We start from the raw sequence: 56,611 nt of genomic DNA, 5'->3' as shown, positions 1-56,611 counted from the left end.
ATCCATTTGTCTGAGAATTTCATGAATTTTCTGTTTTTAATTGCTGAGTAGTACTCCATTGTGTAAATAAACCACATTTAGCAGTCTTATTTATAAGACTTCCTTCAACAGAGTAATGGATATAGAAAATGTGGAACATTTACATAATGGAGTACTGCCCACCATTTAAAACGATGAATATATGAAATGCTTAGGCAAATGGATGAAACTAGAAAATATCATCCGGAGTGAGGTAACCCAATCACAGAAGAACACACATGGTACAGATTCACTGAGGAGTGGATATTAGCCCAAAAGCTCGGAATAACCAAGATACAATTCACAGACCACATGAAGCTCAAGAGAAGAAAGAACATACTGTGGATGCTTCAGTCCCTCTTAGAAAGGGGAACACCCTTATAGAAGTAGGGAGATGAGGAACGAGATGGGTGCTTCCAGGAGGGGAGGAGCCACCAGGAAAGGGGAAAATATTTGAAATATAAATAAAGAAGAGGCCAGCAGAGGCAGCAAGCAGAGCAGCCCCAAACTGAGCCCTCTCCTGCCTGCCTGACCTCTGCTCCCCTCCACCTGTCCCCATCTCTTTCTCCCTTCCTTCTCCACACCCCCCTCCTCTGCCCACTAGTGGGGGGGGGGGGCTTGGCTTCCTACCCGCCAGTATTGATCCACCCCACACATACCCCACCCCTGGTCTCCTGCCCTTCCCCTTCCTGCCTGCTCCCCTTTTCTCCTCAGTGGACTTGTGCCTCCAGTGACCAAAGACTTGACTACTCAAAGTCCAGCTCCCTGTAACTGCTAGACGTGGACACCAGTGTGATTGAAGGTTTATAAACTGTCACTCTCGCCATCAAGCTACTTAAGCATGGAAAGGAAGTTGGCAGTATCATACAAAAGAAAGGAGAATCTGTTAAGATGCACTGCACGAGAAGACTGGTGCACTTATCAACATCTCAGAAGGAATTGTCCTGGGAATATTATCACTTTGTCTCGACAGACTAATGTCACTTCAAAGCCTTGCAATGATCATTGACAAACTGGAAGAGGACATAAGCAGCTCTATGACCAATAGCACAGCTGCCAGTAGACCCCCGGTTACCTTACATCTGGAGGTTCCTGCTAGTCAGTCTCTCTCTCTCTCTCTCTCTCTCTCTCTCTCTCTCTCTCTCTCTCTGTCTCTCTGGTTTTTTTGAGACAGTGTTTCTCTGTGTGTCTTGTGTGGCTCTCTTATTGGAAAAGGTGGTTGCAAGATCAAGGAAATAAGAAATAAGAGAGAGAACAGGGGCTCAGGTCCAGGTGGCAGGGGATATGCTCCTTAACTCAAGTGAGCAGGCAATAACTATTGTTGGCATTTCACAATCCATCATTGAGTATGTGAAACAGATCTGCATGGCCATGTTGGAGTCCCCCTGAAGGGCGTGACCATCCAGTACAGGCCCAAGCCCTCCAGTTCTTCAGTCATCTTTGCAGGTGGTCAGGCCTATACCATTCAAGGACAGTGTACCATTCCACAGCCAGATTTGACCAAGCTGCACCAGTTGGCAATGCAACAGTCTCATATTCCCATGACCCATGGCAACACCAGATTCAGTGCAGGTTTCGATGCATCTGCTCAAACTACTTCTCATGATCTCACCATTCCAAATGATTTGATTGGCTGCATAATCGGATGTCTGGGGGCCAAAATCAATGAGATCCATCAGATGTCTGGGGCACAGATCAAAATTGCAAACCAGAGGAAGGATCTACTGATAGGCAGGTTTCTATCACTGGATCTGCTGCCAGCATTAGCCCTGCTCAGTATGTAATCAATGTCAGGCTTTCCTCAGAGACAGGGGGCAGGGGGAACAGAGCAGATTCACCCATAATCCCTTTCTGCTGGTCACCACCACCTATGATGCATCTGTGTAGTTTCTGAACAGCCAACCATTCCAGGTTTTAAAATAGTTTGTAAATTTTCAGTTTCTACACACTATATCATCCACTCATGATATTTTAACTGAAGTGTTTTAATTCCTTTATCTGTTCATCAGTTACGCTGAGATATCCATATTTATAAGCTTCTCCCCCTTTTTCTTTTTTTTTGGGGGGGGGGGTTGGCTCATGAATTTCTGTTTGTCATGGAAATGTAAGAGTGGATTATTAATACATTTCAGTTTAGTTCTGTAATGTCAGGAATTTTTCAAAAAAAAAATCCTAAAAGATGGACTGGACCTTTTCCTTTGTGATTAGAAACTGGATACCACAGTGACTTAATTGGGTATTGTTCCTGTCTGATGTTATTTCTATACCTTTTTACCTTCATAGAGACTGATTCAGTTTAAATAGAATTAATGGACTTCAAAAAATGAAAAGAAAATATCCAATAAAAATGTAAAAAGAAAATATTGCTGGTTGTTGAAAGATATTTCACTGACAAAGCTATTTCTTTTCCTTCGTTCTTTTTTTCTTTTTTTAATTGAGTATTTTCTTTATTTACATTTCAAATGTTTTCCCTTTCCAGTTCTCCCCTTCAAACCCCCCCCCCCGATCCCATCCACACTCCCCCTGCCCCTATGAGGGTGCTCCACCACTCACCCACCCAGCCCCATCTTCCTGCCCTAGCATTCCTTTACACTGGGTCATCTGTGGAAACACACAGGCCCAAGGGCCTCTCCTCCCTCTGATTCCAACAAGGCCATCCTCTGACACATATGCAACCAGACCCATGGATCCTTCCATGTGTGCTCTTTGGTTGATGGTCCAGTGTCCCAAAGCTCCGGAGGGTCTTGTGGTTGACACTGTTGCTCCCTCCATGGGGCTGCAAACCCCCTCAGCTCTTTCAGGCCCTCCTCATCTCCTACATCGGGGACCTCAGGTTCAGTCCAATGGTTGGCTGCAAGCATCTGCCTCTGTGTTTTCAGACTCTGGCAGAACCTCTCAGAAGACAGCCATATTAGGCTCCTGTCAGAAAGTACTTCCTGACATCTGGGTTTGGTGACTATATGTGAGATAAAATATTCCACAAAATAGAAACAGAATGAATACAACCCAATTTGTCCTATGTGGCCACAATTAGACTTATACCTAATTTACACCAAAAAACAACAAGAGGACTTCAGACCAATTTCCCTTAGAAATATTGATACAAACACACTCAATAAAATTCTCTCAAAATGGATCCAAGAACACATCAAAATGATCATTCACCACATTCAAGTAGGCTTCATCCCAGGATGGTTAAATATATGGAAATTCAACAACGTAATCTACCACATAAACAAACTGAAAGGAAAATAACTGCATGATGATTTCATTTGATGCTGAAAAAGCATTTGACAAAATTCAACATCCCTTCACGGAAAGATCAGAAATTCAAGGCCCATACCTAAATATAGTGAAAGCAATATACACCAAACCAGTAGGCAACATCAAACTAAATGGAGAGAAACTTGAAACAATTCCACTAAAACCAGAGACTATCTATTTCCTAACTATTAAATATAGTACTTGGAATTCTAGCTAGAGCAACTAGACAAAAAAAAAAAAGAGAGAGAGAGAGAGAGAGAGAGAGAAAGAGAGAGAAATAGGTCAAAGGGATACAAATTGGAAAGGAAGAACTCAAAATATCAGGATTTGCAAATGATATGATAGGATACTTAAGGGACCCCAAAATCTACACCTGAGAACTCCTGCAGCTGATTAACAACTGCCCCGGCTATTTCTACAAGAATGGGAGGCAAGATTAAACAGGCTATCTGAGAAGCTTTGCTTACTGGTGAACTCCCTGCTAGCTTGCTAGCTAGCTTGCTTGCTTGCTTGCTTGGTTGCTTGCTTGCTTGCTTGGTTGCTTGCTTGCTTGCATTCTTGGTTGGCTAAGTCACCTGCTGGAGGTCTGGTTCAGAATCAAGCCTCACCCAAACCCAGACAAGAATGAGTTAATTTACCCAAAATATTAACTTTTTGGGCTTTCCCTGTATAATCCTTTAGCTGACTATAGCTGGGGCCTTAGCTAGAAAACTCTCTGGTTTTGTCTAAGCCAGTCTCTTTTTAATAAAAAGGCTCTAATTTGCTTAAAGCAAAACTTAAGTCGTGCTGCAAAATCTCTAAACCCAAGACCCACACTAGGACAGTCTTCCCAGAGGTAAAAGCCATCACATGAGTTAGCATTCTCCCAGAGGAATCCAGAGGGGCAGAACAGCTTGGCACGTTTGTGACCTTATCTAACCTGTGAATGTGGGAGTTGCCCCTTGATTCCTACAAACTAGCCATTTCCTGGAACTGAAACTGAATCTTACTCTGACTCCTCCTTGTGTGGTTTATATAAATAGGGCTTAGATCCTGGCAGAAAAGTGTAGAGAACAAGGGCTGTGTGTGGTTCAGTACGTGCCTTAGCCAGCCATGCAAGCCAAAGTATCTACCATGAACTGTGCTAAAAGGGTCACCCCTCAGATACAATAAGGCCTTCTGTTGAACCTTAAACAACTTGACCCATCTAAAGGAGGCCTTATCTAAAGGAGAATATATGGAGTGGGGCATTCCTTCTAGGCTCTGCCCAAGTTACCTGGTAATAGCCATGTATTCCTCACTATAAAAGGGTGCTGTTTTGCGCGCGCGCGCGCGCACGCGCACGCGCGCACACACACACACACACACACACACACACACACACACACACACACACACCTCTTATCCTGTCCTGCGGGATTCAGTTATTCATGGGTGGGAGGGGGACTGCAAACCTGGAAGGAGATGGGAGGAAGGGAAAGAAAGAAGGAGACCAAGCAAATTTGTCAATGTCTCCGTTTATTATGCTGAGGTGCCTTGTTTTAAAGCATACATCACGGGGAATAGGGAGGGTCGAGGGGGAATTTTACAAAGAACAAAGAAGCAGGCATCTGCTGACATGGGGACTGAAGTCAGGCGCTAGGCAGCGGGCACTCTGCATCTTATCTCTGGAACATAGATCCTCCTTGACAGCCTTGGGTGTCAGGCCGGGCTCAGGCGTAACTCGTGTCCTTGGATGGAATATGGGAGTCAGGAAGAGATAGGGAAGAGGGGACTATAATTCAGCTTTTACAGGCTCAGGTGCCAGGAAGGGAATAGGGAGGAGGGAGTGACAACAGGCTCCTATCACGAGGCCATTTGGCCTGTCAGGGAGATTGTGAAGGGCTCGCTTTCTCACGGGATGGTCTCTGACAACACCTCACTCTCTTACTCACTCTAACCCTAACTCTTTTACTCTCTTCTCTCTCTGTCCCTTCTCTCCCCAATCCCCTCCCTGCTCTTTTTCATGGGTTCATGGCTGGCCTCTACTCCTCTCCCCTCTCCCCTCTCCCCTCTCCCCTCTCCCCTCTCCCCTCTCCCCTCTCTCCTCTCCCCTCTCCCCTCTCCTCACTCCTCTCTCCCCTCTCCTCTCATCTCCCCTCTCCCCTCTTCCCTCTCCTCTCCTCTCATCTCCCTTCTCCTCCCATCTCCCTTCTCCTCCCCTCTCCCCTCTCCTTTCATCTCCTCTCTCCTATCTTCTCTCCTCTCTGTTCTCTCCTCTGTCCTCTCTCCTTTTGCTTCTCCTCTGAGAAACCTACTCTGATTACAGCCCCCCTCTTTGGTGGTTTAGATAAATAGGGCTCAGATCCTGGCAGAAAAGTGTAGAGAGCAAGGGCTGTGTGTGGACAAGTAAGGACAAAGAAACTCAGGGAGATCCAACTGTCCATCCCACGGTCTCCTTTCTATGTGCAGTTCTTCCTGGGACACCAGCTTTGCTTACTGGCAGTCTCCCTGCTTGCTTCCTTGCTTGCCTGGTTGGCTATGGTACCTGCTGGAGATCTGGTACAGAATCAAGCCTCACCCAAACTCAGACAAGAATGAGTTAATTTACCCAAAATATGAACTTTGTGGGCTTTTCCTGTATAATCCTTTAGCTGACAATAGCTGGGGCCTTAGCTAGAAAATGCTCTGGATTTGTCTAAGCCAATCTCTTTTTAATAAAAAAGGCTCTAATTTACTTAAAGCAAAACTTAAGTCGTGCTGCAAAACCTCTAAACCCAAGACCAACACCAGGATAGTTTTCCCAGGGGTAGAAGCCATCACATGAGTTAGCATTCTCCCAGAGGAATCCAAAGGGGAAGAACAGCTTGGCACCTTTGTGACCTTATTTACACAAGAATTTGAGGAGTTTCCACTTGGTTCCAACAAACTAGCCATTTCCAGGAATCGAAACTGAAACCTACCTGACTACAGCCCCCCTCTTTGATGGTTTAGATAAATAGGGCTCAGATCCAGACAGAAAAGAGTAGAGAGCAAGGGCTGTGTGTGGACAAGTAAGGACAAAGAAACTCAGGGAGATCCAACTGTCCATCCCACGGTCTCCTCCTTTCTATGTGCAGTTCTTCCTGGGACACCAGAACTCCACACCTCATGTCCTCTCTTCATAAACATCCTGAATCTGAATTCCAGTTTTAGATAAAGACGTTCCCTAAGAGGAAAGCCATCACAGAAGTGTTATTGCCACCAGATCAAGGTCACCACTGCTGAGGTAAGTGAAGGGTGTCTAGCTTCAGCTTGTTTGATAATCCAAGATGTGTGATAGCATGAGGAGTGCTGTCCTGACACCAGGAAAGGAGAGCTCAGGTTTGTACTCAGGGAGGATCCTGGGCACAGGAGTATCTTTCAATGGCCATTTTTTGGACCACAGAACATCCCAAAGCAGAGGAGACAACCCCTACCTTCCACCTGTGTTTTGTGGACCATGCTTGTCTTCTGGAGCAGTCAAGCTTGGAGAAAGATGCCAGGTTGGGATACTCAGATGCCCTTGGAGTTTGTGCTGTAGGCTCTTCATTTGTCCCATGGAGATAAAGTCCCAGATCAGAAACAGCCACAGACAAGCTCTGGCAGATCATGTTAGGGCCTCTAGTTTTCAAAAGATTCCTCTGCCCTCTGTCACCTGTTACATAGAAGGGCCTTTTTGTAGTTCTTTCTGTTTCTCTCTTGCAGTGTGCAAAACAATTTGCTTCATGCATTCTGGACTTTCACTATAGTATGAATTCAGCAGTTTCTTTTTCTTTTTTTTTTTTTCATGACCCCAAAATATTTATTTTTAATTGGTTGGCACTGTAAGACTGTAGGAAACTACCAAGCCAGAATTTGGTGTCTAAAAACTATTTACAAACCTTAGCAACCATATTTCATATTTTTACCAAGTTAACAGAAAAACCTTGAATTGATATTTCACTTAGACATCATAAAGTATTCCCTAATTACATTGAATGATATTGACAAAAGTGGATGGAATAGATAGAAAATAAATGACTATATCACACAGTACATTAAAATTTGAAACATATCAAATGTTTTAAAAGGTTCAGTTGATTTGAAAAGAAAATGTAATCATTTCTCTAAGCCAAAGGAAACCAGAAGTAAATATCATTAAAATGGGTATATTTAAAATCTTCTTACAAATCTTACACAAAAAAACCACTTCTAATCTAGTGATAAAACCACCTACACACACCTGTCTCTAGCCACTTGTGAGCATGTGTGCACGACACACAGGTACTCTGTGGCTCTTTTCCTCCAGCCAGGCATTAATGACAGAGATCCTCACAGGGTTCCTCTTGCCCGCTTTAAGCTTTTCTTTTTTTTTTTTTTAATTAGGTATTTTCCTCGTTTACATTTTCAATGCTATCCCAAAGGTCCCCCATACCCAACCCCCGCAGTTTCTTTTTCTACCCTGTGTATCTGGACTTCTACAATCCTCTTTTATATGTCTGGGTGTGATTTTTCTGTCCCTAAATTTGGGGACATTTTTGCTAGGAAAATTCCTCTATGTTGTCTGCGAATCCTGATAATTTCATATGGTCCACTCTGTTGTGAGCCTTCCCATTGAGCACTTAATTTAATGAATCTTTAATCTCTAGCCTCATCCACCATTTTGAGTGGCATTTTTAATCTCTACATCACCAACCAAAGATCATACTAGTACTGCTCCAAGGGCCCCAGGGCCTCCAGCACATAGGTAAGAAAGGACTGCATTTTCTGGCCTCCATGGGAGAGTATGCACCTAACCCTTTAGAAACTTGATGCCCCAGGGAAGGGAGATGCATGGTGGTAGGGCACCCTCTCAGACACAAAGGGGAGGGGGAATGGGATGAAGAAAGCTGGAAGAAGGGACCAGGAGGGGGACCAATATCTGAAATGTAAACAGATATAAAAATTGTTTGTTTGTTTTTTTTTAAAGAAAGCTGTGATGTATAGGTTAGTCAGCAAAGGTTAGATGAACTTGGGCGTCTAATATCCAACAGTGTGAATGCTGATTGCCCTGGGTAAGTGGGTGGGTGAACATCTGGTGACGCTTACAGGCCAGGGAATGGGTAGGGGAGTGGCCTATCAGGCATTGCAGGTTGAGAGATCTGAAGTCTCAAAGGCATTGAGGGGTTGAGGGGTGGGTGGGTAGGTGGGTGGTAGACAGGAAGTTTGATCTTCTTACTGTTCTGTTTCAAATATATGGCCTCTAATTCTTTATTACTGTGACATACCTATAAACAAATACATGAACTCAATCTGCTGAGTACATTTAGTGTAGCTTCTATACAGAGATATACAGATAAACAAGATAGGCAGATAAACGGGAACAGATGGATAGACAGGCAGACAGACAGATATTAGGGCTGAACATAGGAACTAAATAACTTTGGGAATTATTTAGGGAGCTCATCGCTGGGAAGACTAACTCTGCCACTCTGCAGCTTTTTATTGCTTGTGACTCTTCACCTAAGTGTGACAATCCATGCAATTTCCCACATCCACGTAGGTATGTCCACTGGTGGCATTACTGTTCAGGTCTGTTTAATGGCCACATTGCTGAAATTTCACAAGTGTATCATTCCTGTCATATCTAGAAGACTCAGTCTTGCAGCAGACTTTCTGGTCTTTTGACTCTTGTAGTCTTTCTGCACCCTCTTCTGCAGTGTTGCCTGTCTTAGGTGTAAGGCTTATGTTGTATCAACTGAGGCTGAGCACCGCACAGTCAGTTGCTGTCATCATTGTGACTAGTTGTAGCTTTCTGACATGATCTCTGACTGCTGGCAAAAGGAGCATCTTTAATCGCTGGCTAGTGAGAGTCCCAAATACCTGTGGGTATAAAGATAAGTATTGAGGAGCAGTGAGGAATTATATTTAGATGGGAAACTGGCCTAGTGGGCTCTCTTCTGAGACCCTTGACCTACATGGCCACGTAGGGTTCCTTAGGTTTTCACCTACCAGGCATGATTTTCTTCCTGTTCAGACAGCCCTGAAGTCAAACTAGACAGTAGCCTGTTATCACCAACACACAAATGCCACAATGGCACCTTTACAGTTATCTCAATGTGATGGTGGTCATTGTACTTCATAGGTGTCACAGGTAGGTAGGTTATTACTTTCCTTCCTTGGCAACATTCCAGCACCTTCTGGTATTATGAAAACTGGTCCTCAGGAAAACACTTCTGGGTCAGAATCAGCTCAATTTCTCCAAGTTCTGTATCTGAAGTGTGTGGTGACTTCACAAAAGGGACCTTCAACTTCTGAGGCTCAAATAAGGTCAACAGCAATAGCATGTATTGGGGGAGTTTCATGTACACCACTGACAAACAACTCAAAGTTTCTCCTGCCTGACAATGAAGTTTCTGTTACTCTGTGGCTGATGGGGAAGTCATTCTCAGCCATAGGAAGTGTCATTACTTCATTTAAAGTATACACATATGTAGGCATGTGTTCCTACAAGTACTATAAATAATTTAGGTAAATATGAAATAGTGATTCCCAATGTAGTCTTTTTCCATAGTTTTGTTTTAACTCTTTTTCCAAGTTAATCCATGTGTTTTCTTGAGTATCTGAGCCAAGGTGATTTCTAGAAATGTTATTACCTTAAAACTCTGGACTACATTACACACGCTGTTTGTCAGAGTTCTCCCAGAATGTACCCCTCAGTGCTGGCTGTGTATGCTGGATGCATAATCTCTTGGAAGCTCTGATTTTTAGTTTGTCTTGAGTTCCACCCTCATCCACCCAGAGAGCACAGTTCCGGGAGCATACACCTTGATCTTCAGAACAGCAGGAAGCAGGGCTCACTGGGCCCTCTTAGGAGTCTGCCTACCACAGAGGCCATGTCCCACTTCCTCTAAGACAAAAGGGGGAACTTGCAGTTGGTTAGACATCCTTTTCAAATCAGTCTTTCCCCCCGTTGTCCTGTGTCTTTCCCTCATTATATGATAACCCACACAATGAGGCTAGAGTTCCAGAGGCCCTATGGACACCTTAGGAAAGGGTTCACATAAGGTTGAGGACACAGCCAGGAGAAGTATTGCTTCTTTTGCCTTGAATGTACTGCTCTGTCCTTTTAGACTGCAGTGGGTAACTGTACAGAGTCAGTGGAGTCTGACTTACACCAGCAAGTGTGAGGAAATTTCTAGGAGAAAGCAAAATCTGAACAAGAGGACTTGGTCTATCCTGGTCAGCAGTAGAAGCAGCAACTGAGAGAAGCGAGGGAAGGCAATACTGGCTCTCATGGGGGGCTGGGGAGGGTCCACCTTTACTGTACAAGCCAACAGCAAGGCTTGTCCTGCTTTAATTAATGATTAGCATTTCTCCCCTCTCTTCTCCATTCAGCTTCTACCATACAGAGCCATGGCTTGGGCCTCCAGCTTTGATGCATTCTTTAAGAATTTTAAAAGGGAAAGCAAAATCATCTCTGAATATGACATCACCTTGATTATGACTTACATAGAGGAAAATAAGCTACAGAAAGCTGTTTCTGTAATTGAAAAGGTACTGAGAGACATCGAGAGTGCTCCTCTGCACATAGCTGTGACAGGGGAAACAGGCGCAGGGAAGTCCACTTTCATCAATACCCTGAGGGGGGTGGGGCATGAAGAAAAAGGTGCAGCCCCCACTGGGGCAATAGAGACAACCATGAAGAGAACTCCATACCCACACCCAAAGCTTCCCAACGTGACAATATGGGACCTGCCTGGCATTGGGACCACTAACTTCACACCACAAAACTATCTGACAGAAATGAAGTTTGGTGAGTACGACTTCTTCATTATCATCTCAGCTACACGTTTCAAAGAAAATGATGCACAACTGGCCAAAGCCATTGCACAGATGGGGATGAATTTCTACTTTGTCAGAACCAAGATAGACAGCGACTTAGATAATGAACAGAAGTTTAAGCCTAAGAGTTTCAATAAGGAGGAAGTCCTCAAGAATATTAAGGATTACTGCTCTAATCATCTTCAGGAGTCTCTCGACAGTGAGCCTCCAGTCTTCCTAGTCTCTAACGTTGATATATCGAAGTATGACTTCCCAAAGCTGGAAACTAAACTCCTACAGGATCTCCCAGCCCACAAGCGCCACGTCTTCTCACTGTCTTTGCAAAGTCTTACTGAGGCCACCATTAACTACAAGAGAGATTCCCTGAAGCAAAAAGTCTTCCTAGAAGCCATGAAGGCTGGAGCATTAGCCACCATTCCACTTGGTGGCATGATCAGTGATATCTTAGAGAATCTGGATGAAACATTCAATCTCTACAGGTCTTACTTTGGGCTGGATGATGCTTCACTGGAAAACATTGCCCAGGATTTGAACATGTCTGTGGATGACTTCAAGGTACACCTTCGATTTCCCCATTTGTTTGCAGAACACAATGATGAGTCCTTAGAAGACAAGCTATTTAAATATATCAAACACATTTCTTCAGTTACTGGTGGGCCAGTCGCTGCAGTCACTTACTATCGCATGGCTTATTATTTGCAGAATCTCTTTCTTGATACTGCAGCCAATGATGCCATAGCTCTTCTGAATAGTAAAGCACTTTTTGAGAAGAAGGTGGGACCATATATATCTGAGCCCCCCGAGTACTGGGAAGCTTGAAAAAATAAGGCATGAGTTCCAATCAGTGTTCACTCTTAGCTTCACCTTGGGCACGATTTTTAGCCTAGTCCCGATGGGGGAAAAAGTCTCAGTGGCAGGCCAGAGGATTCATGCTTTCCCTTCTCCTGATCCAGAAGATCACCATGGCAAAGGCTTATAGTGCTTAGAGTAGAAAAGAAGTGTCTTCAACATCGTGCAAATATGACAGCAAAGTATATTTGCATTAAAATCATTTCTTAAAAATAAAACAAACACATGATGTGGATTTGGTTTGCATTTTTCTCCTCAAATGAATCCTGAATCTTTTACTCCTATGAAAGTTTTCATGTGCTTTTACATTCTCACTGGCAGCCCTGATTGTCACATTGCCAAGTGGTATTTTGGAAACAGGGACATCGGGTACCCTACAGAGTGTAGACAAACACGTTTTGACCCAGAACTGGGTGTTCCAGGAGATTCTACATGTTGTCAAGTGAACAACTAACATTAATAACCCCATGTGCTAACCAAACCCAGGCTCTTTGCTGACCATGGTAGTATTGGTGCTTTGTCACTAAGGCATGTAAGCACCTCCACATTGCTTCTTCATAGGTGTATAGATGTATGGAAGATTGTTTTAAGCTAGTCACTCCGATGTGCCCTGCCACACTAGACTTCATTTATTCTTTGCATCTATTGATTCCCTGAACTCTGTGGTCCTCCCTCTCTCCAGCCTCCACTGACACCTTTCTCCAGTCAGTTCAACCATCAACTCACGTGAGAGAACAGAGTGAACCTGCCTCTCTGTCCTGTGGCAGAGCTTGTAACACCTACATTGTGGCCTGAAGATGAATGTGAGCCTGTGGAGAGATGTGCCCACCCACACTCCTAAAATATAAACCCCTGACTCAGTATAGAAAACACTCACTGCCCAAAGTTCGGTCAGACTCTAATCTACTTCTGTGTGTTTCAATACTTCACAGAGGAAAGCTATTGCTGACATCTTGCAGAAAGAAGTTGTCAGCAGCTGGCATGGACTCTGAAGGGAAGCTAGACAGCCCATGATGGCAAACATGGCTCTGCCAGGCCTTGCCCTTCTCTTCCATTCCCTCTGCCTTGCTAAAAAACTAACAAACAAACAAAACCCATTACATTCTATTCCTAAAGCTAGCCTCCAAGGCCTATCTTGTTTATTTGATCACTTCCTCTTCCTGAGGTCAACTACCAATGTGTAGTTATCAAAGAATTGATGTCCAGCAATCAAAAGCCCCTTTTGGCTCCCCTAATTAATATGCACAATTAAAATTAAACACTTCATCCTAACACTGAGTTTCCATGTTTGCTTTTATACAATGCCATTTGCCTAAGAGCCACATTTGCCTCCTCTGAATCCAGAGGTAGACCTTTGTCCATCTCAGGGAAAATACCCTTTCCCATTTTCCCTTGTTCCCTTCTCCTCCATCTAGTCCCCTGTGTCTGTCCTTTAGTCCCTGTCATTTGACCCTTTGATGGGACAAATGAATTTCTTTTGTGCTGAGAACTTGGTCTTGGGGTCCTGAGGCAACACTCTTTCATCCTGTCCTTGACAAAGTCTTTCTCTGATGATGGGATCCCCCTGATCCTAGTTACAGGTACATTACAAGAACACATCACTGCCCACTGATAACAATATGCTTCTGCCTACTCAAAATGTGGCATAAAGCTAGTACCCCCCACATCCTGAATATGGTTTATGTATTCTGTTGACAGGTTAGAATGGTTGGAGAGTCTGAACCTGTAGGAAAGGGGCTGATGTCTCGAGGCTCCTTCTCTGATAACCTGGAGTCAAAGTCATCCCTTGCCCCTACCACACACATTCTTACTGTTGTCTTGTCTAAGCCCTGAACATAACTGCTCCTTAGTTCATGGTCACAACACACTTCTAGGAGCTGAAGAACTGGGGTACAGCAGTTGACTTCATCATGCTTGCATCCCTGACTCAGGTTTCTGTGCTAACTTATCTCAAGAAGAGGAGGAGACAGAGGAGAGCAGCCACCTTTGCCTCTGGATAGCTACCAGGGAAGCTTATACTTTAGAGCCCTGATGTCATAGTGACTTGAGACCAGGAAAGAGTGAGTCAGGGTCACACAGAGGAACAGAGTCTGTGAAAAATCAAATCTGCTCACCTCAGAGCTAGGACACCCCCATTTCTATGAGAGGAACTCCAGGGACTGTTCTTTAGTTACAAAGGAAATCCTGGGAGACCATCATCTTGGGGCAAACAACTGTACAAGGAACCATGCAAAGTGCATATATGTTTGTGGATGTGTTCCCATGTGTGCTTGCGTGTGTGTTTGTACAGGGGTCAGTCTGCATGCATGTGTGCTTGTGTGTAACTGATGACCCAATACTTGTAGCTGCATACTAGCCTCTAAAGTTAACAGTGAGTTATGAAGAGAGTGAGTTCAGCAGTTTCTTAGGCCAGTGAAATGCTGTGGTAAATGAGTAGTGATAAAATCACTGTAAGGAGAAGAGTGTTGAATATAGGACAGAAAGGACAACACAGAGACAACCGTCATGTACTTGCATATCCCAAGAAAGTAAAGGAGAAAGTCCTGCCATGTGCATTGTACAATCTCTAACTTTTCCATATCTGTCTTCAGTGAATCCATGATCAACAAGGAAAGCAAAAGGCTTACTGTAAACGTGATAGCTTGGAGGAGTTTTAGCTCTTGGTAACTACGAACAGACAGTAACTGTGTGACGGTCTGTGCTTACTGCCAACCTCATTGTAAACAATAGGTGATTGCAGACTCTTCCCATTGGCCAAGCCACATCTGAAAAAAAAAAAGTATGAAAAGTGCTATGAAGGTCTAAAATCAGCTTGAATTTGTAACATTAGGATGTCTATGTGTGTGTGTGTGTGGAACGTGTTTGAGTGTGAAAAGACATATACTAAGGCTTGGGCGGCTATAACATGGAATACATATTGAATATATTGAGTGGCTCTTACTCATTTCACTACATTGTTAAGGACAGTCACTGTCAACCCTTACCGTGAGAAACTGGAAGCACCAGCCAGGGGTCAGCCCAGGTCCACCTGTGGATATGGAATGCTGCCCAGCTCTGCACAGGACCTACCGAATGGGAAGTGAGCAAACCAAGCCCTGGCCAGTGAGCACTGTCTGCCCCACCTCCCAGCAGGCCTCAACTAGGAAGGTTCCAAGCTCAGAAAATAAGTGCAATTGCCCAGTGAAATAAGAACACTCCAGGGCAGGGCATTTGCATGCATGGGTGAGGCTCCAGTGCCAATGCTCAGAACTGAGAATCAAGGAAAATGTCAACTCTGCTGGGGATTTGTGAGCTAGAGATGATGAAAGTCTCAGGGGATGTTGGAAGTCTGAAGAAGGAAAATCCAAGATAAACACTCACAGGTCTTCAAGATGGAACGGAAATATCTGAACACACACACACTCACATCCATATCTCATTTTCTTCACCAATCTTTGTTCTATAGGGTCCCAGGAATCTTTAAAGTTCCCCACAGGTTGGAATCCAGTGTCCTCGTGTGTCTGTTCTTTAATTACACTACCGAGCACTCAGCCCAGTAGACCCAGTCATAAATTACCCCCTTCCACATCCTGTTTATCTTCCTAAGAGCAGGAAATGGTACAGACCTTTCTTTTTTTTAAATTAGATATTGTCTTTATTTACATTTCAAATGTTATCCCCTTTCCTAGTTTCCTCTCCAAAAATCCCCTATACCCTCCCTCCTCACCCTGCTCCCCAACCCACCCACTCCTGCTTCCTGGCCCTGGCATTCCCCTGTACTGGAGCATAGAACCTTCACAAGACCAAGGGCCTCTCCTCCCATTGATGACCCGCTAGACCATTCTCTGCTACATATGCATCTAGAGACAGAAGTCCCGCCATGTGTTTCCTTGGATTTGTGGAATAGCCCCAGGGATCTCTGGGGGTAATGGGTAGTTTATATTGTTCTTCCTCCTAGGGGCCTGCAAACCCATTCAATTCCTTGGGTACTATCTCTAGATCCTTCATTGGGGACCCTGTGCTCAGTCCAATGGATGACTATGAGCATCCACTTCTATATTTGCCAGGCACAGGCAGAGCCTCTCAGGAGTCATTTATATCAGGATCCTGTCAGCAATGTCTTGTTGGCATCTGCAATAGTGTCTGGTTTTGGTGGTTGACTCCTCCATTGCTGGTGGGATTGCAAGCTGGTACAACCACTCTGAAAATCAGTTTGCTGGTTCCTCAGAAAACTGGACATTGTACTACCAGAAGATCCAGCAATACTACTCCTGGGCATATACCCAGAAGATGCTCCAACATTTAATAAGGACACAGGCTCCACTATGTTCATGGCAGCCTTTTATATAATAGCCAGAAGCTAGAAAGAACTCAGATGTCCCTCAACAGAAGAATGGATACAGAAAATGTGATACATTTACACAATGGAGTACTACTCAGCTATTAAAAACAATGAATTTCTGAAATTCTTAGACAAATAGATGGATAGGGAGGATATCATCCTGAGTGAGGTAACCCAATAACAAAAGAACACACATGATATGAACTCACTGATAAGTTCATATTAGCCCAGAAGCTCAGAATACCCAAGATACAATTCCCAAAACACATGAATCTCAAGAAGAAGGAAGACCAAAGTATGGACACTACAATCCTTCTTAGCAGGGGAAACAAAATAACCATGGAAGGAGTTACAGAGACAAAGTGTGGAGCAGAGACTGAAGAAATGCCACCCACACCTTGATAGATGAACTAGGAAAAGCAGACACTGGGAACTCAGGGGAAAGTAGAACTGCAAAAGAGAGTAGACTGGGTTCTGAGCTGCAGAGAAATATGAAGGCATTCCCTGGATATTTGGAAAATGTGGACCAAGGTGTTTGGTGCAGGGCATGACAGGGTTTTCAGGAATGGAAGATAGTACAAATGTGAAGGTCTGACAGGGAAGTGGCAAGAGCCTAAGGGGGATGGTATAAAGTGACAAATGTATTCTGGGTTGACATAACACAAACATGTTTGTTATTATTATTATTATTATTATTATTATTATTATTAGGTATTTTCTTCATTTACATTACCAATGCTATCCCAAAAGTCCCCCATAACCCCCCCCGGCACTCCCCTACCCACCAACTCCCACTTCTTGGCCCTGGGGTACCCTGTACTGAGGCATATGAATGTTTCTTTACCCCAGATAGGAAGCCCACCACAGACCAAGGTACAGATACCACCAAAGTTCAACTTTATGACCCGGTGGGTTTTATCGGGGTTTCTAACACAGCAGGAAATACTCAAGACAGCTTCATTACCGAGGCTCACCCCTGCATGAGTGACAGCTCAGGAAAGCTGGGGCCCTGGAGCAGCTCAGCAGGTCAGAGCGCATCCTTTACAAGTGCTTCTGCTCTAACCCTCTTCCAGGCAGCTCACTGGGTTTCTGCTTCTTCCAGGAAGCTGGTCTGGATGCTGAGTCTTCTCTGCAGCTCAGCTTCATTAGTCTGAGAGGGACTCTCAGCTTTTATGGCTTACTCTGGTGGGAAGGTTCTAGTTAAACTAGTCAGTTTCAGTGCTTCTAGTTCTTCTTGTCCATACATGATCCCTCAGTGTGTGTGTGTTTCTCTGTCCCTCTCTGCATCTCTGACTTTCTCTGTCTCTCTCTGTCTCTGTCTCTCTTTCTGTCTCTCTGTCTACATCTCTGTCTCTGTCTCTCTCTCTCTCTTAAACACACACACACTTCCATCCTACTCTTCTCTACCCACCCCCTTTCTAGTAAAATCCTGCCAGTAGATGTTAGGGTTATGAACTGCAGAGCTGCCCTGAACCTCTGAGAGCTCCATGGCTCATCTTCCCTGTCCCTTGCTCACATTTGGATGAGAAGTGTTTTCTCCATTTTCACTGTAAGTACCAGTCTCTGATCCCACGCAGAAGTCCACTCTCTATTAAAATGACTCCAAGGTAGCATTAAATTGAAAGCCACTCTCACCAACCCCAGTCCTGGCCATACCAGACACAGACTTCCTAACCACAGAGGCACAGACTGTAGGGACAGGAGGCTAATCCAGAGCTATTCCTTGCACCAGCATATTCCTATGTGCTACTATGGGTCTGTGATCGTTCAGACAAATCACTAGTCTGACTGGAGTTTTGTTTTTATTAATTAGAAGTGTTTTATTAGGAAGAAGACTGACCAAGACCAAACCAAACAGAATTCTCTAAGTAATGTTCCAGCAATTGTTAGCCAAAGAATTATAGAGGGAAAAACCACAGTTATTATTTGGGGATCAAATTAACTCTAATCCTATCTGGGTGTGGGCAAGCTTTGATTCTGTAACAGACCTCGAGCAGGGCCCTCAGCCACTCAAGCAAGCAGTTCACACAACAACGAAGCTCAGCAGTTAGCTTGCCTCATCTTGTGACTCACTGGCCAGCTGACAAAGTAGAAAGTGGAAGCAACGTTTTCATAGCTTATACAGGTGAAAAATAATTTTAGTTTTTACAAAATCATGCACAGTGAACTTAACACATTAATCACAGTGATCACCATCTCCGTGGATTTTTCTACGAGTGGCTAGGGAGATAATCACGTGGTAAGTAACATCTTTCAAAGAGAAAGTTATGGATTGGACACCAGAATCCACGTAAAAGTCAGGCATAGTGGAGTGAGTTTGTAATTCCAGCACTGAGCAAGGAGAGGGGCAGAACCCTGAAGCTCACCTGTCAGCCACCCTTGCCTAATCGGTGAAGTGAGTCAGTGAGTGTGTCTGTCCCCAAATAAGGAGCATGATATCAGAAAAATGACAGCATCTACACATACATTTCCACCTACACACAAACACACACACACAGAGAAAGAGAAAGACAGAGAGAGAGAAACAAGGAGACAGGGAGTGAGACAGAGAGACACAGAGAGAGAGAGAGAGACTGACAGAGAGAGAAAGAGAGAGAGAGAGGACAGAAAGAATGTCAACAGAATAAGCAAAGGACAGGGCTACAGCAAGCGTCTGCAATCACTGAACCATGGGCTCACTGGGTCTGAAAGTCAGTACTGACTCAGTAATAGATGACATCATCTGAAAAGAGGGTCTTGAGGTAGGGAAGCAGAATGGTGAGTGGTGCATGGGAGCGCTAACACGGGGCTAGGCTGCCAAAGTATTGGGTGGAGCACACAGGAAGCCCTGGAGTTGGCTAATTAAGTAGAGCTCCACCTCCCTCTCTGTGGAAGGATGTGAAACCTTTTCAGCCAACTCTGTAAACCAGAAACAGAGGTCTGGAAATAGAAACTAAATCTTACCCTCATTGCAGTCCCTCCCTTTAAGGACAAGGCAGGTAAGATTCAGATCTAGGAACTGCAGAACAAAGAGCAAAGTCTGTGGGAACTAAGATCTGGAAGGAAATATGAAAACATCTGCCTTTGCTTCCCATCTGTTCTTCTCTCCAGAGCACCAAGACACCAACACTGTGCATCGATCTGTTTCCTGAACATCCCAGCTTAGAGGATTCCAAAGAGAGCTACCCCAGTGACCTTGCTCCCAGAGAAGAAGGAGGTGACATCACAGGAGGGCCACTGGCATCACGGCTCAGGAACAGGTACCTGAAGGGTTCTAAGTGCAGCTGGACCAGAAATCGAGTGCTTACTTGTGGTATCAAAGATAGTCTCCTGGTAGCAGTGCAGAGGACCTTCGGTCATGGCTTATGTCACTCAGGGGTTGTTCACAGAAAGGCTCTTCTCTGTGTTCTGCACCAAAGAGCAGCCCCAACCCACCAGCAAGGCAGCAACAAACTTCCCTGTCACATGCACATCCTAAGCCTGTTGATCTTTTGATGCCAGCTTGAGCTTGGAGAAAGAGGGCAGCTTGTGTGACCAGATTCCTCACAGTCAATACGGGAACCTCTTTGGTGTAGGATACTTGTTGTTGTAGCTTTTTTGTTGTTGTTATTTTGGTTTTGGTTTTGGGTGAGACTGGATCACACAGTGTGCCTCTGACTGACCTAGAACCTGTAGACCAGGCTGGCCTCAATCTCAAGGAGATCCAGCTACCTCTGCTTCTCTGCTTCCTAGGGCTGAGATTAAAGGCATGCTCCACCACACCCAGCTATACTGGAGCTATTTTATTTATCCCCATGAGGATAAAATGCTATCCAGAACACCCACTGCTATTTCCTCTTCTAGAAGGGAACTGTGAGAAGCCTCTCTCTTCAAACTTCTCAGTTCCCCTTTTCAATGTAACCAGCACTCATGATACCTTAACTGTTTGGGGAAGGGGGGTTGAGGAGTCTTCATAAACAGCAAATCATGGGGAAGTAGCCCCCACTTCAGTCTGGGATTCCCATTGAATCTTCTTTAGCTTCTGGGAGCAGCTTCATTCACCCACTCAGGATACCTCTGTTCAAACTTTATTTTGTTTTTTAGGAACTTGAGAAAGGAGCATATTTCCTTATAGCTTGTTCATACATACGGTTTTTGGTTGGCCACACCACAGCCAGTCCTGTGCCACAGCTCTCTGGCTGTCCTCTGGGTTTGAAGCTCTCAGTTCCCATTATTCTTAAGTCCACTTGAATATCCCATATATGCTACTATCTAGATCTGCCCAAAGCTATTTTTACTCCTCTTATGGCCCTCCTTCCGGTTTCCTGGCCTCTGCAAACACTTCCTACAACATAAATATACATACCTAAAAATGAGAAGCTGAAATCCACATGTGAGTGAAAACATCAGGTTTGCCTTTCTGACATTGGGTGAACTCACTTAACATTTAGTAGTTCTGCCAGTTTGTCTGAAAATTATACACTTGCATTTATATTTATGCATGAATCCAGTTCCATTGTGTCTCTGTGGCACATTTTCATTATCCACTTATCATCTAAGCTGATTGTATTTCTCAGGTATTACTAGAGCAGTAATGAACATGATGTTCCAATATCTTTGTGCTAGGATATAGAGTCCTTTTGGGCTATGCTCAGGAATGGTGTCACTGACCCCATAATGGCTGTGCTTGTTTACAGCCCCACAGCAGCAAATAAGGACTCCCCTTCTGCTACATCCACACCAGCATCTGTTGCCATTTTCTCTCTTGATGCAAACCTCTCTGACTCAGGTGAGATGAAATCCCAAAGTGGCTACAATACGCATGCTTTAATGGCTGAGGCTACTGAACACATTAAAGAAATATTTACATTTATTGGCCATTTGTATTTCTTCTTCTGGAACTCTGTTCAGTTACATGCCCCATGGTTTGATTGGGCTGTTTGTTTTCTCACTAATCAGGGTTTTTGTTTTGTTCTTTGCATATTTTGAACATTAATCTTCTGTTGAATGAACTACTGACAAGAATCCCCTCGCATCTGGAAAAACTGTCTTTCCTCGTCTGTTTCCTTTACTGGACAGAAGCTTTGAATTTCCATGAGCTCCTGCTTGTAGTCATGGCCTTCTTTCCTGAGTAGCTGGAGCCCTCCTGGCAAAGCCCCTACCTATCCCTACTTCTTCTTTTTTTTTTTTCCACTTTTATTAGGTATTTAGCTCATTTACATTTCCAATGCTATACCAAAAGTCCCCCATACCCACCCACCCCCACTCCCCTACCCACTCACTCCCCCTATTTGGCCCTGGCGTTCCCCTGTACTGGGGCATATAAAGTTTGCGTGTCCCATGGGCCTCTCTTTGCAGTGATGGCCGACTAGGCCATCTTTTGATACATATGCAGCTAGAGTCAAGAGCTCCGGGGTACTGGTTAGTTCATAATGTTGTTCCACCTATAGGGTTGCAGATCCCTTTAGCTCCTTGGCTACTTTCTCTAGCTCCTCCATTGGGAGCCCTGTGATCCATCCATTAGCTGGCTGTGAGCATCCACTTCTGTGTTTGCTAGGCCCCGGCATAGTCTCACAAGAGACAGCTACATCTGGGTCCTTTCGATAAAATCTTGCTAGTATATGCAATGGTGTCAGCGTTTGGATGCTGATTATGGGGTGGATCCCTGGATATGGCAGTCTCTACATGGTCCATCCTTTCATCTCAGCTCCAAACTTTGTCACTGTAACTCCTTCCAAGGGTGTTTTGTTCCCAATTCTAAGGAGGGGCATAGTGTCCACACTTCAGTCTTCATTCTTCTTGAGTTTCATGTGTGTTAGCAAATTGTATCTTATATCTTGGGTATCCTAGGTTTGGGGCTAATATCCACTTATCAGTGAGTACATATTGTGTGAGTTCCTTTGTGAATGTGTTACCTCACTCAGGATGATGCCCTCCAGGTCCATCCATTTGCCTAGGAATTTCATAAATTCATTCTTTTTAATAGCTGAGTAGTACTCCATTGTGTAGATGTACCACATTTTCTGTATCCATTCCTCTGTTGAGAGGCATCTGGGTTCTTTCCAGCTTCTGGCTATTATAAATAAGGCTGCTATGAACATAGTGGAGCATGTGTCCTTCTTACCAGTTGGGGCATCTTCTCTATCCCTACTTCTTAAGTGTGTTTCTTTCCAGAGTTTTGAGCACCATGTTTTAAAGGAAAGTCCTTTATCCAATAAGATCCTTTGAAAGAAAAAAAAAAAAAAAAAAGGAGACATGGAGAAGGGAAGAAACAAACAAACAATGGTCAGGTGCTTGTAGCCCTATGGGTTTATGTCTGTATTATCTGAGCTCTCATGCTTTTATCATGTCTGGTATCCAGACCATACCATGTGCTTTTCTTAATGTGGTTCTGAGGCAGAGCTTGAAACCAAGGACAGTGATGTCATGAGTATTTTCCCTGCCTCAGGCTTGCGTTGTCTGGGATCTTTCATACTTTCAACTAAATTTAATTTTTTTTCTAATTCTGTGAATGGTGACATTAGAATGTTGATAGAAAATGCATTGAAACTGTAGATTAATTTTCTTAAGCCAGCCATATTTTTTGTTTCTCTACTTTTCTAGCTGTGATTTTTTATTAGATAGTTTCTTTATTTACATTTCAAATGTTATCCCTTTTCCTGGTTTCCCCACTGAAAACGCTATATCCCATCCCCTCACCCCCTGCTCACCAACCCATACACTCCAGCTTCCCGGTCCTGGCATTCCCCTATAATGGGGCATCCAGCCTTCTCTGAACCAAGGGCCTCTCCTCCCACTGATGTCCAACAAGGTCATCCTCTGCTATATATGCAGCTGGAGCCATGTGTCTCTCCGTGTGTACTCTTTGGTTGGTGATTTAGTCCTTGGAAGCTTTGGGGGTTCTGGTTGGTTCATATTGTTGTTCGTCCTATGGGGCTACAAACCCCTTTAGCTCCTTCAGTCCTTTCTCTAGCTCCTCTTTGGGAACCTTGAGCTCAGTCTAATGGTTGGCTGAGAGCATCCACCTATGTAGTTGTCAGGCACTGGCAGAGCCTCTCAGGAGACAGCTATATCAGGCTCCTGTCAACAAGCACTGAAAATCCACAATAGTGTCTGAGTTTGGTGACTGTATATAGAATGGATCCCCAGGTGGGGCAGTCTCTGGATGGCCTTTCTTTCTGTCTCTGTTCCACACTTTGTCTCTGTATCTCCTCCCATGAATATTTTCTTCCCCCTTCTCATAAGGACCAAAGTATCCAATCTTTGGTCTTACTTCTTCTTGAGCTTGATATGGTCTGTGAATTGAATCTTGGGTATTCTGAACTTTTGGACTAATATCCACTTATCAGTGAGTGCATACCATGTGTGTTATTTTGTGATTTGGTTACCTCATTCAGGATGGTATTTCCTAGTTCCACCCATTTGTCTAAGAATTTCATGAATCACTGTTTTAATAGCTTTGTACCGCACCATTGTGTAAACATACTACATTTTCTCTATGCATTCCTCTGTTGAAACCCATCTGGGTTCTTTCTAGCTTCTGGCTATTATAAATAGGACTGCTATGAACATAGTGGAAGATGTGTCCTTATTACATGTTGGAGCATCTTCTGAGTATATGCCCAGGAGTGGTACAGCTGGGTTCTCAGGTAGTACTGTGTCCAGTTTTTTGAGGAACTGCCAGAATGATTTCCAGACTGGTTGTACCAGCTTGCAATCGCACCAGCAATGGAGGAGTGTTCCTGTTTCTCCATATCTTTGCCAGCATCTGCTGTCACCTGAGTTTTCAATCTTAGTCATTCTGACTGGTGTAAGAGGATCTTGAACTTTTTTTTAGGTGCTTCTCAGGCCTTTGGTATTCCTCATTCTTTGTTTAGCTCTACACCTCACTGTTTGATTGTGTTTTTGGTTCTCTGGAGTCTAAATGCTTGAGTTCTTTGTATATATTGGATATTAGCTCTTTATCAAATGTAAGGTTGGTAAAGATCTTTTTCCAACTGTTGCTTTCTGTTTTGTCCTATTGACAGTGTCCTTTACCTTACAGAAGATTTGCAATTTTATGAGGTCCCATTGGTTAATTCTTGATCTTAGAGCACAATCCATTGCTGTTCTGTTCAGGAATTTTTCCCCTGTGCACATATCTTCGAGGCTTTTCCCCACTTTCTCCTCTATTAGTTTCAGTGTCTCTGGTTTTATATGGAGTTCTTTGATCTGCTTAGACTTGACCTTTGTACAAGGAGAAAAGAATGAATCAATTCAAATTCTTCTACATAAACGCCGCCAGTTGTGCCAGCACCTTTTGTTGAAAATGCTGTCTTTTTTCCACTGGATGGTTTTAGCTCCCTTGTCAAACATCAAGTGACCATACGTGTGTGGTTTCATTTCTGCGTCTTCAATTATTTTTTTTTCAATTTTTTATTAGATATTATCTTCATTTACATTTTAAATGCTATCCCAAAAGTCCCCTATACCCTCCCCGACCCTGCTCCCCTACCCAACACACTCCCACTTCTTGGCCCTAGCATTCCAATGTACTTGAGCAGATAAAGTTTGCAAAACCAGGGGGCCTATCTTTCCAATGATGGTCGACTAGGCCATCTTCTGCTACATATGCAACTGGAGACACGAGCTCTGGAAGTAATAGTTATTTCATAATGTTGTTCCACCTATAGGGTTGCAGACCCCTTCAGCTCCTTGGGAACTTTCTCTAGCTCCTCCATTGGGGGCCCTGTGTTCCATGAAATAGATGACTGTGAGCATTTACTTCTGTATTTGCCATGCACTGGCATAGCCTCACATGAGACAGTTGTTATCAAGGTCCTTGCAGCAAAATCTTGCTGGCATATGGAATAGTGTCTGGGTTTGGTGACTGATTATGTGATGGATCCCTGGGTAGGGTAGTCTCTGGATGGTCCATCCTTTCATCTTAGCTCCAAACTTTGTCTCTGTAACTCCTTCCATGGGAATTTTGTTCCCTATTCTAAGGAGGAATGAAGTATCCACACATTGGTCTTCTTTCTTCTTGATTTTCTTGTGTTTTGCTAATTGTATCTTGGGTATTCTAAGTTTTGGGGCTAATATCCACTTATCAGTGAGTGCATATTAAGTGACTTCTTTTGTGATTGGGTTACCTCACTCAGGATGATATCCTCCAGATACATCCATTTGCCCAAGAATTTCATAAATTCATTGTTTTTAATAGCTGAGTAGTATTCCATTGTGTAAATGTACCACATTTTCTGTATCCATTCCTCTGTTGAGGGACATCTGGGTCCTTTCCAGCTTCTGGCTATTATAAGTAAGGCTGCTATGAACATAGTGGAGCATGTGTCCTTATTACCAGTTAGAACATCTTCTGGGTATATGCCCAGGAGAGGTATTGCTGGATCTTCCAGTAGTACTATATCCAATTTTCTGAGGAACTGCCAGACTGACTTCCAGAGTGGGTTGTACAAGCTTGCAATCCCACCAGCAATGGAGGAGTGTTTTCCTCTTTCTCCACGTCCTCGCCAGCATCTGCTGTTACCTAAATTTTTGATCTTAGCCATTCTGACTGGTGTGAGGTGGAATCTCAAGGTTGTTTTAATTTGGATTTCCCTGATGATTAAGGATGTTGAACATTTTTTCAGGTGCTTCTCAGCCATTCGATATTCCTCAGCTGAGAATTATTTGTTTAGTTCTGTACCCCATTTTAATGGGGTTATTTGAATTTCTGGAGTCCAGCTCTTTGAGCTCTTTGTATATATTGGATATTAGTCCCCTATCAGATTTAGGCTTGGTAAAAATCCTCTCCCAAACTGTTGGTCGCCTTTTTGTCTTATTGACAGTGTCTTTGGCCTTACAGAAGCTTTGCAATTTTGTGAGGTCCCATTTGTCAATTCTTGATCTTATAGCACAAGCCATTGCTGTTCTGTTTAGGAATTTTCCCCCTGTGCCCATATCTTCGAGGTTTTTCCCCACTTTCTCCTCTATAAATTTCAGTGTCTCTGGTTTTATGTGGAGTTCTTTGATCCACTTAGACTTGAGCTTTGTACAAGGAGATAAGAATGGATCAATTCGCATTCTTCTACATGATAACTGCCAGTTGTGCCAGCACCATTTGTTGAAAATGCTGTCTTTTGGGCTTGGTGGCGCACACCTTTAATCCCAGCACTTGGGAGACAGAGGCAGGCAGATTTCTGAGTTTGAGGTCAGCCTGGTCTACAGAGTGAGTTCCAGGACAGCCAGGGCTATACAGAGAAACCCTGTCTCAGGGGGAAAAAAAAATAGGAAAGAAAGAAAATGCTGTCTTTTTTCCACTGGATGGTTTTAGCTCCCTTGTCGAAGATCAAGTGACCATATGTGTGGGTTCATTCCTAGGTCTTCAATTTTATTCCATTGATCTACCTGCCTGTCTCTGAACCAATCCCATGCAGTTATTATCACAATTGCTCTGTAGTACAGCTTGAGGTCAGGGATGGTGATTCCCACAGAAGTACTTTTATTGTTGAGAATAGTTTTTACTTTTCTGGGTTTTTTGTTATTCCACAACAATTTGAGAATTGCTCTTTCTAACTCTGTGATGAATTAAGTTGGGGTTTTGATGGGGATTGCAATGAATCTGTAGATTGCTTTAGGCAAAGTAGCCATTTTTACTATATTCATCTTGCCAATCCATGAGCATGGAAGATCTTTCCATTTTCTGAGATCTTATTCAGTTTATCTCTTCAGAGACTTGAAGTTCTTGTCATACAGATTTTCACTTCCATAGTCAGAGTTAGACAAGGTATTTTATATTATTTGTGACTATTATTAAGAATTTTGTTTCGCAGCGGGCATGGTGGTACATGCCTTTAACAGCAGCACTCTGGAGGCAGAGGCAGGCAGATTTCTGAGTATCAAGCCAGCCTGGTTTACAAAGTGAGTTCCAGGACAGCCAGGGCTATACAGAGAAAACCTGTCTCGAAAAACCAAAAATAAAATAAAATAAAAATAAAATTGTTTCCCTAATTTCTTTGTCAGCATGTTTATCCTTTGAGTACAGGAAAGCTACTGATTTGTTTGAGTTAATTTTATATCTAGCCACTTTGCTAAAGTTGTTTATCAGCTGTAGGAGTTATCTGGTGTAATTTCTGGGGTCACTTAAGTATCCTATCATGTTATCTTCAAAGAGTAATATTTTAACTTCTTCCTTTTCAATCTGTATTCTTTTGACCTCCATTTGCTGTTTAAATGTTCTGGCTAGGACTTTGAGTATGATATTAAATACCTAGGGAGAGAGTGGGCAGCCTTGTCTAGTCCCTAATTTTAGTGGGATTGCTTCCAGTTTCTCTCCATTTAGTTTGATGTTGGCTAATGGTTTGCTGTATGTTGCTGTTACTATGTTTAAGTATGGGCCTTGAATTCCTTATCATTCCAAGAATTTTGTCATGGAAGGGTGTTGGATTTTGTTAAATGCTTTCTCAGCACCTAATGAAATGGTCATGTGACCATTTTTTTTCTTTCAGTTTGTTTATATAGTGCATTATATTGATGGATTTCCGTATGTTGAACCAACCCTGAATCTCTGGGATGAAGCCTACTTGATCATGATGGCTGACTGTTTTGATGTGTTCTTGGATTCATTTTGCAAGAATATTATTGAGTATTTTTGCATCAATATTGATAAGGGAAATTGGTCTGAAGTTCTCTTTCCTTGTTTGGTCTTTGTGTGCTTTAGGTATCAGAGTACTGTGGCATTGTAGAATGAATTGGGTAGTGTTCCTTCTGTTTCTATGTTGTGGAATAGATTAAAGATATTGGTATTAGGTCTTCTTTGAATGTCTGATAGAACTCTGTAATAAACTTATCTGGTCCTGGGCTTTTTTTTGGTTGGGAGACTATTAATGACTGCTTCTATTTCTTTATGGGTTAGGGGACTGTTAAGATCATTTATGTGATCATTATTTAACTTTGGTACTTGGTATCTGTCTAAAAAATCGTCCATTTCATCAAGAATTTCCAGTTTTGTTGAGTGCAGGGTTTTGTAGTAGGACCTGAAGTCTTTTAATTTCCTTGGTTCCTGTTGTTATGTCTCCCTTTTCATTTCTGATTTTGTTAATTTCGATGCTGTGTCTGTGCCCTCTGGTTAGTCTGGCTAAGTGTTTATCTATCTTGTTGATTTTATCAAAAAATAATAATAATAACAGCTCCTGGTTTTGTTGATTCTTTGTATAGTTCTTTTTCTTTCTACTTGGTTGATTTCAGCCCTGAGTTTGATTATTTCCTGCCTTCTGCTCCTCTTGGGTGTACTTGCTTCTTTTTGTTCCAGAGCTTTCAGAGGTGCTGTCAAGCTGCTAGTGTATGCTCTCTCCAGTTTCTTTTTGGAGGGACTCAGAGCTATGAGTGTTCCTCTTAGGACTGCTTTCATTGTATCCCATAAGTTTGTGTGTTTTGTGGCTTCATTTTCATTGAATTCTAAAATGTCTATAATTTCTCACTTTATTTCTTCCTTGACCAAGTTATCACCGAGTAGGGCATTCTTCAGCTTCCAGGTGTATGTGGGCTTTCTATTGTTTTTATTGCTATTGAAGACAAGTCTTAGTCCATGGTGATCTGATACGATGCATGAGATGATTTCAAACTTTATGTGTTGAGGCCTGTTTTGTGATCAATTAAATGGTCAGTTTTGGAGAAGGTACCATGAGGTACTGAGAAGAAGGTATATCCTTTTGTTGTAGGATAAAATGTTCTATAGATATCTGTTGAATCCATTTGGTTCATAACTTCTGTTAGTTTCACTGTGGCTCTGTTTAGTTTCTGTTTCCATGATCTGTCCATTGATGAGAGTGGGATGTTGAAGTCTCCCACTTTTATTAGGTGAGGTGCAATGTGTGCTTTGAGCATCAGTAGAGTTTCTTTTATGAATGTGGGTGCCCTTCCATTTGCAGCATAGACATTCAGAATTGAGAGTTCTTCTTGGTAGATTTTCCTTTGATGAGTATGAAGTGTCCTTCCTTATCTTTTTGATAATTTTTGCTTGAAAGTTGCTGTTGATATTAGAATGGCTATTCCAGCATGTTTCTTGGGATGATTTGCTTGGAAAAAAATTTTTTCAGCCTCGTATTCTGAGGCAGTGTCTGTCTTTGTCACTGAGGTGGGTTTGCTGTATGCAGCAAAATGGTGGGTCCTGTTTACATATCCAGTCTGTTAGTCTCTATCTTTTTATTGGTGAATTAAGTGCATTGATATTAAGAGATATTAAGGAAAAGAAATTGTTGCTTCCTGTTATTTTTATTCCTAGAGGTGGAATTGTGTTTATGTGAGTATCTTCCTTTTGGTATGTTAAGAGAAGATTGCTTTCTTGCTTTTTCTAGGGTGTAGTTTTCCTCCTTGTGATGGCGTTTTCCATTTATTATCCTTAGAGGGACTGGATTTTTGGAAAGGTATGGTGCAAACTTGGTTGTGTCATGGAATATCTTGGTTTCTTCTTCTATGGTAATTAAGAGTTTTGCTCGCATAGTAGCCTGGGTGGGCATTTGTATTCTCTTAGGGTCTATATGACATCTGCCCAGGATCTTCTAGCTTTCATAGTCTCTGGTGAGAAGTCTGATGTAATTCTGATAGGTCTACCTTTAGATGTTTCTTGATTTTTTTCCCTTACTGCTTGTAATATTCTTCACTTAATGCGTTTGGTTTTTAAATTATTATGTAATGAGAGGAATTACTTTTCTGGTCCAATCTATTTGGAGTTCTGTATGCTTCTTGAATGTTCATGCGCATCTCTTTCTTTAGGTTAGGGAAGTTTTTTTCTATGATTTTTGTTGAAGATATTCACTGGTCCTTTAAGTTGGGAACCTGACTCCCTTCTATACCGATTATCCTTAACTTTGGTTTTTCTCATTGTCTCCTGGATTTCCTAGCTGATTTGGGTTAGGGGCGTTTTTCATTTTACATTTTATTTGACTGTTGTATCAATGTTTTCTATGGTATCTTCTGCACCTGAAATTCTCTCTTATCTCTCTTATATTCTGCTGGTGATGCTTGCATCTATGTCTCCTGATCTCTTTCCTAGGTCTTCTAACTCCAGGGTTGTCCCCTTTGTGGTATGGGTGACTTTTGGGATAGCACTGGAAATGTAAATGAAGAAAATACCTAATAATAATTTAAAAAGAGAGAAAGAAAATAATAGTTAAAGGTGAAGAGTGTGAGTCAAACCAAAATTTAAACCTAAAGCCAGGAGTAAGTGCTGTTAAGTCCTGCACATTTGATTGAAGGGGAGAAAGTCCTTAATTATAATGTAGGGGCCGATATTGGACCCTGCTCTCCCATTGGTTGTTCTTGCTGAACTCATTTGTTAACCATCCTGGTTCTTTCCTTTCTTTAGTACCATCGACACACGTCCAAGGCATGGGTCAGACTTCCTCTTCTACACCCCCTCCAAAAGAGGATCCTGATTTGACCTCCAGCTTTGGCACAAATCTTCAGAATTTCAAGATGAAAACCAAAATCCTGTCTCAGGAATTAATTGCCTTCATTGAATCATCCCTAGAGGATGGAAACCTTCAGGAAACAGTTTCTGCAATCAGCAGTGCTCTGGGTGGCATAGAGAAAGCCCCACTGAACATTGCAGTGATGGGGGAGACTGGGGCTGGAAAGTCCAGTCTCATCAATGCTCTCCAGGGAGTGGGGGATGATGAAGAAGGTGCAGCTGCTTCCACAGGGGTGGTACATACAACCACTGAGAGAACACCATACACTTACACAAAGTTTCCCAGTGTGACACTGTGGGACCTGCCTGGCATTGGATCTACTGCCTTCCAACCACATGATTATCTGAAGAAAATCGAGTTTGAGGAGTATGACTTCTTCATTATTGTCTCTTCCGGACGCTTTAAACATAATGACGCAGAACTTGCCAAAGCCATTGTGCAAATGAATAGGAGTTTCTATTTTGTTCGAACCCACACAGATCTTGATTTAATGGTTGTAAAACGGAGTAATCCTAGGAGATTCAACAGAGAGAACACATTAAAGCAGATTCGACATACCATTTCAAGTATGCTTAAGGAAGTTACCCACCAGGAGCCTCCAGTCTTCTTAGTCTCTAACTTTGATGTGTCTGACTTTGACTTCCCAAAGCTGGAATCCACCCTTCTGAGCCAGCTCCCAGCCTACAAACACCACATGTTCATGCTCACTTTGCCTATTGTTACAGATTCCACCATAGACCGGAAGAGGGATATGCTGAAACAAAAGGTCTGGAAGGAATCCACAATGCCAAGAGCATGGGCTACCATACCATCCCTGGGACTGACCCAAAAGGACATGGAGATGTTGCAACAGACTTTGAATGACTATAGATCTTCCTTTGGCCTGGATGAGGCATCACTGGAAAACATCGCTGAGGATTTGAACGTGACACTGGAGGAGCTCAAGGCAAACATTAAGTCTCCACATTTGCTCTCAGATGAGCCAGATACATCCTTAACGGAGAAACTATTGAAGTACATTGGAAATCCTTACTTTTCAAAGGTTTTCCATTTGCAAAATTATTTCATTGACACGGTTGCGAGCGATGTTAAAATTATCCTCAGTAAAGAAGAGCTTTTCACAGAGCAGGTGAGCTCATTCAACTCTAAGGCCTCTCTATATCGGGAGGAGTCCGTGGGCAAAGTGTTTCCAGTTGGTCCAGGAAGCACCTTTCTATTTCATTTCATTGAAATGTTTCAAAGTGACTCTGACGAACTTTGTCATGTCCATGTTCTGCTCCTGTTGACATCCGGGGGCCTCTCTAGTGAGACTGTTACATGATGCACTCCTAAGGCTTTTCGTTGTAAATCATCTCATTTCTCTGGTGTTTATTTGCTTTGTATTTACGAAGTGTTTCACTTAGATGGCATGCTACTTGTCAGTTCCCTTTTGATCCTACGCTTTGCTGACCCCATGTGGGACAATCTGATGAAGCTTTTCATACCTGTTTCCCTTTAAGATGTTCAAGGTTTCCATATTACAGTAAGCTCTTTGGGACACATAGGGTTGCTTTTTGTATAGCGTGAAGGGTGAGGGTTAGGGTTTAGTCTTGGCTGATGCCCAGTTTTCCCAATTCCATTCTTCAAACAATGTGTCCTTTGTGCAGTATGAGTATTTGGAAGCCTTGCTGAGATACTGGCTGACTGTAGATGCATTCTGTTGCCTGCATGGTTATGGATATATTTCTGGGTTCACTCTTTCTGTCAGCTTGATGGTCCATGAGTCTGTCTTCATGCAGTTATTGGACTGTTTTTGTCACTGTGGCTCTGTGCTATGCCTTGAAATCAGGTATTGTAGTGACTCCTAGCCCTGTTGGTTTTGATCAATATTGTTTTGGCTATTTGCAGTCTTCTGTGTTCCCATGTGAGTTTTATGCTCCCACAGTCCAGTTCTATTCTTACTGGCATTGATGTTCTAGTTGAGATTGCATTGAGTCTATAGATCACTTTCTGAAGTATGGACACTTTGACAATGTTAAAGTTTATAAACTATAAACACGGGGATCTTAGCATCTTTTGTTGCGTCCTTTGAGATTTCTTTCATGTCTGTTTTGGAGCATCTCACTTCCTTTATTTCTTAATGAAAATTGTTTGCTTCTTCCTTGCTTGCTCTCTACCTTCTTTTCTTCCTACCTTCTTACTCTGCCTTCTTCTCTGGTGTGTGTGTTGTGTTTATTATAAATGAACTTTCAAGATTAATTTCAAAATTTTTACATTTCTGAATATCTCAGACAAATTTTATGTATTCATTTTAATTTCATTCATCAGTATTTTCTTGGATCTCATTGAGGTTTTTTCTGTTTCATTACATTTTAGGTGCACATACAACACAGTGGGTTTAATTATGGCATTTTCTTACATGTATGCCATTATACATTTTCATTCCACCTTATCTATTCTCATTCATTCATTTGCCTGCTGCCGTCTGCCATGCCCCCCTTATCTAGTTAGCTCCCTTTTACCCTCAAAAGTCCCTTCTTCATGTTCTTGTCACAAATACTCCTTGCTCATCAAATACAATTCCTCCTTCAACATTTCTCACCACTCATGTGATTGACATTTTTTTCATTATTTATGGAGTATTTGAGAGGAATTTAATCTACTTCAATTTCTTTGGAATCTTTTTAAAAATATTCATTTATACATTTAATTTTACGCATATGAGTTTTCACATAGCCTCCCAACCGAGAATCAGATCTCATATGAGAAGGTTGTAAGCCACTATATGGTTGCTGGGAATTGAACTCAGGACCTCTGGAAGAGCAGACAGTGCTCTTAACTGCTGAGACATCTTTCCAGCCCTCCTCAGAATCTTTTATTAGAGAGTTATGATCCTTTGTATGATTGTTGCCTTGGCTATTTTGAATAATAATAGTTGTGTGTAGCAATTTGTGCTTCTCAATGGAAATATCTACCACTTATATAGGATGTCCTTATTAAGAAAATTCTCCAGAAAAAAGTGTCTTAGGGGGTTGGGCTGTTATGTAATACTTGGTTTATTTCCAGCTGGCCATCACAGTGTAGATGCCATATCACTAATCTGGGGGGCATCTAGTGAGTTTTGACTCTGTCTATTCCATCTCAGAGTTGTTGAGAACCATTGTTTCAGATGGTCACACAAGACTGGAACTCTCATACACTGTAAGCAAATGTGACATAAATAGTAGGGTGTAAACAATGCATTTACAAGAATTTGAATTCATTTCTGTAGCCACAATCACCAGGTGTTCCTAAATATTGCTTCTACTTGTAAATCAATGTGGATTGATGTCTATATGCAGGTGAGGGCAGGCACCAGAAGAAGTGAAAGCCAGTGATTTGGCAGTGGAAAAAGAAGGCAGACGGAGGATGTTAGAAATGGGATAGAGAGGACAGAGAGGAGAAGAAAGGAAGATGGAGGAAGAGAAAGACGATCCAGATTCCACGTGGCTTTAAATAGCCACAGGTAGTTATGATTATCTTATAAGGGATGGACAATTACGGACAATTGTCTTATCTGGGTGGGGAATTTATATCACTATCAATTGGCTCTGAATTAATTCTGTGGGCCTTTTGTGGGGTGAGAATTTACCGATAGAAATCTGACTTATAAATTACAAGCCTCTCCCCTTGGTTGAGCAAACTTTATATGCCCCAGTACAGGGGAACACCAGGGCCAAGAAGTGAGAGTGAGTGGGTAGGGGAGCAGGGAAGGGGGAGGGTATAGGGGACTTTTGGGTTTGCATTTGAAACGTAAATGAAGAAAATATCTAATAAAAAATTAAAAATAAATTGCAAGTCTCTAGAGTTTTGACCTTACTGGGTTACTAGGATTTAGAACCACTGACCACAGCAGGCTGATAGCTAGGAATGTGAGCAGAATCAGCAACAAGAGAGCCACGAGATGGGTGGTCACTATATGGGGCTAGCCATGGAAGCAGCAGGGTTGGGAGTGCCCAAGTATGCAGTGAGAGTGTGGGATGGTGCATATATATATCTGGCAACAAGTGGCATCAATTGTGGCATCCCAGCATCAGAGAGGCAGAGATGTGTAGACCTCTGGAACACATACTATATACATGTGTGCCTGCACACGTGTATGCAGCTTCACATACAAATTGTCAAATAACTACCCTTGCAGTTTTGCTATTTTACTATATTGTTCCTAGTGACAGTGGCTCTACTGATGCCCTCCTTTCCCTAAGTCTGATTGGTGACATGGCTTCCAACACGATGATTGGCTGACTCAAGAATAGAAGTCTGTGTACCTGAAGGTTCTGTGTTAAAATCTGCATACCACATTATTAACACCAGAGTATCAGAGCTAAGTGAAGCCAGTCTCTCCCGACTTCCTGCATTTACATGTGTTCCAACTCTAATTCCAAAGTCTGGTGAGTGTCTGCAACAGTAAAAGAAAAGGATATGGCTGTGATTCATACCCTTCATCCCAAAGTTCTGGTATTTTTAGTAACAGTATTGGTAAGCTTTGATCTACACTCATAGCTGTAATGAAGGATAGTTTTCCACAATTCATGAAATATACATAGTTTCAATGTCCTGCAAAGATTATAATAAACTAGTAGGAGTATCAGACAAAAAAAATCGATGTGATGTAAAAGACCAAAATATTTAATATAGCAACATTTATGTAATATGTGACTTCCTGAAGGAAACACATCTGACATTTATCTTGTTTCTTCCGACTTAAGAATTGATGCTTCCCTGGAGTAGAGCTTTGATGGAAATACTTTTATTCAGATTTCTTAACTTTCAAAATAGTCATTTTCTCTTTTTAGTGGCTTCTTTAACATCTCTTCCTTTATTACTTTCTTCCTTCCTGGCTTTCCTCTGTATCCATTTGGGATTTTCATTTTCAAGGTTGTTTCCTTGAGGTTTGTAGAATGAACACTAGAAAACAGGGACACTGGTTACTTCATGTTGTTGTTACACCTATAGCGCTCGTGTCTCTAGCTGCATATGTAGCAGGAGATGGCCTACTTGGCCATCATTGGGAACAGAGACCCCTTGGTCTTGCAAACTTTATATGCCCCAGTAAAGGGGAACGCCAGGGCCAAGAAGTGCGAGTGAGTGGGTAGGAGAGCAGGGCAGGGGGAGGGTGTAAAGAATTTTCCGGATAGCTTTGGAAATGTAAATAAAGAAAATATCTGGGGGCTGGTGAGATGGCTCAGCGGGTAAGAGCACCCGACTGCCCTTCCGAAGGTCCGGAGTTCAAATCCCAGCAACCACATGGTGGCTCACAACCACCCGTAATGAGATCTGGCTCCCTCTTCTGGACTGTCGGAAGACAGCTACAGTGTACTTACATATAATAAATAAATAAATCTTTTTTTAAAAAATGAAGAACAAGAAAATATCTAATTAAAAAATATTTTTAAAAAAATCCCCCCCCCAAAAAAAGGTAAGCAGGGACACACAGAGAATGTCTTAGGAAACTGCTTACAGTATTTCTCAACCTCCCCTGTTGAGAAATAAAAAAATAACATGGATACATATCTCCTTTCAAATACATCTGTTTTGTATGTATTTTTATAAGATTTTTAAATTTACATTTCAATTGTTTTCCTCTTTACAGGAGTCCCCTTGAGAAACCCCCTATACTATCTGCGCCCCCTCTCCGCACTCCCCACCGCCTCTATGAGGGTGCTCCCCCACCCACCCACCCACTTCCGTCTTCCCAACCTGGCATTCACCTACACTGAGGCATCGAACAACCTCAGAGCCAAGGGCAGCTCCTCCCATTGACGTCCAAGAAAACCATCTTCTGCCATGTATACGGCTGGAGCCATGGGTCCCTAATGTTTACTCTTTAGTTGAATGTCCAGTTCCCAGGAATTCTGGGGGATCTGTCTGGTTGACACTATTGCTCCCCTCATGAGGATGCATACACCCTCAGCTCCTTCAGTCCCTTCTCCAACACCCCCATTGGAGAACCCATGCTCAGTTCAATGGTTGGCTGCAAGCATCCGCCTATGGTATTTGTCAGGCTCTGGCAGAGCCTCTCAGGAGGCACCTATATCAGGCTCTGATCAGCAAGCACTTCCTGGCATCCACAATAGTGTCCAGGTTTGATGACTGTATATGGGATGGGTCCCCAGGTGGGGCAGTCTCTGGATGGCCTTTCCTTCAGCCTCTGATCCACACTTTATCCATATTTCCTCTAGAGAGATACTTTGTTCACCCTTCTAAGAAGCACTGAAGCATCCACACTTTGGTCTTCCTTCTTCTTGAGTTTCATATGGTCTGTGATTGAGTCTTGGGTATTCCAAACTTTTGTGCTAATATCTACTTATCAGTGAGTACATACCATGTGCCTTCTTTTGTGACTGGTTTACATCACTCAGGAGGACATTTTCACGTTCCATCAATCTACCTGGGAATTTCATGGAGTCATTATGATACCTGAGCAGTATTCCATTGTGTAAATGTACCACATTTTCTGAATCCATTCCTCTGTTGAGGGACATCTGGGTTCTTTCCAGCTTCTGGATATTATAAATATGGCTGCTATGAACATAGTGGAGCATGTGTCTTTATTACATGTTGGAGCATCTTCTGGGTATATGCCCAGGAGTGGTGGTATAGCTGGGTCCTCAGGTAGTACTATATCCAGTTTTCTGAGGAACTGCCAGACTGATATCCAGAGTGGTTGTACCAGCTTGCAATCCCACTAGCAATGGAGGAGTGTTCCTCTCTCTCCACTTCCCAGCCAGCATCTATTGTCACATGAGTTTTTTATCTTAGCCATTCTGACTGATGTGAGGTGGAATCTCAGGGTTGTTTTGATTTGCTTTTCCTTCATGCAGGAAGATAAGAATGGAACCATTTGCATTCTTCCACATGCAGATTGCCAGTTGAACCAGCATCATTTGTTGAAAATGCTGCCTTCTTTTTACTGGATGGGTTTAGCTCCTTTGTCTTTAACATATATATGTTTTGTTTTGTTTTTAAGAAAAAAAAATGGGTTTGAATGAAGTACCATGCAGAGGTGAACACTGCTTCCTCCAGAAGACATAAAATATTATATGATATTCTGTGTCAGGTGTGGACTATTTCCCTAGAGGTCCCTCCACCAATACAGACTACAACCACTGCTCATTCACCACAGCTAGAAGACTCAACTGCTGAAGATACAACACTTCAATTATAACACAAAGAAATCAAACTGAAACTGATCTGAAAATTCAGCAGTGGACCTGGAATGCAAAGGTTTATGTACTAGTTAGCACACAAAGGTTTTGGGGTAACCAACTACTCTGAGTAGATTTCAGGCTTACTCTATAGAGCAGATCTCACTGCAAACTTGATGGCTGTAAACCTGGTCCATGGCTTGGCCAGGTCACGATCCCCTCCTTTGTCAAAGACCAAGTGACCATAGGTGTGTGGGTTCATTTCTGGGTCTTCAATTCTATTCCATTGACCTACATGCCTGTCACTGTACAAATACCAGTTATGGTATGCAGTTATTATCACAGTTGCTCTGTAGTACAGCTTGAGGTCAGGGATGGTAATTCCCACAGAAGTTCTTTTATTGTTGAGAATAGTTTTCACTATCTTGAGTTTTTTGTTATTCCAAATGAATTTGAGAATTGTTCTTTCTAACTCTATGAAGAATTGAGTTTGAATTTTGATGGGGATTGCATTGAATCTGTATATTGCTTTAGCGAGATGGCCATTTGACTTTATTAATCCTGCTAATCCACAAGCACGGGAGATCTTTCCATCTTCTGAGGTCTTCTTTGATTTCTTTCTTCAGAGACTTGCAGTTCTTGTCAAACAGATCTTCTACTTGCTTAGTAAGACTCACACCAAGATACTTGATATTGTTTGTGACTATTGTGAAGAGTTTTTCCCTATTTTCCTTCTCAGCATGTTTATCCTTTGAGTAGAGGAAGGCTACTGATTTGTTTGAGTTAATTTTCTATCCAGCCAATTTGGTGAAATTGTTTATCAGCTGTAGGAGTTGTCTCATGAAATTTGGGGGGTCACTTAAGTATGCTATCATGTCATCTGCAAAGAGTGATATTTTGAGTTCTTCCTTTCCAATTTGTATCCTTTGACCTCCTCTTGTTCTCTAATTGATCTAGCTAAAACTTCAAGTACTATACTGAATGGATAGGGAAAGAGAAGGCAGCTTTGGCTAGTCCCTGATTTTAGTGGACTACTTCAAATTTCTCTCCATTTAATATGATGTCACCTACTGGTCTGCTGCATATTGCATTTGCTATGTTTAGGCTTGGGCCTTGAATTACTTATCTTTCCAAGGCTTTTAACATGAGGGGATGTTGGATTTTGTCAAATGCGTTTTCAGCATCTAATGAAATAATCATGTGGGTTTTTTTCCCTTTGAGTTTGTTTATGTAATGGTTTACAGTGATGGATTTCCATATATTGAACCATCCCTGAATCCCTGGGATGAAGCTTACTCGATAGTGGTGAATGATCATTTTGATGTGTTCCTGGATTCAGTTTGTAAGAATTTTCTAGAGTATTTTTGCATTGATATTCATAAGGGAAACTGGTCGAAAGTTCTCTTTCTTTGTTGGGTCTTTGTGTGGTTTTGGTATCAGTATAACCATGTCTTCATAGAAGGTATTGGATAGTGTTCCTTCTGTTTCTATTATATGGGATAGTTTAAAGAATACTGATAATAGCTCGTTTGAAGGTCTGATAGAATTCTGCAATAAACCCATATGATCCTGGCCTTTTTATGGTTGGGAGATTTTAAGTGACTGCTTCTATTTCATTGGGGTTTATGGGACTGTTTAGATGATTTATCTGATCTGGATTTAACTTTGGTATCTGGTATCTGTCTAAAAAAAATTGTCCATTTCCTCCAGAATTTTCAGTTTTGTTGAATACAGGCTTTTCTAGTAGGATCTGATGTTTTTGAATTTCCTTGGTTTCTGTTGTTATGTCTCCCTTTTCACTTCTGATTTTGTTAATTTGGATACTGTCTCTGTTGCCCTGTGGTTAGTCTGGCTAAGGGTTTATCTATCTTGTTGTTTTTCTAAGAGACCCAGCTCCTGGTTTGGTTGAGTCTTTGTATAGTTCTTTCTGTTTCTACTTGGTTGAGTTCAGCCCTGAGTTTGATTATTTCCTGCTTCTTTTTGTTCCAGAGCTTTCAGATGTGCTATCAAGCTGATAATAGTGTATGCTCTCTCCAGTTTCTTTTTGGAGGCACTCAGAGCTATGAGTGTTCCTCTTAGGACTGCTTTCATTGTATCCCATAAATTTGTGTATGTTGTGGTTTCATTTTCATTGAATTCTAAAAAGTCTATAATTTCTTTCTTTATTTCTTCCTTGACCAAGTTGTCATTGAGTAGAGTGTTGTTCAGCTTCCACGTGTTTGTGGGCTTTCTATTGTTAATGTTGCTATTGAAGACAAGTCTTAGTCCGTGGTGATCTGATAGGATGCATGGGATGGTTTCAATCTTCTTGTATCTGTTGAGGCCTGTTTTCTGACCAATTATATGATCAGTTTTGGAGAAGGTACCATGAGGTGCTGAGAAGGGAGTATATTATTTTGTTTTAGGATAAAGTGTTCTATATATATCTGTTAAATCTATTTGGTCCATAACTTCTGTTACTTTCACTGTGTCTCTTTTTAGTTTGTATTTGATGAGATTGGGATGTTGAAGTCTCCCACTATTATTGTGTGAGGTGCAATGGTGTTTGGAGCTTTATTATTTTCTTTTATGAATGTGGGTGCCCTTGCATTTGCAGCATAGATGTTCACAATTGAGAGTTCTTCTTTGTAGATTTTTCCTTTGATGAGTATGAAGTGTCCTTCCTCATCCTTTTTGATAATTTTTGGTTGAAAGTCGATATTATTAAATATTAAAATGTCTACTCCAGCTTGTTTCCTGAAACTCTTTGCTTGGAAAATATTTTCAGCCTTTACTCTGAGGTGGTGTCTATCTTTCACTCTGAGGTTTGTTTCCTGTATGCAGCAAATGTTGGATCCTGTTTATGTATCTGTTAGTCTATGTTTTTAATTGGGTCCATTGATTTTTTTTTTCTCTGATCAAGGCCCATGAGTTTACTAAGAGACTCTCCTTATAAGGGAGAAGGCCCATTCATAGCCCCCCCCCCCCCCGCCTCACCACCAGTCCATTCTTGGTGTCTGGAGCCAACCTGTAAGCAATGTGCAGGATAGGGTGTGTCTCCAGAATGTCTTTTTTTTTTTATTATTACGTATTTTCTTATTACATTTCCAATGCTATCCCAAAAGTCCCGCACCCCCTCCCCCCACTCCCCTACCCACCCATTCCCATTTTTTGGCCCTGGTGTTCCCCTGTACTGGGGCATATGAAGTTTACCTGATCAATGGGCCTCTCTTTCCAGTGATGGCCGACTAGGTCATCTTTTGATACATATGCAGCTAGAGTCAAGAGCTCTGGGGTACTGGTTAGTTCATAATGTTGTTCCACCGATAGGGTTGCAGATCTCTTTAGCTCCTTGGATACTTTCTCTAGCTCCTCAATTGGGGGCCCTGTGATCCATCCAATAGTTGACTGTGAGCATCCACTTCTGTGTTTGCTAGGCCCCGGCCTAGTCTCACAAAGGACAGCTATATCACCATCCTTGCACCAAAGGCTCGCTAGTGTATGCAATGGTGTCATCATTTGGAGGCTAATTATGGGATGGATCCCTGGATATGGCAGTCTCTAGATGGACGATCCTTTTGTCTCAGCTCCAAAATGTGTCTCTGTAACTCCTTCCATGGGTGATTGTTTCCAATTCTAAGAATGACCAAAGTGTCCACACTTTGGTCTTCATTCTTCTTCAGTTTCATATGTTTTGCATATTGTACCTTATATCTCGCTATACTAAATTTCTGGGTTAATATTCACTTATCAGTGAGTACATTTCATTTGAGTTCTTTTGTGATTGGGTTACCTCACTCAGGATGATGCCCTCCAGGTCCAACCATTGCCTAGGAATTTCATAAATTCGTTCTTTTTAATAGCTGATTAGTACTCCATTGTGTAAATGTACCACATTTTTTGTATCCATTCCTCTGTTGAGGGACATCTGGGCTCTTTCCAGCTTCTGGCTATTATAAATAAGGCTGCTATGAACATAGTGGAGCATGTGTCCTTCTTACCGGTTGGAATATCTTCTGGATATATGCCCAGGAGAGGTATTGCGGGATCCTCCGGTAGTACTATGTCCAATTTTCTGAGGAACCGCCAGACTGATTTCCAGAGTGGTTGTACAAGCGTGCAATCCCACCAACAATGGAGGAGTGTTCCTCTTTCTCCACATCCTCGCAAGCATCTGCTGTCACCTGAATTTTTGATCTTAGCCATTCTGACTGGTGTGAGATGGAATCTCAGGGTTGTTTTGATTTGCATTTCCCTGATGATTAAGGATGTTGAACATTTTTTCAGGTGTTTCTCAGCCTTTCGGTATTCCTCCGGTGAGAATTCTTTGTTCAGCTCTGAGCCCCATTTTTTAAGGGGGTTATTTGATTTTCTGGAGTCCACCCTCTTGAGTTCTTTATATATATTGGATATTAGTCCCCTATCTGATTTAAGATAGGTAAAGATCCCTTCCCAATCTGTTGGTGGTCTTTTTGTCTTATTAACGGTGTCTTTTGTCTTGCAGAAGCTTTGCAGTTTCATGAGGTCCCATTTGTCAATTCTCGATCTTACAGCACAAGCCATTGCTGTTCTATTCAGGAATTTTTTCCCTGTGCCCATATCCTCGAGACTTTTCCCCACTTTCTCCTATATAAGTTTCAGTGTCTCTGGTTTTATGTGAAGTTCCTTGATCCACTTAGATTTGACCTTAGTACAAGGAGAGAGGAATGGGTCGATTCACATTCTTCTACATGATAACAACCAGTTGTGCCAGCACCATTTGTTGAAAATGCTGTCTTTCTTCCACTGGATGGTTTTAGCTCCCTTGTCGAAGATCAAGTGACCATAGGTGTGTGGGTTCATTTCTGGGTCTTTAATCCTATTCCATTGGTCTACTTGTCTGTCACTATACCAGTACCATGCAGTTTTTATAACAATTGCTCTGTAGTAAAGCTTTAGGTCAGGCATGGTGATTCCACCAGAGGTACTTTTATCCTTAAGAAGAGCTTTTGCTATCCTAGGTTTTTTGTTATTCCAGATGAATTTGCAGATTGCTCTTTCTAATTCATTGAAGAATTGAGTTGGAATTTTGATGGGGATAGCATTGAATCTGTAGATTGCTTTTGGCAAGATAGCCATTTTTACAATGTTGATCCTGCCAATCCATGAGCATGGGAGGTCTTTCCATCTTCTGAGATCTTCTTTAATTTCTTTCTTCAGGGACCTGAAGTGTTTATCATACAGATCTTTCACTTCCTTAGTTAGAGTCATGCCAAGATATTTTATATTATTTGTGACTATTGAGAAGGGTGTTGTTTCCCTAATTTCTTTCTCAGCCTGTTTATTCTTTGTGTAGAGAAAGGCCATTGACTTGTTTGAGTTAATTTTATATCCAGCTACTTCACCGAAGCTGTTTATCAGGTTTAGGAGTTCTCTGATTGAATTTTTAGGGTCACTTATATATACTATCATATCATCTGCAAAAAGTGATATCTTGACTTCATCTTTTCCAATTTGTATCCCCTTGATCTCCTTTTGTTGTCGAATTGCTCTGGCTAGGTCTTCAAGTACAATGTTGAAGAGGTAGGGAGAAAGTGGGAAGCCTTGTCTAGTCCCTGATTTTAGTGTGATTGCTTCAAGTTTCTCACCATTTACTTTGATGTTGGCTACTGGTTTGCTGTAGATTGCTTTTATCATGTTTAGGTATGGGCCTTGAATTCTTGATCTTTCCAAGACTTTTATCATGAATGGGTGTTGGATCTTGTCAAATGCTTTTTCCGCATCTAACAAGATGATCATGTGGTTTTGTCTTTGAGTTTGTTTATATAATGAATTACATTGATGGATTTCCATGTATTGAATCATCCCTGCATCCCTGGGATGAAACCTACTTGGTCGGGATGGATGACTGCTTTGATGTGTTCTTGGATTCGGGTAGCAAGAACTTTATTGAGGATTTTTGCATCCATATTCATAAGGGAAATTGGTCTGAATTTCTCTATCTTTGTTGGATCTTTCTGTGGTTTAGGTATCAGAGTAATTGTGGCTTCATAGAATGAGTTGGGTAGAGTTCCCTCTACTTCTATTTTGTGGAATAGTTTGTGCAGAACTGGGATTAGATCTTCTTTGAAGGTCTGGTAGAACTCTGCACTAAACCCATCTGGTCCTGGGCTTTTTTTGGCTGGGAGACTATTAATGACTGCTTCTATTTCCTTAGGGGATATGGGACTGTTTAGATGGTTAACTTGATCCTGATTTAACTTTGGTACCTGGTATCTGTCTAGAAATTTGTCCATTTTGTCCAGGTTTTCCAGTTTTGTTGAGTATAGCCTTTTGTAGAAGGATCTGATGGTGTTTTGGATTTCTTCAGGATCTGTTGTTATGTCTCCCTTTTCATTTCTGATTTTGTTAATTAGGATGTTGTCCCTGTGCCCTCTAGTGAGTCTAGCTAAGGGTTTATCTATCTTGCTGATTTTCTCAAAGAACCAACTCCTCGTTTGGTTAATTCTTTGAATAGTTCTTCTTGTTTCCACTTGGTTGATTTCACCCCTGAGTTTGATTATTTCCTGCCGTCTACTCCTCTTGGGTGAATTTGCTTCCTTTTTTTCTAGAGCTTTTAGCTGTGTTGTCAAGCTGCTAGTATGTGCTCTCTCCCCTTTCTTTTTGGAGGCACTCAGAGCTATGAGTTTCCCTCTTAGAAATGCTTTCATTGTGTCCCATTGGTTTGGGTATGTTGTGGCTTCATTTTCATTAAACTCTAAAAAGTCTTATTTCTTTCTTTATTCCTTCCTTGACCAGGTATCATTGAGAAGAGTGTTGTTCATTTTCCACGTGAATGTTGGCTTTCCATTATTTATGTTGTTATTGAAGATCAGCCTTAGGCCATGATAGGATACATGGGACAATTTCAATATTTTTCTATCTGTTAAGGCCTGTTTTGTGACCAATTATATGGTCAGTTTTGGAGAAGGTCCCGTGAGGTTCTGAGAAGAAGGTATATCCTTTTGTTTTAGGATAAAATGTTCTGTCGATATCTGTCAGATCCATTTGTTTCATAACTTCTGTTAGTTTCACTGTGTCCCTGTTTAGTTTCTGTTTCCACGATCTGTCCATTGATGAAAGTGGTGTGTTGAAGTCTCCCACTATTATTGTGTGAGGTGCAATGTGTGCTTTGAGCTTTACTAAAGTGTCTTTAATGAATGTGGCTGCCCTTGCATTTGAAGTGTAGATATTCAGAATTGAGGGTTCCTCTTGGAGGATTTTATCTTTGATGAGTATGAAGTGTCCCTCCTTGTCTTTTTTGATAACTTTGGGTTGGAAGTCGATTTTATCCGATATTAGAATGGCTACTCCAGCTTGTTTCTTCAGTCCATTTGCTTGGAAAATTGTTTTCCAGCCTTTCACTCTGAGGTAGTGTCTGTCTTTTTCCCTGAGATGGGTTTCCTGTAAGCAGCAGAATTTCGGGTCCTGTTTGTGTAGCCAGTCTGTTAGTCTATGTCTTTTTATTGGGGAATTGAGTCCATTGATATTAAGAGATATTAAGGAAAAGTAATTGTTGCTTGCTTTTATTTTTGTTGTTACAGTTGGCATTCTGTTCTTGTGGCTGTCTTCTTTTTGGTTTGTTGAGGGATTACTTTCTTGCTTGTTCTAGGGCATGATTTCCGTCCTTATATTGCTTCTTTTCTGTTATTATCCTTGGAAGGGCTGGATTCGTGGAAAGATAATGTGTGAATTTTGTTTTGTCATAGAATACTTTGTTTTCTCCATCTATGGTAATTGAGAGTTTGGCCGGGTATAGTAGCCTGGGCTGGCATTTGTGTTCTCATAGTGTCTGTATAACATCTGTCCAGGCTCTTCTGGCTTTCATAGTCTCTGGTGAAAAGTCTGGTGTAATTCTGATAGGCTTGCCTTTATATGTTACTTGACCTTTCTCCCTTACTGCTTTTAATATTCTCTCTTTATTTAGTGCATTTGTTGTTCTGATTATTATGTGTCGGGAGGAATTTCTTTTCTGGTCCAATCTATTTGGAGTTTTGTAGGCTTCTTGTATGTTCATGGGCATGTCATTCTTTAGGTTTGGGAAATTTTCTTCTATAATTTTGTTGAATATATTTGCTTGCCCTTTAAGTTGAAAATCTTCATTCTCATCCACTCCTATTATCCGTAGGTTTGGTCTTCTCATTGTGTCCTGGATTTCCTGGATGTTTTGAGTTAGGATCTTTTTGCATTTTGTATTATCTTTGATTGTTGTGCCGGTGTTCTCTATGGAATCTTCTGCACCTGAGATTCTCTCTTCCATCTCTTGTATTCTGTTGTTGATGCTCGCCTCTATGGTTCCAGATTTCTTTCCTAGGGTTTCTATCTCAAGTGTTGCCTCGCTTTGGGTTTTCTTTATTGTGTCTACTTCCCTTTTTAGGTCTAGTATGGTTTTGTTCATTTCCATCACCTGTTTGGATGTGTTTTCCTGTTTTTCTATAAGGACTTCTACCTGTTTGGTTGTGTTTTCCTGTTTTTCTTTAAGGACTTGTAACTCTTTAGCAGTGTTCTCCTGTATTTCTTTAAGTGAGTTATTAAAGTTCTTCTTAATGTCCTCTACCATCATCATGAGATATGCTTTTAAATCCGGGTCTAGCTTTTCGGTTGTGTTGGGGTGCCCAGGACTAGGTGGCGTGGGAGTGCTGCGTTCTGATGATGGTGAGTGGTCTTGATTTCTGTTAGTAGGATTCTTATGTTTGCCTTTTGCCATCTGGTATTCTCTGGAGCTGTGCAGGATACACTCGGCGGAGTCCTGGAACCAAGATGTCTGTGCAGGGTACACTCGGCAGGGTCCCGGAACTAAGATGTCTGCTGCCAATGCTCAGGCAAAGCGCTCCCTCGCCGGGCAGGTCCCTATCCTCTGGCCGGGAAAATGGTCACCTGCCTGTGCAGAATACACTCTGCGGGATCCCGGAACCAAGATGTCTGCTGCTGATGCTCAGGCAAAATGCTCCTGCGCCGGGCAGGTCCCAATCCTCAGAATTCTTAAGATCGCGTGGCTGGTGTTGTGGGTATCTGGCGGTAGTCAGCCGACTGTGCACCCTAGCTACCCCGGTGCTGCTCCGACCGGAAGGGGCTTGTGCCCCTACTCAGACCGGGTTTTCTGCTTTCCTAGCTAATGCAGTTTTAGGTCCCGCGAGATTGGATTGGAGCAGATGCTGTGTTCCACTCACCAGAAGTCTTAAGATCGCTTGGCGGATGTTGTGGGTAGCTGGCGGTAGTCAGCCGACTGTGCACCCTAGCTACCCCGGTGCTGCTCCGACCGGAAGGGGCTTGTGCCCCTACTCAGACCGGGTTTTCTGCTTTCCTAGCTAATGCAGTCTTAGGTCCCGCGAGATTGGATTGGAGCAGATGCTGTGTGCCACTCACCAGAAGTCCTAAGATCGCCTGGCGGGTGTTGTGGGTAGCTGGCAGTAGTCAGACGACTGTGCGCCCTAGCTACCCCGGTGCTGCTCGGACCGGAAGGGAGGGTCCATTGATGTTAAGAGAGATTAAGGAGTATTGATTTTTGCTCCCTGTTATTGTTGCTGTTATTTTTATGTTTGAGTGGCTATCTTCTTTTGAGTTTGTTGAAAGAAGATTACTTTTTTTTCCCTAGGGTGTAGTTTTGCTCATTGTGTTGGTGTTTTCTATCTATTATTCTTTGTAGGGTTGGATTTGTGGAAAGATATTGTGTAAATTTGGTTTTTTCGTGGAATAACCTGGTTTCTTCATTTATGATAATTGAATTTTGCTGGGTATAGTAAACTGGGCTGGCATTTGTGCTCTCATAGGGTCTGTATGAAATCTTCTAGCTTTGAGCTTTGCTAAATTTTGTTTTAGGACAAAATGTTCTATAAAACACCTTCTAGCTTTCATAGTCTCTGTTGAGAAGTCTGGTGTAATTATGATAGGTCTGCATTCATATGTTACTTGACCTTCCTCACCTACTGCTTTTAATATTCTTTCTTTGTTTTGTGCATATTGTGTTTTGACTATTATGTGATGGGAAAAATTTTTTTCCGGTCCAATAGTTGGAGTTCTGCAGGCTTCTTGTATGTTCGTGGGCATCTCTTTCTTTAGGTTAGGGAAATTTCCTATAATTTTGTTGGAGATATTTACTGTCCCTTTAAGTTGGGAATCTCTACTCACATCTCTACCCATTATCCTTATGTTTGATCTTCTCATTGTATCCAGGATTTCCTGGATATTTTGAGTTAGGAGCTTTTTGCATTTTGCATTTTCTTTGACAATTGTTGTGTCAATGTGTTCTATGTTATCTACTGCACCTGAGATTCTCTCTTCTGTCTCTTGTATACTGTTGCTAATGCTTGCATCTACGACTCCTGAACTATTTCCTAGGTTTTCTAAGTCCAGGATTGTCTCCCTTTCTGAGTCATTTATTGTTTCTATTCCATTTTTAGACCCTAGATGGTTTTGTTCAATTCTTGCACCTATTGGTTATGTTTTCCTGTAATTCTTTAAGGGATTTTTGTGTCTCCTCTTTGAGGTCTTCTACCTGTTTGCCTGTGTTCTCCTGTATTTCTTTAAGGGAGTTATATATGTCCTTCTTAAAGTCTTCTATCATCATCATGAATTCTGATTTTAAATCAGAGTCTTACTTCTCTGGTTTGTTGGAATATACAAGGCTTGCTGTGATGAGAGAACTGAGTTCTGATGATGCCAAGTAGACTTGGTTTCTGTAGCTTATGTTCTTGCCATTGCCTTTCACCATCTGGTTTTCTCAGGTTTTGACTGGTCTTGCTGGCTCTGTACCTCCTGTAAGCATATGTGTCAGAACTCCTGGGAGACAAACTCTCTCCAAGCAGGAATTGGGTATGGAGATCTGTGGCACAGGATCAGCTCCAGGCACAGATGGAAACCAGAAGAATTCTGTCCCCACCTGTTCCTTGGTTCCTGTGCCCTGATATCTCTGATCAGGTCCCTCTTGGACCAGGAATTTGAACAAATGTGATAGTCTTACCTTTGCTCACAGGTTTGCCAGCACTCCTGGGAGACCAGCTCTATCCCAAGGATATTTGGGTATAGAGCACTGTGGCACAGGTCCAGCTCCAGGTGCTGTAACCCAGTATCAGATCCAGGCACAGACAGGAACCAGAAGGATCTTGTCCCAGGCTGCTCCTCATTTCCTGGGTTCTGACAGTTTCAGGAGGGTCCTTCTGAGAAGAAGTGGTGGTCTTACCTGTGCTCACAGGCATATCAGCACCCCTGGGAGACCGGCTCTCTCCTGGCAGTATTTGGGTATAGACAGCTGTGCCACAAGATCAACTATAGGCACAGAAACATAGAAAATCCTGTCGAAGAAATCTTTTTAACATCTAGTTTTGGAGTTTCAACAAGCACACCTTGCATGTTATGAATGTGCCCCTTAGTTCCTTTGGCCCCCAGACAGGTTCACTTCCAATTTCATGTTATATCTACAATATATCTTATGAATCTATACAAAATCTTAGCTCTGTGAATGAGAAAATGCATTTGTCTTTTTTGAGAATGGCTTATTGTCTTCATATAACTACCTACAGTTACATCCAATGCCCTACAAAGGACATAATTTCAATGTACTTTATGGCTAAAAAGAAGTCGATTACACACATATAGTAATATATCCAACCCTCTGGTGGAAATGTCAAAAATCTTTTCTGCTCCATACCTCAAGCCCCTTCTCCCTTTATTCACAGACTAAACAAGAGAAACTAGAATGGCTGTGCTAAGGGACCAGAGGTCATGATTCCTAAGAAACAATTCCCTATGCACTCAAAAGAGGAAGGTAGCCTTTCTATGGGATATGTTGCTTGAGGTTTTTGATATGCTGATCTATGACTTTAAGGATTTTACAATCAAAGAGTACTAATTGTAATAGGAGAGAACAGAATGCAAAGATAACTGAAAATATCAAGAAAACACTGGTGTAGGAAACCACATGGGATAAGTTGATCTTGAATGGGACAACGAAGGAGAAAGGAGAACACAGAAGAAGGTAGGGGCTGAATGAGGGCATGCGGCATGCAGAGCAGAGATGGAGCTAAGAGGCAGGAGCAGAAAGGAAGGTGTTCTGCTAGTAATGGTGTCAGCAGCTGAGCTCCCATTTTATCATAAGAACAAATTCCTAGGCCTTGCCCTGTGCACGAATAATTACAGTGTCTCTCTTTTCTTCTCTATTCAGCATCCTCCACTGCACACAGCTACATGCCAGCCTTCCTCTAGCAGACCCTCTCCTTTAATGGCTCAACTTTTGGTGTTCAGCTTTGAAAATTTTTTTAAGAATTTCAAGAAGGAAAGCAAAATCCTCTCTGAGGAAACCATCACCTTGATTGAATCCCATCTGGAGGATAAGAACCTTCAGGGGGCATTGTCTGAAATTAGTCATGCTCTGAGCAACATTGACAAAGCCCCACTGAACATTGCTGTGACTGGAGAAACAGGGACAGGAAAATCCAGCTTTATCAATGCCTTGAGGGGAGTGAGGGATGAAGAAGAAGGTGCAGCACCCACTGGGGTGGTAGAGACAACCATGAAGAGAACTCCATACCCACACCCAAAGCTTCCCAATGTGACAATATGGGATTTGCCTGGCATTGGGTCTACTACCTTCCCACCACAAAACTATCTGACAGAAATGAAGTTTGGTGAGTATGACTTCTTCATTATCATCTCGGCTACACGCTTCAAAGAAATTGATGCACATCTGGCCAAAACTATTGAAAAGATGAACACAAAGTTCTACTTTGTCCGAACCAAGATAGATCAAGATGTCAGTAATGAACAGAGGAGTAAACCTAGGTCTTTCAATAGAGACAGTGTGCTAAAGAAAATAAGAGATGACTGCTCAGGTCATCTCCAGAAGGCTCTCTCCAGTCAGCCTCCAGTCTTCCTAGTCTCTAACTTTGATGTGTCTGACTTTGACTTCCCAAAGCTGGAGACCACCCTACTGAGGGAACTCCCATCCCACAAGCGCCACCTCTTCATGATGTCCTTGCACAGTGTTACTGAGACTGCCATTGCCCGGAAGAGGGATTTCCTCAGACAGAAGATCTGGCTGGAGGCCCTGAAGGCTGGACTATGGGCCACCATTCCACTTGGGGGCTTAGTCAGAAATAAAATGCAGAAGTTGGAAGAGACCTTGACTCTCTACAGGTCTTACTTTGGGCTGGATGAAGCCTCACTGGAAAACATTGCCAAGGATTTCAATGTGTCTGTGAATGAAATTAAGGCACACCTTAGGTCTCTCCAGTTGTTCACAAAGAACAATGACATGTCCTTCAAAGAAAAACTGTTGAAATATATTGAATATATTTCCTGTGTTACTGGGGGACCACTTGCCTCAGGCCTTTACTTTAGAAAGACTTACTACTGGCAAAGTCTCTTCATTGATACTGTGGCAAGTGATGCCAAGTCTCTCCTTAATAAGGAAGAGTTTTTGTCAGAGAAGCCAGGATCATGCCTCTCTGACCTCCCTGAATACTGGGAAACAGGAATGGAGCTGTGAGGTACTAACCTTAGGGCTGGCTTCAGGCACGAACTTAAATCCTACTTTTAAGCAGCAAACATTTTCTGGGAGAGGATTCATTTCTTTCAAAGACAGAATATCACTGTGGCAAGTGGAAAGAGAGTTATGCACAGTATAAGCACTGTCTTCCATTAAAGTACCATTATGGCCATCTTGTGTCCCTGGTCCCTATGAGACCATTCTGCACAGAGCAGCTCACAGACTGCAGAGGGTGAGCGAGCAGACTGCAGAAGCAACACAGATGCTGGGACAGACCCCAGTTTCTGGCTCCAGACATCTGGACACCTTCCCTGCCAGAGGAGAGGTGACCATCTGGAAGGGCTCTGACTGCCAGAGCTGGTGGGGGAGCCATCTTTTGTCCTGGGTCCCTCTGAGACCAGTCTGCCCAGGTCAGCTCACAGACTGCAGAGGGTGAGCGAGCAGACTGTAGAAGCAACACAGATGCTGGGACAGACCCCAGTTTCAGGCTCCAGACATCTGGGCACCTTCCCTGCCAGAGGAGAAGTGACCACCTGGGAGGGCTCTGACTGCCAGAGCAGGTGAGGGAACCATCTTGTGTCCTGGGTCCCTCAGAGAACAGTCTGTGCAGGTGAGCGCAAAGACTGCAGAGGCAACACATCTTCTGGGACAGGCCCTGCTTTGGGCCTTCATCTTCAGCCAGTTGGCAGGTCTGAACGCCAGACCTCTGTGCACCTTCCCTGCAAGAGGAGAGCTTGCCTGCAGAGAGTACTCTGACCACTGAGACTCAGGAGCAAGCTGGACTCCCAGGACTTCTGACAGATGCTAACAAATCACAGGAGGAACAGGCTCCAGACAGAGACAGCTATAACAACTAACACCAGAGATTACCAGATGGTGAAAGGCAAATGTAAGAATCTTGCCAACAGAAACCAAGACCGCTCACCATCATCAGAACCCAGCACTCCCATCTCAGCCAGTCCTGGATACCGCAACACACCGGAAGAGCAAGATTCAGATTCAAAATCATATCTCATGATGCTGGTAGAGGACCTTAAGAAGGGCATTAATAACTCACTTAAAGAAATACAGGACGAGGCTCGAGAGCTGCCAAGTGGGGGGAAGCATGGCCAAGCCTTGTGGGGTCCGCTTGAGTGGAGAAGCCCGAAAACAGGTGGATGTCTTCAGACAAAATCTTTTCCAGGAGGCTGATGACTTCCTCTGCACTTTCTTGCCACGGAAAATCATATCCCTGAGTCAGCTCTTGCAGGAGGATTCCCTCAATGTGGCCGACCTCTCCTCCCTCCGGGCTCCTCTGGACATCCCTATCCCAGATCCTCCACCCAAGGATGACGAGATGGAAACAGACAAGCAGGAGAAGAAGGAAGTCCCTAAGTGTGGCTACCTCCCGGGGAACGAGAAGCTTCTGGCCTTGCTTGCTTTGGTTAAGCCAGAAGTCTGGACTCTCAAAGAGAAGTGCATTCTGGTAATCACGTGGATCCAGCACCTGATCCCCAAGATTGAGGATGGAAATGATTTTGGGGTGGCAATTCAGGAGAAGGTGCTGGAGAGAGTGAATGCTGTCAAGACCAAAGTAGAAGCTTTCCAGACAACTATTTCCAAGTACTTCTCAGAACGAGGGGATGCTGTAGCCAAGGCTTCCAAGGATACCCATGTAATGGATTACCGGGCCTTGGTGCATGAGCGAGATGAAGCAGCCTATGGGGCGCTTAGGGCCATGGTGCTGGACCTGAGGGCCTTCTATGCTGAGCTTTATCATATCATCAGCAGCAACCTAGAGAAAATCGTCAACCCGAAGGGTGAAGAAAAGCCATCGATGTACTGAGCTAAGGATTAGAAGGAAAATAAATGATTTATACTTTATGTATATAAAAAAAAAGAAAGAAATACAGGACAACACTGCTAAACAGGTAGAAATCCTTAAAGAGGAAACAGAAAATTCCCTTAAAATATTAAAGGAAAACACAACCAAACAGGTGATAGAATTAACAAAACGAATCAAGATATGAAAAGGGAAGTAGAAACAATAAAGAAAACCCAAAGTGAGACAAGTCTGGAGATAGAAACCCTAGGAAAGAAATCAGGAACCATAGATTCGAGCATCAGCAACAGAATACAAAAGATGGAAGAGAGAATCTCAGGTGCAGAAGACTCCATAGAGAACATGGGCACAAGAATCAAAGAAAATGCAAAATGCAAAAAGATCCTAATTCAAAACATCCAGGAAATACAGAACACAATGAGAAGACCAAACCTAGGGATAATAGGAGTAGATGAGAATGAAAAATTTTCAACTTAAAGGGCCAGCAAATATCTTCAACAAAATTATAAAAGAAAACTTCCCAAACCTAAAGAAAAAGATGCCCATGAACAAACAAGAAGCCTACAGAACTCCAAATAGACTGCACCAGAAAAGAAATTCCTCCAGACACATAATCAGAATAACAAATGCACTAAATAAAGATAGAATATTAAAAGCAGTAATGGAAAAAGGTCAAGAAACATATAAAGGCAGGCCTATTGGAATTACACCAGACTTCTCACCAGAGAATATGAAAGCCAGAAGATCCTAGACAGATGTTATACAGACCCTAAGAGAACACAAATGTCAGCCCAGGCTACTATACCCAGCAAAACTCTCAATTACCGTAGATGTAGAAACCAAAGTATTCTATAACAAAACCAAATTCACACAATATCTTTCCACGAATCCAGCCCTTCAAAGGATATTAACGGGAAAACGCCAACGCAAGGACAGAAACTATACCCTAGAAAAAGCAAGAAAGTAATCCTTCAACAAACCTGAAAGAAGACAGCCCCAAGAACAGAATCTCAACTTTAACAACAAAAATAACAGGAAGCAACAATTACTTTTCTTTAATTTCTCTTAACATCAATGGACTCAATCCCCCAGTAAAAAGACATAGACTAACGGACTGGCTACACAAACAGGACTCAACACTTTGCTGCTTACAGGAAACCCACCTCAGGGAAAAAGACAGACACGACCTCAGAGTGAAAGGCTGGAAAACAATTTTCCAAGCAAATGGTCCAAAGAAACAAGCTGGAGTAGCCATGCTAATACTGAATTAAATTAACTTCCAAAACAAAGTTATCAAAAAAGACAAGGAGGGGCACTTCATACTCACAAAAGGTAAAATCTACCAAGATGAACTCTCAATTCTGAATATCTATGCTCCAAATGCAAGGGCAGCCACATTCATTAAAGAAACTTTAGTAAAGCTCAAAGCACACATTGCACCTCACACAATAATAGTGGGAGACTTCAACACCCCACTCTCACCAATGGACAGATCCTGGAAACAGAAACTAAATAGAGACACATGGACACTAGCCAAAGTTATGAAACAAATGGATTTAATAGACATCTACAGAACATTTTATCCTAAAACAAAAGGATATACCGTCTTCTCAGCACCACAATTTGAGGTACATCCTCAAAAATTGACCATATAATCAGTCACAAAACAGGCCTTAACAGATACAAAAAAAAGATTGAAATTATCCATGCATCCTATCAGATCACCACAGAACAAGACTGATCTTCAATAACGGCATACATAATAGAAAGGCAACATTCACCTGGAAACTGAACAACAGTCTATTCAATGATACCTTGGTCAAGGAAGAAATAAAGAAAGAAATTAAAGACTTTTTAGAGTTTAATGAAAATGAAGCCACAACATACCCAAACTTATGGACACAATGAAGGCAGTCCTAAAAGGAAAACTTATAGAACTGAATGCCTACAAAAAGAAACTAGAGAGAGCATACAATAGCAGCCTGACAGCACACCTAGAAGCTCTAGAACTAAAGGAAACAAATTTACCCTAGCAAACACAGAAGTGGATGCTCACAGTCAGCTATTGTTTGGATGACAGGGCCCACAGTGGAGGCGCTAGAGAAAGTACCCAAGGAGCTAAAGGGATCTGCAACCCTGTAGGTGGAACAACAATATGAACTAACCAGTACCCCCTGGAGCTCGTGTCTCTAGCTGCATATGTATCAGAAGATGACCTAGTCAGCCATCAGTGGAAAGAGAGGCCCATTGGTCGTGCAAACTTTATATGTCTCAGTACAGGGGTACACCAGGGCCAAGAAGTGGGAGTGGGTAGGTAGGAGAGTGGGGGCGAGGGTACGGGGGACTTTTGGGATAGCATTGGAAATGTAAATGAGGAAAATACCTAATAAAAAATTTAAAAAACTAAAAAGAAAGAAAGAAAGAAAGAAAACTAATCACATATGGAAAAATAAAGACAGCACTTTCAGCAAATGGTGCTGGCACATCTGGCAGTTACCATGTAGAAGAATGCAAATTGATCCATTCTTATCTCCTTGTACAGAGCTCAAGTCTAAGTGGATCAAAGAATTCCACATAAAACCAGAGACACTTAAATTTCTAGAGGAGAAAGAGGCGAAAAGCCTCAAAGATATGGGCACTGGAGAAAAATTCCTAAACAGAACAGCAATGGTTTGTGCTGTAAGATCAAGAATCTACAAATGGGACCTCATGAAATTGCAAAGCTTCTGTAAGGCAAAAGACATTATCAATAAGACAAAAAGGCCACCAACACATTGGGAAAGGATTTTTACCAAGCCTAAATCTGATAGGGGACTAATATCCAATATATGCAAAGAGCTCAAGAAGCTGGACTCTAGAAATTCAAATAACCCCATTTAAAAATGGGGTACAGAGCTAAACAAATAATTCTCAAGTGAGGAATACCAAATGGCTGAGAAGCACCTGAAAAAATGCTCAGCATCCTTAATCATCAGGAAAATACAAATCAAACCACCTTGAGATTCCACCTCACTCCAGTCAGAATGGCTAAGATCAAAAGTTCAGGTGACAGCAGATGCTGGTGAGGATGTGGTGAAAAAGGAGCACTCCTCCATTGCTGGTGGAATGCAAGCCTGCATAAACACTCTGGAAATCAGTAAGGTGGTTCCTCAGAAAACTGGATATAATACTACCGGAAGAAGGAGCAATCCCTCTCCTGATCATATATCCAGAAGATATTCCAATTGGTAATAAGGACACATGCTCCAATACGTTCATAGTAGCATTATTTATAATAGCCAGAAGCTGGAAAGAACCCAGATGTCCCTCATTAGAGGAATGGATGCAGAAAATGTTGTACATTATGGAGTACTACTCAGCTATTAGAAACAATGAATTTAGGAAATTCTTGGGCAAATGGATTTATCTGTAGGATATCGTCCTGAGTGAGGTAACCCAATAACAAAAGAAGTCACTTGATATGCACTCACTGATAAGTGGATATTAGCCCAGAAACATAGA

The 56,611-nt window shown here is 42.2% G+C and overlaps 3 protein-coding genes, 1 long non-coding RNA gene and 1 pseudogene across 6 annotated transcripts; 4 read left to right on the top strand and 1 right to left on the bottom strand.

Moving 5' to 3' along the window:
• Gm12186 (predicted gene 12186) lies at positions 563-2,213 on the top strand (annotated as a pseudogene).
• Positions 2,214-4,762: 2,549 nt separating this feature from the next.
• Gm42074 lies at positions 4,763-19,965 on the bottom strand. Of its 3 annotated transcripts, XR_879821.2 has the most exons (4): positions 19,522-19,965; positions 14,541-14,678; positions 6,699-6,916; positions 4,763-4,991 (listed from the first exon to the last, which is right to left on the bottom strand). It is a non-coding gene; the product is annotated as a predicted gene, 42074 (long non-coding RNA). The 3 variants fall into 3 exon arrangements; XR_003949667.1 differs by lacking the exon at positions 14,541-14,678 and having other exon boundaries at positions 19,522-19,963; XR_003949668.1 differs by lacking the exon at positions 6,699-6,916 and having other exon boundaries at positions 4,956-4,991.
• On the top strand, positions 6,266-13,183 carry Tgtp1 (T cell specific GTPase 1). Its single transcript, NM_011579.3, has 2 exons — positions 6,266-6,508; positions 10,618-13,183. Exon 2 carries the CDS (start codon positions 10,636-10,638, stop codon positions 11,881-11,883), a length of 1,248 nt encoding a protein of 415 aa, NP_035709.3. The 5' UTR covers positions 6,266-6,508; positions 10,618-10,635; the 3' UTR covers positions 11,884-13,183.
• Positions 19,131-52,362, top strand: 9930111J21Rik1 (RIKEN cDNA 9930111J21 gene 1). Its single transcript, NM_001114679.1, has 4 exons — positions 19,131-19,212; positions 19,325-19,473; positions 30,537-31,771; positions 49,966-52,362. The coding sequence occupies exons 3-4, from the start codon at positions 30,560-30,562 to the stop codon at positions 51,286-51,288; spliced, it is 2,535 nt and encodes an 844-aa protein (NP_001108151.1). The 5' UTR covers positions 19,131-19,212; positions 19,325-19,473; positions 30,537-30,559; the 3' UTR covers positions 51,289-52,362.
• Psme2b (protease (prosome, macropain) activator subunit 2B) lies at positions 52,102-53,167 on the top strand. The gene has a single exon (NM_001281472.1). It carries the CDS (start codon positions 52,394-52,396, stop codon positions 53,111-53,113), a length of 720 nt encoding a protein of 239 aa, NP_001268401.1. The 5' UTR covers positions 52,102-52,393; the 3' UTR covers positions 53,114-53,167.
• The last annotated feature ends 3,444 nt before the right edge of the window (positions 53,168-56,611 follow it).

Source organism: Mus musculus, chromosome 11, assembly GCF_000001635.26.
Source record: "Mus musculus strain C57BL/6J chromosome 11, GRCm38.p6 C57BL/6J".
NCBI lineage: Eukaryota > Metazoa > Chordata > Mammalia > Rodentia > Muridae > Mus > Mus musculus.
This window is presented reverse-complemented; position numbering and strand designations above follow the sequence as displayed.

What these genes read in the sequence shown, in the direction of transcription:
- 9930111J21Rik1 (NM_001114679.1), top strand. Translation starts at nt 30,560, where the DNA reads ATGGGTCAGACTTCCTCTTCTACACCCCCTCCAAAAGAGGATCCTGAT. An exon ending in AAGAGCTTTTCACAGAGCAG is followed by an intron (nt 31,772 to 49,965) that starts GTGAGCTCATTC and finishes TTCTCTATTCAG; the next exon opens with CATCCTCCACTGCACACAGC.
- Tgtp1 (NM_011579.3), top strand. Translation starts at nt 10,636, where the DNA reads ATGGCTTGGGCCTCCAGCTTTGATGCATTCTTTAAGAATTTTAAAAGG.
- Psme2b (NM_001281472.1), top strand. Translation starts at nt 52,394, where the DNA reads ATGGCCAAGCCTTGTGGGGTCCGCTTGAGTGGAGAAGCCCGAAAACAG.